The sequence below is a fragment of the Quercus lobata genome, chromosome 3 (genome assembly GCF_001633185.2).
Source record: "Quercus lobata isolate SW786 chromosome 3, ValleyOak3.0 Primary Assembly, whole genome shotgun sequence".
Taxonomy (NCBI): Eukaryota; Viridiplantae; Streptophyta; class Magnoliopsida; order Fagales; family Fagaceae; genus Quercus; species Quercus lobata.
Window position 1 is genome coordinate 72,446,983 of NC_044906.1, and position 56,806 is coordinate 72,503,788.

Below are 56,806 nucleotides of genomic sequence, written 5' to 3' on the forward strand. Positions count from 1 at the left end.
AGATCTAAAACAGAGGAGGAAGATAAGGAAGCATGGAAGTGAGAGTGCTCGACAAAGGAGCAATGTTCCCAAAATATAACATTGCAGGAGATATGAAGACAATGAGAGACAAGATCATAACACCGATACCCCTTTTGAGTTTCGCCATAGCCAAGAAAACAACAAAACCTTGACCAAGGCTCAAGTTTGTTATGCTCATGTGGTTGAAGAAGAACGAAACAAGCAAAACTAAAGGAACGAAGGTGGTGATAGTTTGGAGGTAACCCAAAAAGGCGCTCATATGGAGTTTGATTTTGAATAACAGGACTTGGAATGCGATTAATAGTATAAACAACATGAAGAGCAGCTTCGCCCCAAAAAGGAGCAGGAACTTTGGTAGAGAGAAGAAGAGCACAAACAGTGTCAAAAATATGACGAAGTTTTCGTTTGGCTCTACCATTTTGCTGAGAGGTATCTGGACAAGTTAGTTGATGAACAATGCCATAGGAATGCAAAACAACTTGGAAAGCATATTGAGTGTACTCAAGAGCATTATCAGATCGAAAAATTTTGATACGTTTGGAAAATTGAGTTTCAACCATTTTTTGCAAAATTAGAATATACTTGCAATAACTCAGAACGATGTTTCATATTAAAAATCTAGCTATAGTGAGAGTAATCATCAACAAAGACAACAAAATATCGAGACCCACCAATGCTAGATACAGAGGAAGGCCCCCAAACATCAGAATGAATAAGGTCAAAGATATCAGTGGATATTGATTCACTAGTATTGAAAGGCAAAGCTGGTTGCTTTCCTGATTGACATGAAACACAATCAAAATTTTCTATAGACACTGAACCTAACAAACCTCTAGAAGCCAATTGTTGTACCCGAGAGGAAGATGCGTGACCAAGTCGAGCATGCCAAAGTACAAGGGAAGGAGTAGAAGAAACTGCAGCAATAGAAACAAAAGCAACAAGTGAAAGACGAAGGTTGTCCATGGGAAACATACGCCCAACTCTAGAACCGGTCCCAAGCTCTTGTCCCATCCTTGGATCCTGCACAATACACCCAGAATAATCAAAGATAATGTGATAACCTAACTCAGCTAATTGTCCCACAGAAAATAAATTGTAAGAAAGATCAGAAACATCAAAGACACCGGGAACCAAGAGATTGGAGGTCGAAACGAAACCTATATTATGACCAGACATAGTGGAACCATTTGCTGTGTGAATATTAAGAGAGTGTGGTGCAGGTTTAAGTTCAGAAAATAAGGACGAGTAAGGAGTCATGTGATTGCAACAAGCAGAATCCATAAGCCAAGAGGAAGGAGACATACCAGATAAAGTTGAGAGAGAAGAGGAATAAAATGCATTACCAACCATACGAATGACATTGGCAATGATATTTTTAAGGTCATCTGTGGACATGGTGAAATGCGTCCTGAAGACTTAGACTGTGCAGAGACGCGAGCCATTGGTTGGACACTCTCAGTGTTAGCAACAATAGCAGCGGAAATTGAAACAACTGATTTTTTGTGATGATAGCAAGTCTCAATATTGTGGTCAAAACGTTTGCAAAAACTGCAAAAACGTTTGCTGGATTGTCGGCGACAATTATTGCAACAAGAAGAAGACCTGTCCCTATTTTTCATTTAGAAGCAAAATATGCAAAAATGGACTGAAAAAATGAAATCTATGCGAAATACTGGGTAAGGAGCATCTGGATTGCAAAAAGTCAACTCTAGCTAAAAGTCATCGGTCAACCTGGTCAAAGTCAACCGGATGACGTCAACAAGCTGACAGGTGATGACGTCAGCAGATGATGTGGTGCTGATGTAAGAAGGTGACGTCAACTAGGGCTGACGTAAGCAGGTGACATCATCAAAGGCTGACGTGGTAGTGATGACATTAGAGATGACGTCAGCAGATAACCCAGTGGCGCGTGGAGTGCGTGAGGCGGGTGGATCAACTTCGCCGAAGATTCTGGTGGCGTGTGAAAGCACGTGAACTGTTCGATGAAGCCGTTTCTTTTTCGATGATGCAGATCAGAGAAAGACGATTCTTATGGTGTCGACGGCAACAAGATCGGAGATACCCTGGTGGCGCGTGGAATTCTTTGCCTAAACTTTGACCGGTGCGTGGCGGTGTGTGGATGGTCAAATGTGGATGTTTCTGGTGGCGATGTATAGAGCGATTGAATATCTACACGATGATATGTCTTATGTCCTAATTGGAGGTCAGAGGTGACAAATCCGATGATGGAAGTGGTTTTGGCGACAGAGAAGGAGCTTCTAGCGGTGGAGATTCAACCCTAAGAACCTCTGACAACGGCAAAGCAGTTGGGAGAAGGCACTGAAAGGGTGTACTGACCACAGAAGTTGAGGCAGCGGAAAATACTGACAAGACAAGACTGCAAGACATAAGAAAATTAGAGCAGTGGCTCTGATACCATATTAGAAATATTGAATAAATTATATTGTATTTATCAAGTAATAGAATATACAAAAGTGCCTTTATATAGAAGGTAGAATGTGCAGTACAAGTAAGTGTGCTATACAAGTAAACAAGGTGGGCCTAAAGTCCATATACCCTAATACACGTTAACACTTGTGTCTATGTCATGCTTTGGCCTATATCTTGTTTCCTCATCCTAGCATGTCATGTTTACTTTATGCTTTGTAGTATTATGTTTTTATGATGTTTTATCTTTTGTTTGAGCTTCATTGTCTCATTCATCTTGCATCCCTCATGCATTATTACCCTTGTTCATATCTTCTTTTCTTTCCCTCATTCCTTATGATTCATTTGTCTATTTGTGACAAAAAGGGGGAGAATATACTAAAGAGTATACCAGAGTTTATTGTCATTTCTATATGACTCATGTGCACATTCTTAGGTGGAGAAATTCTATCTCGTGCACATTCGTAGGGGAAGAAAGCCATAGGGGTGATGTATATACCAAGAGGGAGAAAAAATTTCTGTAAAGTTATGATTTATAACTATTTTGTGTTGACTTTAACTCCGTGTCAAATTTGATTGTAATTATGTTTAATCTTTTGTACCCTATATTTTATGTGGGATTTTATTGTAAGAGTTGTGTGTGAGAGAGAGTCTGAAGACTCAAGGCAATTGAAGACCAAAAACGTTTTTTTGGGTAGCTCGCGAGTAGCCTTCCCTCGAAGTGAAGCATGTGCTCAACACATGACTGGAATGTGAAGAGTCATGATAGATGGTGACAGCTAGTTTTCACGAGTATCTCGCGGGTAAGGCCTTCCCTCGAGATACCCGCGAAACATTCTATTTTGCTAATTTGTTATATCTGATATACCCTATCCCTACCCACACTATATATACCCACATTACCCATATATGTTGAGGAGTTTTTTTAGAGAGAAAACTCTAGCCACAACCGTTGAGAGTTAGAGATTGTTATACCCACAATTATCTACACAATCCATTGTGGTTTTCCTCAACTCCTACGTCTCCATTTCCAAATCCTTAAGAGGTTAATAGCCCAAACACTTACCAAACCCATCCTAAGTGTAGAGTAAGGTTTTGGTGCTACTGGAAAGTATTGGAAGAAGCCATTTGTTTGGTGGATGCAATCAGATTAAATTGCGTGATCTGGAGAGCTAGAGAAGACAAGGCTTGGCAAAGTCAGTTGGTAGAAGGAGCTTGGAGGGCTCGAGTACATGGGGTAGACTAAGCTTGGAGGGTCTTTTGTTATTCGTGTACTCCAACTTATTCTCTAGTGGATCGATTTACCGCTTGGAGAGCGGCGGAGAGGTTTTTCACCAAGTTCTTTGGTTTCCTCTTTGATAAAACATCGTCGTGTCATCTTGTATTTGCATTCTTCTTCCCTACTCTTTTAACTTTCATTTTACTACTCTGATTTGATGAATATGACTTAGAGTAGTTATATTGTTTATCTGTTTGCATTTAGTCTATTCCACACTTAGTATTAGTTAGAGTAAAATTAACCGAACCGTAAGTTTTAATTTGAAGGTCTAAACAACTCTTGTGTTTTCACACATTTTCGAGCTTTCAATTTCTTTTCAAGAAAATCTTGTTTTGTTTATTTTCTTGTTTTGCTTTATGGTGCTTTGAATTACATTTAGTATCTATGTTTTGTTGCTCTCATCGCATCATGTTTATGTGTTGGACATGCATGCATCCTTATGTCATTATGCTTTATTGGTTGCATGTTCAAATGATCATTTGCTTTGTCATAAGATCATTGTAGTCATTTCCATATGACTGTTTAGTATTTGATCAAGTTGCTCATATGTTTCACATCATATTTACTTGATTGCATTTTTACTTGTTGCATTATACTTGTCCTTTTATTACTTGCTTTACGTTAAGGGTCTAATGTGTTTTGTGCAAGTGTTTTAGGTTACAAGCATATATGTTCCAAGTTCATCATAGGTTTTAGATTTAGGTGTGCGTGAGTTTTGCCATTATTCCCAAACTCACGTTTAAGTCTAGAGCCTGTTATAGGTTGTTTTTGTCACATAATAGCCAAATGGGGAGATTGTAAAGTTGTGCTTTACAACTATATTTTATGTTGGCTTTATTACATGACAAAAAGTGTTGTAATTACTCATTTTATTTCCTTGTATTTTGTGGGATTTTATTGTATTGGGTTTAGTATTAATTTGATGAAGAATCGAGCATGAAATGAAAATCAGTTCAGTTTCGCAACTAGCTCGCAAGATGTTCGCGAGAAAGGTTCCTGCGAAAAGGGCACGTGAGAAACACATACTGAAAGCTGAAGAGTCAAGTGTTAGGTTGCATTCCGAAAGTACTTCAAGAGATAGGCCATCTCGCAGGGTACCCATGAAACTCTTTGCTTAGAGGATTTTAAGTGTGACTTTCTTACTTTGTACCCATACTATATATACCCTCATTACCCACAAAAGTAAATAACGATATTCAGAGAGAAAAACCTTAGATAGGTTTTCTATAACACAACACAACCACCTTTTAGAGAGAGAGCTACTTATCCTTAGTGAGAAATTATTATAGCCTCTTCTCCTTCTCTCTCCCATTATCATACCTTGAGAGGATACTTGTACCTAAACACAACCCACACATATTCAGAGTGTAGAGAGTGTTTTGGAGCTTAGGAAGTTTTGGGAATTTGCCAAAAGAAACCAGTGAGGCTTGGTAGATGCAATCGGGTGTATTGTGAGATCTGGATAGCTAGTGAAGACAAGACTCCAAGAAGTCCGTTGGTAGTAGGTGCTTGGAAGGCTCAAGTACATTGGGTAGACTAGGCATGAAGGGTCTTTTGTTATTCATGTACTCCAATTTATTCACTAGTGGATCGATTTCGACTTGTAGGGTCGCGGAGAGGTTCTTCGCAGAGTTTTTCGGTTTCTTCTTTGATAACATGTCTTGATTTTATCTTGTATTTGCATCTATCTTCCCATATTTTTTAAACTTTCATTTTATTGTTGTTTGCATGCTTATGGCTTAGAGAGTAGATTCGGTATTGCGCTTCATTTACTTTTGTTCTACACTTAGATAAGTTAGTGTAAAAGCAATTAAGCCGTAATTTTTATTTTGGGGGTCTAAACAGGCTCGTATGTTTCACATAAATCCAAGCTTTCAAAAATTAAGGTCTTCAAATTGCATTCTTTGAAGATATTCAAGTAGGCCTCCTATATCCCTGCTTTTCATCTCATCTGTTTGTCTTGTACGCAAATAATTATTATAATCCTCAAGAATGAAGCCAAGATTGTCAAGTCCACCTACCCTTCTGGCCATTAGTCCTACACTTGCTCTTGGTGCAATTCCAGAACTATCTGCTAATTCAACCTTAATAGCTTGGGCTAGATTAATGGACCTTTGAGATCTAAGGAATATACACTTACGAGAAGAAGCTAAGACATATGTGTGCTCTGACACAAATTTTACCACTCAATATTTTTCACTACATCTATAACTAATTTTCACCACTGCCAAGGAGCCGCATCTTGTTTCTAGACGATGACATTTCACATTATCATCTCTTTTGTCATTCCCTCATATACCCTTGCAAGAACAACAAAAAACTCTATCTAACCATTTACGTGAACCATCTTTATCACCCTTGTAGCCCTTACTTTGCCTAATACTAAATCCAACTACACACACATAACTGTTATAGAAATCATACGTAACTTGCTCAGTATCAAACTCAATTCCTAATTTCGGAATCACTTCTTCTTCTACACATTAGCATGTATTTTATCATTGCTATCAATTGATATAGGTTTTGGTTGTTCAACTATCGCAAGTGAATCCTCATCTTCAAAATTCAATTTTTGAACCGATTGACTATCAGTCTTAATACGATAATTGCTATCACTCATGACCTTAATACAAAACAAACAACATAGTTATTTTTTTAATAAACAACACACACACACTTTTTAGAGTTTAGACACACACTCACACAAGTGACAAGTGTATATAAGAAAGTTGTTATAAATCCTAAAATAAATTAAAAAAATAAATTTATTTACACTAAACCAAAAAGAGAGAACTTACTATGTGACTGAACAATAATTAAAAGCGTTGAAGGTTGCTTGTTTCAGCAAGGGTCTCTCAAAAGTTGAAAACAAATCTGGACATATAAGACAAAAAGAATCTATGTGATAGTGGGCAATAAAACTTTAGGAGAAAGATAGGAATATCTGTTGAGACAACAGAGGGAAGAAACAAAATCAAAAACAAAGCTACAGCAAGAGACAAAATCAAAAGAGTTCAAATTAACATCAACCACATAAAGAAGAGAAGAAAAAAAAAAAAAAAAAAAAAAAAACCAAAAGCCGCAACCAGAGAGAAGAAACAAAAGCTGCGAAAGAGGAAAAAAATGTCTGATTTTAATATTAACGTTAGTGTTAACATCAGTGTTATTCCACTTAATGGAAGAGGCCAGTTGGGCCAACTGCCCAAGTTTTATTCGTGAAGCATGAAGGGGGGCATTGACAAAAGATTTGACCTTCAAAATTATGGGACATCAGACTTGACTAGTAACTACCAAAATCAACCACGAATTATTGAATTCAAATAACCTAATGATAGAATTACACCCATAGAGCATGATCCTAGCAATGAGCAGACCAGCAAATCATGCACTGTGATTACAACTGTAGTAAAAAAGGCTCCGCCATGATTCTAGCATTATTAAATAGAGGCACATATCAGTCTAACTATTCTAGGAAAGCAAAGATTGTGGTATTCCATATTTGTTGTTTATTTACTTGATTGTAGCCATCCTGTACAAGTCCATTAAATGGACTAGAAACATTCTGTAATTAATTATATATAAGAAATAGAAGTCTTCTCTCTATCTCAACCCTGTGAGATAGACTTTCTCAAACTTCTTTATGGTATCAGAGCTAACAGGAAGATAGAGAGAACTTGTCTTCTTTGTTTATCTTTTCTCACTTTTTTTTTTTAAATATGTCAAACACTACCACCCAAACTGATATTTACCCTTACCCTATGACACAAAATATTGCCAATTTTGTGTCACTCTGCCTCACTTCCACCAATTTCCTTCTATGGAAGACACAAATGCTTAACATCCTGGAGAGCTATGACCTTCAAGGATTTATCAATGGTGATACTACATCACCACCTCAGTTCATCACTGTTGATGAAACTGAACCCCAACAAAATCCTGCGTTTTTGAAGTGGCATAGATCTGATCGACTTGTCAAGGGATGGCTCACTGCCACTCTGTCAGAAGAAGTCCTTGGTATTGTCGTTGGTCTCAGAACTGCAGCTGAGGTTTGGAATGCATTAGTTCATGCCTTTGCCCGTGTTTCACCAGATAGAAGCCTTGCACTCAAGCAGAGGCTCACCTCTATTACTCGAGGAACTGACACCTTGAGTGTGTTCTTAAGAAAATTCAAAACTATATGTGATGAACTTGCTGCCATAGGTAAACCTGTACCTGATCACAAGAAGTCATGGTGGCTTCTTAATGGACTCGGCAAAGAATATGAGGTTTTCATAGCAACTATGCTTCAACCTCCCATTCCTCCATATGCTGAGATTGTGACTCATCTTGAAAGTTATGCAGACAGATACAAGCTTGACACTCCAACAACGTCTCCCATGGTGTTTTATGGTCAAAAGCAAAACAAGAACAAGAAAAATCAAGGGCAACAAGTATCATTTAGTTCCAAAGGACGAGGGTTCATTCAAGGCAACCAATCTGAATTCAAGCCTTACAACTCTCAAACTCGAGGACAGTCAAGCAATCAAAATGCAAACAACAAAAACAAAGATGAAGTTGTTGTTTGTCAGATATGCAATAAAAGAAATCACACTGCCATCAAGTGTTTTAATAGATTTAATCACTCATTCACTGCTGACAACCTACCTCAAAGTTTTGCAGCAATGAAATTAAGTGATATTCAAGACTCTACTTGGCATCCTGACACTGGTGCCACAGACCACATGACTGGAAATGCAGGTAATCTTCATTCTTTAACTCCTTATACTAGGAATGATGGTGTAATGGTTGGAAATGGTGATATTTTGCCAATTACACATATTGGAAAAGCCACTGTAAGATCAGGTGATTCCTCTATTCCACTTAATGATGTTTTACTTGTACCAGACATCAAGAAAGATCTCCTTTCTATTAGTAAGTTAACTTTTGATTAACCTCTCAAATTTGAGTTTGATGGCCCTGGTTTTGTGATAAAGGACAGGATCACTCAAAGGATAGTGGCGAGGGGAAGGAAACAGAAAGGACTATATATTTTTGATGGAGGACCACCTAGCAAATTCTTAAATAAAGATCCAACAGCTCTCTTCTCAAATAGATTTCGCCAAGTCAATAAACAGTGTTGGCATCAACGCTTAGGACATCCTCATCAAAAAATTATAGATTATCTCCATTCTCAGAAATTTATCACTTCTTCTCAATCTCAACTACCTGATGTTTGTACCAGTTGTCAAATGGGAAAATCTTGTAGATTACCTTTTCTACAAAGTGATAAATATAAGTATCCCTTTCTATAAAGTTCATTGTGATTTATGTGGGCCAGCTCCAATTGTTTCCAGAGACAAATTTCGGTTCTATGCCATTTTTGTTGATGAATTCACAAATTTTACATGGCTCTTTCCTCTTAAACATAAATCTGATCTATTTGACACATTTGTCCAATTTCATAATTATGTTTCTTGTCAGTTTGATGCCAAAATACGCATATTTAAAGTGATGAAGGAGGGGAATTTGCAGCCAAAGCATTCATTGATTTTTTGACAGCTAAGGGTATCCATCATCAATCTGCATGCCCTAAGACTCCAGAACAAAATGGCAAGGCTGAGAGAAAGCATCGAAGCATCACAGAACTAGGGTTAACCATGATGTTCCATGCCAAAATTCCACCAAGGTTCTGGCTGGAATGCTTCTCCACAGCAGTTTTTCTGCTCAACAGATTGCCCTCTCCTACTTTAGGGATGGACTCACCCTTCTATTGTCTCTATGGCAAACATCCAGACTATGGCACTTTTCGAATCTTGGGAAGTAGGTGCTTTCCTTATCTTGGAGACTATAGACAACACAAATTGGAGCCAAAGTCTCTGCCTTGTGTGTTTCTTGGTTATAGCAGTAAACATAAGGGATTCAAGTGCCTCTATCCTCCAACAGGTCACATTTACATCTCACGACATGTGGTGTTTGATGAGTCCATTCTACCATACTCACAACCCACATGTCTTTATGGTCATGAACCAGTTGAAGGGGAGCTTTGCACCTTCTCTGAATGGGAGAACTTTACAGCTGATAGCACTATTCCTACATCATCAAATCCTTCTCCACCATTGACAGCATTTGCTCCACCACCATCTCCAACTGATCCTCAACTATCTTTGCCTCAACCACCACCTGCAGCCCACAGTTAGACCCAGAAGTAAGAGCACTATCTGAAAATGATGGACCCATCTCAGAACAGCTAGCTACTGTCAGGCCTCAACCAATTCAGCACACTATGCTTACTAGATCCAAGGTTGGCATACGTAAGCCAAATCCAAAATATGCAAATTTTCATGTTGTCCATGAGATTCTAGCAGTCCCAAAATCAATCATTGCAACCAAAAAACACCTTGGCTGGTCTGCAGCAATGGATGAGGAGTTGGCTGCCCTTTCTGCCAATCAAACTTGGACCCTTGTTCCCCGTAGACCAGAAATGAATGTGGTGGGATGCAAATGGGTTTACAAAGCCAAGCTATAGCCTAACGGTTCCCTTGAACGCCTCAAAGCACGTTTAGTGGCAAAAGGCTTTAATCAAGTAGATGGAGTGGATTTTTCTGAGACTTTTTCACCTATCATCAAGCGAGCCAGCATCAGAGTTGTCCTCACAATTGCAGTTGTTAAATGCTGGGAACTTCGACAACTTGATGTCAAAAATGCATTTTTGCATGGCCACCTTAGTGCACCTGTCTATATGCAATAACCACCTGGATTTATGGATCCTACTTACCCAACACATGTCTGTCAGCTAAGTCGAGCTCTCTATGGTCTCAAACAAGCTCCTAGAGCTTGGTTTGATCGACTTAGTGACTTCCTCCTCCATCTCGGGTTTTATTGCAGCATCACTGACCCTAGTTTATTTATCTGCCATCCTTCAGGGGGTGTTCTTATACTACTTCTGTATGTAGATGACATGGTAGTCACCGGTGACAACCCAAATTGTATTAATTGGCTCATAAATCAGCTGGCTCAACAGTTTTCAATTAAAGATCTTGGCTTCCTTCACCATTTTCTTGGCATTGAAGTTCATAAGGTTGGACATAGTCTTTTCTTGTCCCAACATCGATATGCGTTGGATCTTTTAGCTCAAGCTAACATGAGTGCTTGCAAACCTATTTCCACACCCATGCCTTGCAAAGGTTGACATCTCTCACATAACTCTGAGCTATTTTCTGATCCTAGCAAATTTCGAAGTCTTGTAGGTGGACTCCAATACCTTACTTTTACAAGACCAGACATTGCTTATAGTGTCAACCATGTCTGCCAATTTATGCAATCTCCAATAGTGGCACACTTTCAGCTTGTCAAACGGCTCCTGCGGTATGTTCAAGGAACAGCTCACTTTGGGATGAAAATTCTAGCTGAGAGCACTCTAGACCTTTATGGGTTCTCTGATGCAGATTGGGTTGGATGTCCAACCACTCGAAGATCCACTACAGGCTTTTGCACTTTTCTTGGCAGCAATTGCATATCATGGAGTGCAAAGAAGCAGGCCATTGTGGCTCGATCTAGTGCTGAGGCTGAGTATAGGTCTATGGCCTCTACTGCAGCTGAAATTACTTGGCTCTCCTTCCTTCTACGTGACCTAGGCATTCCACAACCTCAAGTGCCTATTCTACACTGTGATAATCTAAGTGCTCTGTATATGTCTGTCAATCCAATTCTCCATGCCAGAACAAAACACATCGAATTGGATTACCACTATATTAGAGAACGTGTGGCGCTTGGAGCATTGTTGACTCGATTTGTTTCATCTTCAAATCAGCTTGCTGATATATTTACCAAGCCTTTGTCAAAAGTCCAATTTCAGTCATTGCGTGTCAAACTTGGCCTTTTGTCCTCATCCACGGCCATGTTTGAGGGGGAGTGATAGAATTACACCCATAGAGCATGATCCTAGCAATGAGCAGACCAGCAAATCATGCACTTTGATTACAACTGTAGTAAAAAAGGCTCCGCCATGATTCCAGCATTATTAAATAGAGGCACATATCAGTCTAACTATTCTAAGAAAGCAAAGATTGTGGTATTTCATATTTGTTGTTTATTTACTTGATTGTAGCCATCCTGTGCAAGTCCATAAAATGGACTAGAAACATTCTGTAATTAATTATATATAAGAAATAGAAGTCTTCTCTCTATCTCAACCCCGTGAGATACACTTTCTCAAACTTCTTTACCTAAACCATGCATGAACGTAGCAAAGTCAAAGAAGAGTATGTAGCATAGTCAAAGAAGTACTGCCGAGCATTCACATTCAAGAGTTAGAGAAGTGGTAAGATATACACATTTTGGTCCAAAAATTGTCCATATCCCAGGGGTTATAGATGCGTAAATATACTTGTATAAATGATTTTCTAATTCTTTTTTTTTTTCTCTCTCTTTCCATCTGCTATTGTCCACTAAGTTTGGGATAATATATGTATGGGCTCAAATCACCAATAATTCACTTTTAGATACGTTACACGGTTTATCGTTAAGCAGTGCTGTGTACAACAATGGCTAGCAAGGAAAGGCTCTTCAATCCAACTCTATTGCTTATAATTATCATGTCATCCTTGTGGGGTTCGTCAGCGGCCTTAGACACGCTAAAGCAAGGCGATGTTCTTAATTCTTCCCAGAACCTCGTTTCTGCCAAACAGAGGTTCACCTTAGGATTCTTCAGCCTAACTTCTTATTATGGAGACAAAAAAAACAGTTACTTGGGCATTTGGTACACAAATTATACGGAAAACAAAGTATGGATCGCCAACCGAAACAGACCTATTTCAGATGATTCAAGAGCGTTTCTTACCCTTGACCATCTGGGAAAGTTGATGATCAATTCCAGTGGATTTGGAGGTGATCCTTTTGAGATATATTCTGGTGGTGGAACTGAAAGCACAAGTGTTACTCTACTAGACGATGGCAACTTAGTAGTATCAGAAGTGAACTCCAATGGCTCTATTGGAAGGAGCTTGTGGGAAAGCTTCGATGATCCCACTGACACGCTTCTGCCTGGGATGAAATTGGGTGTCAATCACAAAACTGGGCGTAATTGGTCTCTTACTTCATGGTTGGCAGAAAATGATCCAGCATCAGGAGCCTTCACACTCGAGTGGGAACCCAAGACAAGGAGATTGGTCATCAAGCGGCGAGGGGTACCTTATTGGAGTAGCGGTCTGCAGGTGAGCAGCTCGAAGAATGTATCCTTGTTTGAATATATTCACCCCACCAAAGGTCAGGATTACATTATCAATACGGATGCAGAAGGGCAGTACTTCACTTATTCTCTTGACACTGAGTTTGACTCGTTGGATCAAGAAAGATCGGCATGGCAGTTACAATACTGGGGCTCGATAATGGATAGAGGCATTTCAATTATGAAGATGAGTTTTTGCTATGGTTACGGTATGGATGATGAAGGATGCGAGACATGGAATCAACCAGAGTGCAGGCTTATGGGTCGCCAAACGTTTGAGCAAAAATCTGGAATCTTTACACGTATAGGTCCTGACGGTCTACCGCAACTTGCAGCCGGTGTTTTTGATAACAGACCAACCATTGGTCCTGCTGATTGTAGAGATCTTTGCTGGAATAACTGTGACTGTCTGGGCTATAGTGGAAAAGAAGGAACTGGATCTGGATGCCAGTATTGGGAAGGAAATGTAACATTCAATCCTGATGATGGACGTTCTCGTTCAAGAATTTTAAAATATGTTCTAACGAAAGAAGATCCTTCAAATAAAGGTTAGAATACGAAATGATGCTCTACCTGAAACTACAATTATCTTAATTATATCTATAATGTTTATATTGTAATTTTAATTGCAATATCACAGTGAGGTCATGACTTCATATAACCATGTTCGTGAAATATGTTCTAACACCATTAGTTAAAAAAAAAAAAAAAAAATTATGTTAAAAGGCCAAAATGTATACACTTCTTGGACTTCGGGTTAGTAGTTGTTTTTAGGTTTCCATCCTCATAAGTGAGACTTTCTTCCGTTTAATTTCGGTGGCACAAGTTAGTCGCATGCATTTCTTGCGACCCCTTTATAATAAATTTATATATATTAATAAAACAGTAATTTGGAATATTAATGCATCAATTAAAAAAAAATGGTATATTTAAATTAAAAAAAATTCTATTTCACTTTCCCACACTTTCTCAACCAAACAGATTAGATCCACCATCTTTTACCAAAATTGCTAGTGCCCTCCTCTCCAACAACATTCACCCCATTGTCATCTTAAACTCCCTCCAAAACACCACTTTCAAGGTCATCGATGTCCTCATTGCCTTGGCCATCCCTATCTCCACTAGCAGCTCGATCTTTCAGTACCAAGGTTTTAGACAATACTGCACTCTCATTCCTTCCTTCACTATTGATGCTTTTCACCTCTTCTTCACCGCTGTCAACTTTGAGAATTTTTGGGAGTTGGAAGAACCAAAAGGTTTTAGGGACCAGAAAGGATCCGTGTTTGAGAGAGAGAGAGAGAGAGAGAGAGAGAGAAGAGAGAGAGGTTTTTTCCCCAAATTCAATATAATTTTTTATTAAAATAAAATTCAAATTGAATATTTTATTTAAAAATGAATTTTATATTATAAAATGGTATCTGCATTTCAATTTTATTCCATCATTGATAGCAAATGGAACTTAGTTCAAGAGTCAATTTCACGAATTTGGAAAACTCAGGAAGTAAAAGAAAGAATTGAAAACTTAGTGGGTTAGTTTGCAATTAATCCAAACTCTAGGGGGGTGTTTTTGCATTTTGGCCTTATGTTAACGTTAGCATATAATTATTACCGCCAGAAAGGAAGGGAAGTTAAAAAATAAGTTGACTCTAACATGCATATGAACATCAAATTATTACTGATTGCTTAGTGTAAATGTTGAATTGTATTCCTTTGTTAGCCTTTACCACTTCATGCATATGAGTTAAAAGGAAAACTATGCCCAACTAGACAAAAAAAAATTTACCTTCAAAATAGTTCAGAGAAAAATAACGTGGTAATTGAAAAGATCACTCATATGTATTTTTAGTCTTTTCCTTAAAAAAAAAAAAAAAAAAAAAAACATGTTTATTTTTAGTTACATGACATTTTTAATTTATGTGACTTGTTTGAATAATACACATGAAGGATCTTATAAATCATTACTTAGTGGGTTAGAGGAGATTCCTCCAAACTTAGCTTGGTGGAGAACTTAGTCCTAAATCAACTAGCTTAAGGAAAGCCATAGATTTTTCCCTTTGTTTTAGGTTTTAGACTATTGGCCAAATTCTTGTGTCAAAACAGAGTGTTATAAGGATGTTAATGTAATCATGTTTGGTTACATAAGAAAATTTAAGAGCCAAATCTCCTTTAGCCAAATAGTTCCAAATTCCTCTCCTTTGAGTGTTTCTCTTAGTGTTCAGAATTACCTTTTGTGAGTTTCTTGCCAAGTGCTTGAACGGCTGAACTGTTAATTCTGTGCAACCACAGAGTTAGTTCTTCAACAATTAGTCGTCGTTGTTGATTATTAGAATTCCAAGATATTGCAGACGAGGTTCGTTCATAGAGAAAGTTCATGTGGAAGAATTTGCAGACGAGGTTTTGTAAGAATGTAGGTTGTTTACCCAAAAAAAACGCTAAGTAGGTTATTATACCTATTGCTTCTAGTGACTTTTGTAATCAAATCTTGGAATCTTCTATAAGAAAGCTTCTAGAAACTACTTGAGAGAAAACTGTTTTGCTTCAATTGATTAGAATGAATGGAACTAATTAAATTACACTAAGGCTCTGCCTCATATACACGATACAGAGTAAAGAGGGAAAGAAACTACTCTAACTAACTTTTAACAAACTAAGCAATACTAATTTTACAGTTGTACAGTACTTAAACTTTCTCACGTGCCAACTATCTCACATGCCAGTCACTTAAGTAAAACGCCACCGTTTGATTTTAATTTTCCTTTCTCTTTTTCCTTATAAACTCTGTCGTTTTGCTCTGGCTTTACATCACTGCAACTGTGTTCTTCTTCTTTCTTCTTTCCTGTGTTATCTTCCTTCATGCCTTCTTTCTTAACTACATTCTCAACACTCCCCCTCAAGTCATGATTCACAAGATCATTGACTTGACTAGTTGAAGTTGTTAGACTTGGTGAGTAGATATCAATTAAACCCAAGCAATTGACCAATCTGCAAAAGGCTGGAAGTCCTAAAGCTTTGGTAAAGGTATCAGCTGTTTGAAATTGGCTTGAAACATAAAAGGTTTTAATCACACCCTCTGTTATTTTGTCTCTTACTAGATGACAATCAACTTCTATATGTTTTGTTCTTTCGTGAAAAATAGGATTAGTTGCAATATGCAACGCAACCTAGTTGTCACAAAAGAGCTGAGCACTACTTGGATGATTAACTCTTAAGTCTCTCAATAATTGAAGAACCCACACAATTTCACAGGTTGTAGTAGTCATTGCCTTGTACTTTGCCTCTACTGAAGACCTAGAGACTGTACTTTGCTTTTTGAACCTCCAAGAGATTAAAGAATCCCCTAAGAACACACTATAACCCGTGGTGGACCTTCTGGTATCAGGGCAACCTGCCCAATCCGCATCACAAAAGGCTTTCACTTGCATTATTGAGTTGCTAGAAAAGAACAAACCTCTGCCTTGTGTAACCTTCAAATACTGTAGTACTCTATTGACTACCAACATATGAGGCTCTCTTGGTTTAGCCAGAAACTGACTCAACCTATGCACTACATAAGTGATGTCAGGTCTGGTCAGAGTAAGATAGAGTAATCTCCCAATCAGCTTTCTATACTGACTTGCATCTGGAAGTAGCTTTCCTACATCCTTTGAAAGATGAAATTTTGTTCCATTGGAGTTCTAAGTGGTTTAGACCCCAAGAAGCCTGTATCTTGCAAAATCTTCAAGCAATACTTCCTTTGGTTTAGACTTATACCCCTGTCACTTCTAGCAACCTTAAGACCCAAAAAATACTTCAAAGAACCCAAGTCTTTCAAGCCAAACTTAGTGTCAAGCAAATGCTTCAAGTCAGTAATGCAGCCAGGGTCATTGCCAATAAGAAAAATATCATCTACATGCACTAGTAAAACAGTAAAAGAAGCACCTTTAGTGTAGGTAAAAAGGGAGTAATCTGGCTTAGATTGGACAAAACCAAAATTCAACAATGTATAAGAAAATATGGCAAACCACCGCCTTGAAGCTAGCTTCGAACCATAGAGACTCTTGTTGAGTTTGCAAACCAAAGGACCACAATTAGGAGTAGAAGTACACTTCCCCTTGCTGTGAAAGCTAGGTGGAAGACTCATATAAACTTCCTCATCCAAATCACCATGAAGGCATTATTCACATCCATTTGGTAAAGAACCCACCCTTTCACAGCAGCCAAAGATAAGACTATTCTGATAGAAATTGACTTAGCTACAGGAGAAAATGTGTTAGTATAATCAAGGCCTTCCCTCTATGTATACCCTTTAGCAACTAAACGAGTTTTATACCTCTCAATGGAGCCATCAAACTTATATTTAGTCCTATAGACCCACTTACAGCCAATAGAAACTTTACCAGGAGGGAGGGTAGTTAAAGTCCATGTGTTAGTGAGTTCTAGAGCTGCAATCGCCTTATCCATAGTAGCTCTCCAATCAGGAGATTGGACAGCCTCATGGAAGGAAATAGGGTCTGGTGAGGTGGAATCAATTGCCATGACAAATTGCTTGTAATGCTTAGTGAGATTAGAATAAGTAAGACAAGAAAATATGTCATAAGGTAGGCCAAATGAAGGTTTAGAAGAAACAGGTGTGGAAGTGACAAACTTGCAGGAATAGTCTTTTAGGTAGGAAGGAGGGTTGTGTGGTCTGGTTGATTTTCTGAGGGGCAAAGGAGAATTAGGCCTAGAGACAGATATAGGAACAAGATCATGCTCAAAATCAACAACAATAGGAGTAACATGTGGGAATGGAGAATGTGATTGGGAACTAGGAATCTGATTTGCAGAAACATTGTCTACAAAATCAAGGAATGGAACTCTACTTTCATTTAAAAAAATGGAATCGGAAATAGAAGAATCAGGAACAGAATGAGGGAAAGCAAATGAAGTTGAAGTAGAATCAAAAGAGGGAGAATTAGAAAGGATTAAGGAGGAAGAACTAGATGCAAAAGGAAAAATATGTTCATAAAAGATCAGATCTCTAGAAATAGATATGGAGTTAGTTTCCAAATCCATGCCCTTGTACCCTTTAATATCACTTGGATATCCTAGGAAAACACATTTCTTAGCTCTTGGTGCAAACTTGTGTCTGTTTTGACAAAGAGTAGAAGTGAAGCATAGACAACCAAAAGTTCTAATATGGCTATATGAAGGAGGTGTTTGAAAAAGCATTTCAAAAGGAGTTTTATTTTGCAAATGTTTTGAGGGCAGCCTATTGATGAGATAGACTACAATAAGAATGCAGTCACCCCACATTTTCAAAGGCAAGGAAGAGTGAAACCTCAAAACTCTTGCAACATTTAAAATGTGTTGATGCTTTCTCTCAACAATTGCATTTTGTTGAGGAGTTTCAACACAAGTCAATTGATGCAAGATGCCTTTGGATTTGAAAAAACCTTCATAAAGAATTCTATGCCATTGTCACTTCTAAGACACTTGATCTTTGCACCAAATTGAGTTTCAATCGTGTTAGAAAATTGTTCAATAAGAGCTTATGTTTTTGACTTAGATTTAAGTAATTAAACCCAAGTACATCTAGAGTAATCATCCACAATGGTAAGAAAGTATTTGTAACCTTCAATGGTGGGAACTGAAAAGGGTCTCCAAAGATCACAATGCACAAGATCAAAAAGACAATGAGATACATGAGTACTAATAGGAAAAGACAACCTCTTTTGTTTGGCAAAATGACAAATGTCACAACAGACTGCTTTATTAGAATTTAAACCAGATACAAACTTATTAAGCAATGGCATTTTGGCATAAGAAGGATGCCCTAAACGAAAATGCCACAAATCAACATTATTGACAGAAGGAAATGAAATTGGTATCTGTGAAGAAGCAGCAAGAACAGATGATGATGGAAGACTGTGTTGTAGTAGATAAAGGCCTTTTGATACTTTAACCAGTCCAATCATGTTCCAATTGGTCAAGTCCTGAATGAGGCAAAAAGAACCAAGAAATACAAGACAACAAAACAATGTTTTAGTGAGTTGACTAACTGATATAAGATTAAAAGTAAAAGAAGGAACACAGAGAACTCCATAAAGAGTAAGTTGATCTGAGATAAGAACTATGCCTATGTAACTTAAGTCTTTTCTCCATTGGGCAAATAGACAAAAGTGTTAATTGTGGATGTAATAGAGGATAAGCAAGATACTGAATGGACCATATGGTCTGAAGCACTAGTGTCAATAATCCAGTCATTGGATTTATAAGCATGCCTATCAACTATATGAGCAGAAAAAATGGAATGTGAAAAATTGGGAGGCAACCAAAAAGGGTTACCTGAAAAATTAGCAAAATAAGGAATGGAAGAGCTAGGTCTTGCAATAACAGCAACATTAATCAGTGGAGACAGGACTGAGGCAACTTGGTGAGAAGGCTGATAGGCATTAGCTTCCTTGAAAGACTGAGAAGCAAGGAAGGAAAGCAGTTGCTCACACTGACTATGAGTGATGGGACACTGAGATGCACTGAATTGAGACTGTGGCATGGACAATTGAGGCTGTGGGGTGTAATGCATTAGATCAGTTTGATTGGGAAAGCCTTGCATAGGCTAAGAAGTAACATTCCCAAATCCACCATTGTTGCAAAAGAAACTTCCAAGAGAGCCACTGTTAGAAACTTGATTAGCAGATGCCTTCCCTTTGTGCTTATAGCCTGGAGGATATCCATGTAGTTTGTAGCATTTATCAGCTACTTGACCAACAAGACCACAGTAAGTGCACACATGCCTCTCCTTTTTTGAATTTCCATTCTTTCCACCTTGATTGCCATGAATCACACCTTGATTCCACCCTTGAAACCCCTTAGGATTAGAATTATTAGCAAACAAAGTTGTTGGTTCAATGACCAAATCAACTTGACCAACTTGCCTACGTTTTTCTTCTTATAAGATCAAAGAATAGGCTTTGTTCAAAGCAGGTAGTGGCTCAGTGATCAAGATTTGACTAGTAACAGTGGAATAACTGTCATCGAGTCCCATAAGAAAACGAAAAACTTGATCTTTTTGCTGAGCATTCAGTTGATTTCTTTAAGAACCACAAGTACAAACACAAGTACAAGCAGAGATAGATTGATAATGCATAAGTTCATCCCATAAAATCTTAAGTTTGGTGAAATAAGAACTCATCGATAAGGAACCTTGTGAAAGGTTCAAAATTTCTTTCTAAATCTCAAAGAATCTTGGAACATTTGGCTGTGAAAACCTATCACGCATATCAATCCACACTTCCCTTGCAGTGTGAATGTACATGACACTGGTAGCTAGATCCTTGCTCAAAGAATTCACCATCCACGAAAGAATTGTGGTGTTTGCTCTGTGCCATGCATTGTACGAAGGATGAGAGAGATCAGGTGTAGGAATTGAACAATCAAGAAAGCCAAATTTGTTTCTACCACTGAGAGATAGAAACACAGCCCTTGACCAACTAAGGTAATTTTCTGGACCAATCAATAGTTGGGAAACCAAAACAACATCAGATGGTGGAATGAAATAATGGCTCAAAGGATTGGTATTCAGATCATCCATTGAAGGAGCTTGATTGGATGATCCATGATTTGCAGTACTAGAAGTGTTTGTGGGAAGGGCTTTAGAATCTAAAATAGTGTTGGAGACGGAAGCCATTGATGAGCTATTCAAGCTCTGATACCATATCAAAGAAAGCTTCTAGAAACTACTTGAGAGAAAACTGTTTTGCTTCAATTGATTAGAATGAATGGAACTAATTAAATTACACTAAGGCTCTGCCTTATATACACGATGCAGAGTAAAGAGGGAAAGAAACTACTCTAACTAACTTTTAACAAACTAAGCAATCCTAATTTTACAGCTGTACAGTACAGTACTTAAACTTTCTCACGCGCCAACCATCTTACGTGTCAGTCACTTAAGTAAAACGCCACCGATTTTAATTTTCCTTTCTTTCTTTCCTTATAAACTCTGTCATTTTGCTTTGGCCTTAAATCACTGCAACTGTGCTCTTTTTCTTTCTTCTTTCCTGTGTTATCTTCCTTCATGCCCTCTTTCTTAACTACATTCTCAACACCTTTGATCTTTTTTTTTTTTCCTTTTACATGTTCAATGACTATAACTTTTGTCCAAACAAAGTGAGATTGTGAGTAGAGAATAGGCGATACATAATACTTGATCTTTTACCATTATCATGGAAGGAAAATAAATATGAATTTATTTGTACATATAAACAGATGATAAGGAAAATAAGAAATGGATTGTACCAGTGATCGTTTCTGCTATACTTGTGCTTTTCTTTGGCACCTTCTGCTTATGGAGGATATATCGACAACGAGGTATATAATCACAAATAATATTCTTATTTCTATTTTATTTTATTTTTTGCATTGTGTTCAAATATTTATGCACAATTTTGTGAATGACTAGTATACTTTGATATTATATATATAACAAAACAGTTGACGTCGAAAGAAGGGAAGAGAAACACCTACTTGAGCTCACAACACCTGATAGATTATTAGATGCAGATGAGCTTGAAAAAGACGGAAATGCAAGACATAATATAAAAGTGTTCAGCTTTGCATGTATTGTAGCAGCTACAAATAACTTCTCGCCTGAAACTAAGCTTGGAGAAGGTGGTTTTGGACCCGTTTATAAGGTAGGTTTCCCAAAAAAAAAAAAAAAAAAAAATTGTTAAGATGTTTATTAGCTTATGATTGACACTGTTGAATAATCGATGTTGTATAAACTAAAGGGAGCATTACCTGAGGGGCGAGAAATAGCAATAAAAAGGTTGTCAAGAAATTCAGGACAAGGATTAGTGGAGTTCAAAAATGAGCTTATTCTTATAGCTAAACTCCAACACATGAATCTTGTCAGACTCCTTGGATGCTGCTTTCAAGGAGAGGAAAAGATGTTGATTTATGAGTTCATGCCCAACAGAAGTTTGGATTCCTTTCTCTTCGGTTAGCATTACTCTCACTTTATTCTTATGTAATTTTACATATTTTACATTGAATATATCATCAATTTAATTATGAGTATAATGAAATCATCATACTTCACTATTCCTTGTAAGACAGATCCAACTAAAAATTATCTATTGGACTGGAAAATACGAGTCAATATCATTGAAGGGATTGCTCAAGGACTACTTTACCTTCACAAATACTCAACGTTAAAAGTAATACATAGAGATTTGAAAGCTAGTAACATTTTGCTAGATGAAAACATGTGTGCCAAAATATCTGATTTTGGTATGGCAAGAATTTTCAAGCGTGATGGATTGGAAGCAAATACTAATAGAATTGTCGGGACATAGTAAGTTAGAACTTGTTTATTTTGGTAGTTAGATGAATTATTTGTTCTTACAACTCCACTAATCCATTGGTTTTTGTCTTAGTGGTTACATGTCCCCTGAGTATGTCATGGAGGGCATTTTCTCTGAAAAATCTGATGTATTCATCTTTGGTGTTCTAATGCTTGAAATTGTGAGCGGAAGGAAGAACAACAGCTTCTATAATGTTAACGGCCCACTGAACCTCGTAGGATATGTAAGTTTTTAAAGCTTATTACAGATTTAGCTATCTTCTTCACCAAATTTTTTTTTTTTCACTTTCCAAAATTTTGATACAAATTATGTCTATTTAAGGCATGGGAGTTGTGGCAAAGAGATGCTAGAAAGACATAATGGATCCAACTTTAAAAGATTCATGCCCTATGCACCAATTGCTAAGATTCATTCACGTGGCTCTCTTATGTTTACAAGATAGTGCGGCGGACAGACCTACAATTCTAGAAGTTATTTCTATGCTTAAAAATGAAACTGCGCCACTTCCCATTCTTAAAAAGTCAGCAATTTTCACGGAAAGCAATGTCAATAATGAAGATTTACAAAGAAAAGGGTCAGAAAACCGTTCAGTAAATGGCTTGTCCATTTCTAGAATGGATGCAAGATAGAGGTATGACTTTCCACAACTATGCATTTCTATATAGTTACACTTTTTTCCCCTTTTAAAATACGATAAAAATAAACGAAAATGAAATATTACAAAAATAATTCAAAGGAAATGCAAACTAGTACTTACATTCCCCCTTGGGGAAAATTATTTTATACCCTCGAACCTTGATTTATGATAGGGTGGTATTCTTTCCCGTCACATAAATAGTAGATCTCACAATGAATTTAATTAACGTGACCCATTATTCATCTAAGAAAAGTACCACATTGATCATCTTACTACAACTGTATTGAACAGTTATTCCATATCATTAAACCAACATGGTCTATATAAGTTCGATGAAAAAAAAAAGTATTGAAAAGTAGATCCAGCAAAATCTGAACTGAATCCATTAGTTCATTCAAATTCAGTGGATAAAAACAAGAATAAATAGGAAACCTTGTATTTGAACCGGCCACTCAAGCAAGGAGGGTAGGAATGACCGAGGGTTACACGAGTACCCATTTCTTCTTCTTCTTCTTCTTAGAGAAACCCCGCCCCTAATTTCCTTTTATTTTAAATTTTAAGTTATTATTTAAACCATTTATAGAATAGTTATATTTCAAACTTTTAAATTTTGAATTTTGAATTTTTATTGACCTGTTTTAATTTATACTAAGGCCATATTAAATTTTCTTTCTTGTAAATGAAAATATTAATAATATTACTCTCTAACTTAAGTTATATTTCTTAAATATGAATATTTTTGGTATTAGATTTAGAACTAAAATAAAGTGGTTTTTTTTTTTTTTTTTGTAAGTTTATTACAGATTTTTTGTGTGCAAGTTATTATTTTTCTTTACCTATCATGTTATATTTTATTCTTAAAACTTTTTATATTTAATTATTTTATAAGTCATTAATTTTATTCATATTTTATATATGACAGGTGCTCTCAAGGATGATCTTTGGACCACGGTATCCAATTTTTATTGTTCTTTCATGAAATTATTAGAGTAATAAGTTGTTTTTGAATACAAGATAGAAATTCTACTCTAATCTAATATAAGTGTATATGTGTGTGAAGCTCTCTCCTTAAGACTTGAACCCTAACCCTTGCCCCTAACGCCTCATAAGCACTTATACTTATAGAGTGACCATTGCACCAAGGATATGTGGTGGTAGAGTAATAAATTGTTAAAGTTATTAGTTTGTGTTCCTTTGTTGTACTGAAAGAAATATAAACAAAGTTTGTCAAAATTTCTTATTTATTGTTTGTATGTGAAAAAAATAAATAGAGAGTTTGCTCATCTAAGAGCAACCGCATCAGTCATTCCAAAATAGAAAAAGTAGACAATTTTACACATTTTACCCAAAAAATACCCACATCAATGGACCTAAACTTATTTAAATTTCCATTATTGCTGCAATAATCGTGTATATTTACACAATTATTGTAGCTTTGCATTTCACTTTTAACCTTTTTATTCTTTTTTCTCTCACCAAGTCAAACTGTTCTCAATTTCTCTCTCTTTTCCTCTAGCTCCAAGGCCTCTTCTTTCTTGATCTCACACACACACTCTCTTCTTCTAAGTAACAACCATCTATGCCTATCTTTGAAAGATCGTCTCCTTGATTCTACTTCTCTAGGCTTGGAGTTGGAGATCACACTAAAATATTTTATCATCTTCATTCTTGGGTTTCTAAAATTTTTTAGTTCATCAATGGAGTTTTGGTATGTGTGGAAGTTCAAATGCTGTAATTTAGGTGGATGAGTGATTTTTAGAGTTTATAGTTTCTCTCTTTCTCATAGTATATAACCTCAAATCGTATGGTTTTGGGTATGATTTGTTGGAAATTTTGTTATGTTTTGGGTTTGCTGGAAACACAGAAGTTGGGTCTTGATATTTGAGAATCTTAAAAAGATGGGTTTTAGGTTTTGATATTTGAGAAGCTGGGTTTTATTTAAGATTTGTTGGAAATTTTGTGTAAGATTTGATTTTTGAGATGGGTTTTGGGTTTTGCAGGAAATTTTGATTGATAGGGCTATGAGAACATACACAACAAATTATTCGAAATACATCATTTGAAGTTATCTCTATCCTCAATATGAATTTGAGATAAGAACTGACTGCATCTTTATCTATTACAAAGGTTGATTTAGGTTATGTTTGGATTGGGCGTTTTATGCCCAATTCTGCGTTTGCGTTTTTCCAAGACGTGGGACCCAACTACAGTAAAACGCTGCTCCTTCACACTGAAACGCAAAATGAATATCTATGCGCACTGTTTCATTAAAACACTGAAATGCTAAACCGTCTATGCGTGTAAACTCCAACAATGAAAAAGGCACCGTTTCAACAATGAAACTCCAAAGCATAAACAGAAAACGCATTGAACAAACCTAATATGTTATGTTCTCTCCAATTTATCCTACTTTTGCTTATGAGTTTTTGCTTCTTCTTTTTTTTCTTTTTTTTTTTGGGTGCAAAAGCACCCTAACAGCTTCTCTGGTACTGTTCACGGGTACTGTTCACACAGCCCGTGAACAGTACCAGATGAGTTTTATACCTCTCCAATTTATCCTCTTTTTGCTTATGAGTTTTTGCTTTTTTTTTTCTTTTTTTTTTTTTGGGTGCAAAAGCACCCTAACAGCTTCTCTGGTCCACGTTTTCTTCTGCACATAGAACAAGCTTCAAACACTCATTGTAGAATCCCTTTTTCCCACGAGTTGGTGCAAACTCAGCAGCATTCATGCAGCACTCAAAACAATGAGTGATCATAAACATGAACCGACTTCAACAAGAATCTGATTTAAAAGAAACCCATTAACCCATTAACAAGATCAAAACTTTGTAAAAAGAAATCAAATGAACCCATTAACAAGAACTGAAATTCCAGCAAATGAATAGAGAGGACTGAACTTGCACTCTATCAAATCAAATGAAGTAATTCCAACAAATTAAAAGAAACCCATTAACAAGAAATGAAATTCGAACAAGACTTCATAGAAAATAGTGAAAAAAAAATTGAGAACACTCATCTTAGGGAAGTGGGATTCATTTCTGCACAGTTGCTTTTGGTTTTTGAGCTCAGGCTAATTCAGCTTTGGGTTTCAAGGAGCACTGTCATGGGTGGGAGAGGACTGAAATTGGGGAAAAGGGTGAAATGGGTTTATGAAAGACTAGGTTGTCTTTGCCAATGTCGGACTGGGTGACGTTCATCGTTGATTTCTCTTCTGAGCTCTTCGCCAGCGTTGGACCTCGTCTTCTATTCTCTGGTGGGCGCGGAACTATCTTCTCTGGAGGGTGAGGAGTGAATAGTAGAAAGAGAGGAAAAACAAAAAAAGGGATTTTTTCAGCTGAGCTACGGTAAAACGCGCCCCTTATATATTTTCAACTGCGCTACAGTATTCACGTTTTGCTACAGTAATTTTCAGTTTTTAGTTTTCAGCTTTCAGTTTTCAACTGTATCCAAACGGACCCTTAAAGTTGGAGTCTTCTTTTTGTCCCCGAAGGGGCAGTATGTGTGCAAATTGGGGTTGGTTTTTGGCTGAGGAGGAGAGAGAAATTACTTGGGAGAATAATAAAAAGTAATATTTTAATGAAATCTGGTGTAAAATAGATAACTTGATGTTGAGTGTTTTGAAAAGTGGGTTTGTGGGGGCCTTAGGATTGAAAAAGGATACAACAAGCTGTGACTATCACTATAGAAGAATTCTAAGCCCGAGGAGAGGATTCACCTGAAGATAGAAGGAGAAGAGACAAAATACTTCCTGAAAGTCCAAATGGAGAGGATGTTGTTTAGAGAGAGGTTCAAAGTGGTTGAAGGAAGTTTCCAATGAAAGCTCACCTTCTGCCTCCGCATTGAATGACTGGCAATAGTTTTATCAACTGCATTGATGAGGAAGTGACCTGAACAGTGGAATTCATAGCTAAGTAGCTCCTTCTACCACCTTTAATTGAAGTTTAAGGGGACAAGTGTCCTAAGGAGAGTCTGGAGGATTGTAGTTGACGGGCTAGGATGCAATGCGCTCAAAAGTGTATAAAGAAAGAGAACAGTGTATGTCCTAAAGTTGTGCAAATTTTCATTGTTGCTATAGTAACTGTGTATATTTACATGGCTACTGTAACTTTTCATTTCACTTTGAACTTTTTTATTCTTTTTCTCTCACCAAGTTAGACTGTTCTCAACTTCTCTCTCTTTTCCTCTAGCTCCAACGCCTCTTCTTTCTCGATCTCACACACACTCTCTCTTCGTCTAAGTAACAATCATCTATGCCTATCTTTGAAAGATCGTCTCCTTGATTTTGCTTCTCTAGGCTTGGAGTTGGAGATCACACTAAAATATTTTATCATCTTCATTTTTGGGTTTCTAAAATTTTTTCGTTCATCAATGGAGTTTGGGTATGTGTGGATGAGTGATTTTTAGAATTTACAGTTTCTCTCTTTCTCATAATATATATAACCTTAAATCATTGGGTTTTTGGTATGATTTGTGGGAAATTTTGTTGTGTTTTGGGTTTTGCTAGAAACACAGAAGCTGGGTCTTGATATTTGAGAATCTTAAAAAGATGGGTTTTAGGTTTTGATATTTGAGAAGCTGGGTTTTATTTAAGATTTGTTGGAAATTTTGTGTAAGATTTGATTTTTGAGATGGGTTTTGGGTTTTGCAGGAAATTTTGATTGATAGGGTTGTGAGAATGTATGCAACAAATTATTTGAAAACAAATATTTGAAATATATCATCTGAAGTTATCTTTATCCTCAATATGAATTTGAGATAAGAACTAATAGAATCTTTATCTATTACAAATATTACAAAGGTTGATTAGAGTTAGGGTCTTCGTTTTTTCCTTGAAGGGGTGGTATGTGTGCAAATTGGGGTTGGTTTTTGGCTGAGGAGGAGAGGGAAATGATTGGGTGAATAATAAAAAATTAATATTTTAATAAAATGTGGTGTAAAATAGGTAACATAATGTGGAGTGTTTTGAAAAGTGACTGTATAAAATTTAAAAAAAAAAAAAAAGATTCTTATACTAAAATAAACAGAAAATTTTGCATGGACTAATGCGAATGCTCTATAAGCAGATTTCCATTGAGATTTTGACTTGCATTGAAATTTGCAAGCCTTGACTGTGGCCTAAGTTATTGGTCAACCATAAAGATTGGATATTAGCCCAAATAGCTAGAAGGCTATTTTACTAAGAGCATAAGCATTGATGGTGCCAAAAATATAGCAATTAAACACTATAAAAGCATATTTTATCTATTTTACCACCTCACTTTACAAAACACTCAACATCAATGATTTTATTTTAGCATTCAACGCATTAAAGTAATGTAAACAATACAATAAAATAATATATCTATTAAAATAAACGACAACTACCACCACCAATACAATAACATAATATAATATAACTTTTAATAAAATATTTTTTATTTCACCAATAGTCAAATTTTTGGCTTTCCCTCCACCATTGCAAGATGCTTTTTAGTTTTTAGTATTGATGGTGCTAAAAAAAGCAATATGGCTTTTTAGCACCACAAATGTTAATGCAGTTGGTAGTTTGGTATTCAAATTCAAATTGAGGCCTTGCCAATATTCAGAATTAGCAAATCAAGATCCTTGCAGCCATTCCTGTAGAATTGACTCTTCCTATAGAGTTATATCATTGAACAGAGAAATAAAAAGTGAGTTAGTCACAAGTTTCACCAAATGAGCCCAACCCATACCATCATAGGTTTATGAAGCTTAGCGAGTTCTTCGGCCCTGGTGCTTGAAGTCTTTGAAATTTGTTAATGTCTACGAAGTGTCCATTCAAAACTTAGGCCCAAGCAAACTATCCAAAGAAATAATGAGACATAATATCTATTTGTTTTAGAAATTTAAACAGGAAAAATACTGATTAATTTCTCCAAATCGTTAAAGATCAGTTTTATTTATTTATTTATTATTCATTACTATCTCTTATTTAAAAGGATAAACTGTGGTTCATCAAGTATATCTTTAAGGACAATTATTAGTCAGCAAAAATCACATTTTTGTACATTTTCACGCGATTCCCACTTTGGTCTCTATCTTTTATTTTCAACACTTTTACTCCCTATCCTGAAAAACGTGTCTCATTTTTGTCCCATTCGTTACATCAAAGACAGAAAATGCACACGTGGCAAACAGTAGAATTAAAAAATATTAAAGATATCTTATTTTATTTTATTTTAAAACAAAATAAAATTTTAGTTATCATTTAATTATTTAAATAATAATTGTTCTTCATGTTCTTCCCCTAAGAACATGGTTGCCCAGAAAATAAGAAATTCAAGATTTTCTTCTCTTTTCTTGCATTTTCTTAGCATCCAAACAAGCAAAAACATATACAAAACCATGAAGTAAAACCATATACAAAACCATAATCAAACTCAGATACTCTAACACAATCAACTAACAAAAACCCAAAACACTTAATCAAAAAAATAATAATAATAAAACAAACAAAACCCAAAACACGGTCAAATCAAAAACAAAATACCAAAAATATCAAAACTCAAAGCCAATCCTCATCAATAAAATACACCAAAACACAAGCATGAGCTAGTCAGATCAAACCATGGTGACCATCTGGGTTTAGAGAGAGAGAGAAGATCAAATCTCGGTCAAGGTGGGTTTTGGCCATGGATCTTCAACCATGGGGTTTCGGCCATGGGTCTTTAGCCATGGATTTAGAGAAGATGAACATAAAATTTAAAACCCATAAAATTTGAAACCCAAATTGGCTAAAACACATAACTCAAAACCATATTTCAAACCTCGACACCACCAAAGCATCAACACAAAAATCAAACCCATATTTTTGGCTCCCAAATACTAAATCCAAACCCAGATTTTCGACCCCTAAACACAAAATTCAAAACCCAAATTTTATTTTTTTTTTCAAAAAAACCAAACAGAAACCTCAAATCCAACCAAAACCAAACCACTTGCAACCTCATATTCAAAGCTATCAAATCCAAACGGAATCAACCTCAGACTAGCCAAAATAGAATCAACCTCAGGTTTGCTGCTTTCTTCTTTCTCGTGTTTGCCTGGGTGTGGATTTGAGAGGACAAGGGAGAGAGGAAAAGAGAAACAGAGAGGATGGGATTGTGTGGGTTTTAATGAAAAGGAGGGGATGAAAGACTAAAAAGGAAAATGTTGTTCTTGTATTTAAATCTGGGTTTTTTTTTTTTTTTTTCTTTTTCTTTTGAGAAACATCTGGGTTGGTATTTTTGTGGTTCTTGTTCTAGATACACTTACATCTTGATCCATGTGGTTTTTGGTTTTTAATTATTTTTTTAGTTTTTTTTTTTATTTAGTTAAAATTGATAAATTAGTTGTTTAAATTTAAATGCTAATGTAGCATTTTTTAATGCCAAATAACATTTTTTATTATTATTTTAATGGCCACGTCAACTTTTAGTGTACCAACAGTCTACTTCGTTTGCCACGTGTGCATTTTCTGTCTCTGATGTAACAGTAAGGACAAAAACGAGACGCGTTTTTCAAGATAGGGAGTAAAAGCGGTGAAAATAAAAGATATGGACCAAAATAGGAATTGCGTGAAAATGTAAGAACGAAAATGTGGTTTTGCCTTATTAGTTTACATGAATAGTGTTAGTGGAGTGTAAATTGTAAATTGTAGGCAAAATGATTTTTCAAAAGTGGCAAAGCAAATAAATATTTAGAGAAAGTGTACATTCTTTCTATTGAGGGTGGTGGTCCAGTGGTTATTGGGCTTACTCCCAAATCAAGGCACCACATTTGAATCTCATAATAGAAAGTGTTTAGGAAATATCCCACTCTCCTAGTTCAATGATGAATGCCACTAGTGTTCTCGTAGTGATGGGATAGCATTTATGACACTTGCAACCTCAAATTCAGCGACTAGGATGGTCTTATGGTAACACCAACACAAAAAAAATGTCACTCTACTACAATCACCTCCACAATTTATAAGCAAAACTAAATCCAAGAGATTTTGAGCTCTTTTAGTAAGAGATTAGTAACGTTGTTTGTATTTCTTTGAAAATACATGCGGATAAAAAAATGTGTAAAAATACGTGTAATATTGTTTAAATACTGAAAATTGTTGTTTAAACAACAATAATAAACAGACCCTATAAATGAAAAGAGGCCCAATTCTATTACCAAATCCTCATTAGGCCGGATTATGAGCTATCCAATGGACATTTCTAATCTTGGGACATCCTTGGCATTCTACTATGCTTTGTTTTTATTATATCATAGCCCAATAGACCCAAAAAACTGAAAAACTCCCCCTCCCACCCCCCCCCCAACAATTAAAAAAAAAAAAAAAAAGTCACCTCAGTGCTTTTGGGATAAACTTATATTAGGTAGCTTCTTTTACTATTTATTTTATTTTTGCTATTATTTATGAGTTTCATGTTACTTTTTAGTACTATTTATGAGTTCCATTATATTATTTTAGCTACCTTTTAGTTTTATCTTTCGGCAAAAAGTTTTCAGTTTCAGTAAATAAGTCGTTTTCCAACGGACCCTCAATTTCCTCATAATATCCGAAATACCCCTTATCACACACAAAATTACCATATCACCCCCATCCGATAATCTCTCTAAGTCTCTCATTCTGTCACTCTCACTCACTCACACAGAACATAACTAAAGAAATCTCAAAAACCCTAAAACAAAAACCAAACATCTCAAACTGGTTTGAAAATTGAAATGAAAACACTCATAAACTGAAACCTTAAACCCTGTCTCTGTCTCTGTCTCTTTCTCTCATCAATGGCTTCTCAAATAGCGATCCTAACTCGAACCCGAACCCTTTTCAAATCCCCTACCACCAAATCCATCACCACCTTCACATTTCTCTCCCAAGAACCCCAACTCGCCGAGTCAACTCACTCTGACTCGTACTCACCACCACCACCATCATCAGCAACACCTCTACCTCCAAACCCAGCTTCAGGTAGCCCACTCTACGACGAGAATTGGCGCAACCCAATCGCGAACTTGCCCAACTCGCTATCCCTAACTCAGTCCCTCATGCCCTTGGGGTTTCTTGCGCAATCCCCGAACTCTCGCATCCAAGCTCTCTCACAAACCCTGGATGTCGAGAGCATGATGAACATGTTTGCCGAATGGATGGCTTCGCAGCGCTGGGGCGAGATGAAGCAGCTGTTTGAGTTTTGGATTTGGTCCTTGGATCGGGCCGGGAAGCCGAATAAGCCTAATGTGGGGCTTTACAACCATTACTTGAGGGCTAATTTGATGACCAATGCTTCAGCGGCCGAGTTGCTTGATCTCGTGGCTCAGATGGAGGATTATGATGTTGTGCCTAACACCGCGTCGTTTAATTGGGTTCTCAAGGCTATGTATAAGGCTAAGGAGACTGTTGCTGCAACTATCTTTTCCAGCTTATTCAAACTTTCTTGCTACATAATTTAGTGTTGGCCGGTGGATTCAATATGTTATGAAAATCTAGGCAAAAATATAAGTGTAAATTACATCATTTTTGAAAGACATCCAAACTAAAACACGTGACCCATCATCTAATAATGTGTGGATTAATCTTGCAAGGCTTTGATTATTGTGCACATTTTGTCTTGAATTCTTTGCTTTTGTACAGAGTTCTTTGGTCCTACCATACAGCGAATGCCACCTGTTGTAGGTGATCTAAATTATGAATTTAAACATAATAGGACTAATTGGTTTGTTTCACATACAATACATGTAAGCTTAATTCAATCCTCTAGGCAAATACAATGCCTATACTTGATGGGAAATATTGCCTGTTTTTTAGACAAATATGAATTAATCGTTTATCAATTATTCCAACACTTCAAATGGTGAATTCAAATAATTTAACTATTGATTTAGCAAAAAATAAAATAAAAATAATCTATTGCTCTACTTCTAAAAACTCCTATTGATACTTAACATGAGAGACATGCTCTAATTTTATTGGTAAATTATCACTAAATCCAAAAATTGAAGCTATTTAAAAAATGATCAATTTAATCATGAGAGACATGCTCTAATCCTATTGATACTTGTTTAACCCACTTGAGATTAATAAAAAATGATAAGGTAAGAATCACTTTGGGATGGAATGCCTTCTCTGGCGTGTCAGTAAGTTGGTGCAAGTTTGGTGAGAAGTGTAAGACTTACATGCATGTTATATATGTGATCAGACAATAAAAAGTATTTCAAACCCATTTTTTTCATTTTTGCGATGAAAAAGGTTTGACTTACATTCAATACATTGAAGTACTGAATATGACATGGACACAACATATGTCCAAATATAATTATGTGTTGCTCTCGTGTGTTATTTAGTGTTAAACATGACACAGATATGTTATATGTCCAAAAATGATCAAGTGTCGCTCTCATGTGTTATTTAGTGCACTAAATTGGAACTTTATCCATCTAATATAGGCAGATTTGCATTGAGGTTTTGACTTTGCATTTCAAGCCTTGACAGGCCTAAGTTACTATTCAGCCATAAAGATTGGGATTAGCCCAAATGGCTAGAAAGCTGTTTCACTAGTAAGTAGGTAGTTTGGTATTCAAATTCAAAACGTGATTGAGGCCTTGCCATTTGCCAATGTTCAGAATTAGCAAATCGAGATCCTTGTAGCCTGCTCTTTAGAATTGTCTCTTCCTACAGAATTATATCATTGAACAAAGAAATAAAAAGTAAGTCACAAGTTGCACAAAATGAGCCCAGCCTGTACCATCATAGGCTTATGAAGCTTAGCGAGTTCTTCGACCCTGGTGCTTGGAGCTCTCTGAAATTTATCAATGTCTCAGAACTGTCCATTCAAAACTTAGGCCCAATCAAACTATCCATAGATAGAATAAGGAGACATAATCTCTATTTGTTTTTTGAAATTTAGAGATTAGTTAAAGATCAGTTTTATTTCTTTATTATTTATTATCTCTTATTTAAAAGTATATATCATCTAGTATATCTTTAAGGCCAAGAGTAATTCTACGGTACCCTCCCAAAAAAAGGGGGGGTACGGTACCCACTAGTAGGTAACTTGCTATACCAGGTTACTTTTTTCTCATATTTGATAGTTCCATCCTCACATTGTATAGTTCCAATATCACATATGACGGGGTACGGTACCCACTAGTAGGTAACTTGCTATACCAGGTTACTTTTTTCTCAGATTTGATAGTTCCATCCTCACATTGTATAGTTCCAATATCACATATGATAGTTCTTTTCTTACATTTGGTGGTTCCCTTACTTTTTTCTCACATTTGACAGTTTCATCCTCACATTGTGCAGTTCTAACATCACATGTGACAGTTCTTTTCTCACATTTGGTGGTTCCCTTACTTTTTTTCTCACATTTGACAGTTTCATTCTCACGTTGTGCAGTTCCAATATCACATGTGACCGTTTTTTTCTTACATTTAGTGGTTCCTTTACTTTTTTTTTCTCACATTTGACGATTTCATCCTCACATTGTGCGATTCCAACATCACATATGACAGTTCTTTTGTCATATTGGGTGGTTCCCTTACTTTTTTCTCATACTTGATGGTTCCATCCTCACATTGTGCAGTTCCAACATCACATGCGACAGTTTTTTTCTCACATTTATTGGTTCCCTTACTTTTTTCTCATATTTAACGGTTTCATCCTCACATTGTGCAGTTTCAATATCACACGTAATAGTTTTTTTCTCACATTTGGTGGTTCCTTTAATCTTTTTTTATCACATTTGACGATTTCAACCTCACATTGTGTGGTTCCAACATCACATATGACAGTTCTTTTGTCACATTGGGTGGTTCCCTTACTTTTTTCTTACACTTGACGGTTCTATCATCACATTGTGTAGTTCTAACATCATAAGTGACAGTTCTTTTCTCACATTTAGTGGTTCCCTTACTTTTTTCTCACATTTGACGGTTTCATCCTCACATTATGCAGTTCCAACATCACGTGTGATAGTTTTTTTCTCACATTTGGTGATTCTCTTACTTTTTTTCTCACATTTGACGATTTCATCTTCACATTGTGCAATTCCAATATCACATGTGACTGTACTTTTGTCACATTCAGTGGTTCCTTTATTTTTTCTTGCATTTGACGGTTTCATCCTCACATTATGCAGTTTCAACATCATATATGATAGTTCTTTTGTCACATTCAGTGGTTTCCTTATTTTTTTTTTATCACATTTGACGATTCCATCCTCACATTGTGTAGTTCTAACATTACATGTGATTGTGTTTTTGTCACATTCAGTGGTTCCTTTATTTTTTCTTACATTTGACGGTTCCAACCTCACATTCTGTAGATCCAACATCACATGTAACTGTTCTTTTGTCACATTTGGTAGTTTCATTTTTTTTTCCTCACATTTGACGGTTCCATCCTCATATTATGCAGTACCTATATCATATGTGACTGTACTTTTATCATATTCGGTGGTTTCTTATTTTTTTCTCACATTTGATAGTTTAATTGTCACATGGGATAGTATCAACATCATATGTGACCGTACTTTTATCACATTCAATGGTTCTCTTCTTTTTTACTCACATTTGACAATTCCATCACCACTTTAAGTAGAACCAACATTACATATGGGCATAGCCAACCCAACCCCACTAAATTATCAAATAATCAACGAATATATATAACAAAAATACCTGAAAGTAGGGTCACAATAGTTTCACATGTGACCATACTTTTGTCACATTCGGTGGTACTCTAATTTTCTATAATTTGTTTCTCATATTTCACAGTTTTATCGTCACATTGGGCAATGCCAACATCACATATAATTGTATTTTTGTTGATTCATAACAATCTTGGTAATAATTAAAATGTTAACAAGAAATTTTCCAAAATAGTTATAAACTTGAAAATTAACAAAAATACCCTGGAAATTAAGGATTTCAAAAAATAATCCTAAAAATATATAAAATTATTAACATACCCTAATGCTTCAAATATTACCAAAATATCTTCATTAACCTATAAAATGACTAAAATACATTTTTAAACTTTCAAAATTAATAAATAAATAAATACACTGAAAATGAACAAAGTAGCGCAAAAAATACCTAGAATGACTAAAATACTAAATATTTTGAAATTTACCATAATAGCATTTGTAGGGTCACGTTTTTTCAGGCCAGGTCCAAGATGCATGGAACCTTAGACCAGTGAGCCCAACACAATGAATTTGTAGAGAGTGGACTAAAGAGCTGGGCTTTGGTGTGTAAGTGACGACCATCAAGGTATTCCCCATGGGCCAAGTTTAACAGAGAGAATTAGTCCTTGGCAGAATCCGAGGAGTTCTTCCTAGTGCTTCTGGTGTGTTGGGGGTTCCACCCCCCTCCTTTTTTTTTCTTTGTTTCTTTTTACTCCCCTTTTTATAGTCGTTTTCCTCCTCCTGACTGGGGTCCCTAGGGTAGGTACTTGTCCCATCAGCCCTTACCTCCAGTTGTTGGGAGTGGTTGTAAGGACAGAGAAGTATGGTTGTATCAGGCACAAGACACTGAATGCAATAAAGGCAACCTTTCCTTAGACGCTTCCGTTCTATCTGTTATCTTTCTCTACTTTCGTGCTTTCCTTGCCCTGTGAAACGATCTGGAGTCTCGCCACCGGTGGTCTGTTACCTCTTTTACCCTCGGCTATATCCATCCGAGGAGGATTTTTCCATGGTCGAGGAGGGGTTTTTCCATAGGCTGGGCCCCTGGCCCAGTATAGATATTGAAATGGGCCTATTAGTCTCCACAATAGCCCCTCAAAATCCTGTTGTTCGGCTCTTCGGACGAACAAGAGGGTTTTGGTGATATCGAGTCTCTGTCACGGTTTCCCAAGCCTTGCCTTCCATTAATGCCAGAGTCTCTTCGTTTGCTTGAGGCGCGTTCCTGGCTATGAGACATTCTTTTAATCTATCCTAGCCACATCCCTATCGTTTCGGTACACGAGGCGCACTTTAATTAGGGCTCTTTCACGAGGCGACATAAATCTAACGGCTGAAGGCTACTTTGGAATTCGAACGAGATTAATCTCGTTTGTAATTCCTTCCTGGGGTTTTGGAGCGAATTGATTGCCTCCAGATTCGTCCTTTATATAAGATGCGCAGTGGGAGATAGTCCATCTTTATTTGCAGAGTCTTGAGTTTTCAGATTTCTATCTCCTCAAACGCTCCCAAAGTCCCTACTACGAGAGTGACTGAGATTTTGGGAGTGAAATGATCATGGTTAGGATGAGGGTGAAGGAACAAAACCCTCTTCAGAAGCCTTGAGAATCTCCAAGATTCAGAATGGCCTAGTTAGGACAAGGGAGACAAAGGCTCAAGGCCTTCCTTCTCCTCGACAGGGCAAGAAAGGAGCCTCTTCTTCCTTCAGCCAAAATCTGAAGCAGGTGGATGTTGCATCAGATTTTTGGTGCGACAGCACTGAGATTTCCCATCGCCGGTACCATCTGCTCCCGCTCGATTGTTGCTAATATGATACTTGCTCGATTGATGTCAAAGCTGATATAGGGATTTGGCATCCCCGTTTCTTCCTCTCTTCCATCACTGGCGCCACTCGGGTGCCTCCACTTCTTCTTCTCTTCCATCACTGGCGCCACCCAGGTGCCTCTGCTTCTTCTTCTCTTCCATCACTGGTGCCACCAGACTTGCCTAGTCGTTGTTAGAGCAGAATTGAAGGATCTATCGTCCCCGTGTATTTTTTATGTTATAATTTTTTATTTTCAGTTAGCTTATGATTTCAAGCTTGTCTAAGCCCCTTTATGTATATTGTACCATCTCTTTATCTAATAAAAAATGATTTTATCGCATTTTACGTATCCTTTCTCTTTTGCAATAATTATCTTCTGCAATAATTATCGTGTGAATGGATGTACTGGTGTTTTTTCTTTTGAACCGTATTTAGAACCGATGACCTCATCGGTAGAGTTATTTATCGAAATCGACGAGCACAACAGTGCCGATTTTAAATAAGTTAACCATACAGGACTAACCAGGATAACAGCCGCACATTCCGTATTGCGAACAGAGTAACCGCCTAAGGACGTGCAATCTGAAATAAACTGTCCGAAGGGGTCATTGGGCATTAGGGTCCTTTCCCTAGTTTCCGATGATATTCGTAGTTTTAACTTGTTTTAGGTATATGCTCTGAGGACCATGCAATACCCTGGTTCCATCCAGCACTTAGGCTTTGTTTTCAATGTGCCTAGTTTCTCCATAGGCTTGAGTCCGAGGACCATGCAAGGCCTTGGTTCTGTCTAGCACTTGGGCTTTTTTTTCAGTGTAGTTTCCCCATAGGCTTGAGTCCGAGAACTATGCAAGGCCTTGGTTCTGTCTAGCACTTAGGCTTTTTTTTTCAGTGTAGTTTCCCCATAGGCTTGAGTCCGAGGACCATGCAAGGTCTTGGTTCTGTCTAGCACTTAGGCCTTTTTTTTCAATGTAGTTTCCCCATAGGCTTGAGTCCGAGGACCATGCAAGGCCTTGGTTTTGTCTAGCACTTGGGCTTTGTTTTTAGTGTAGTTTCCCAATAGGCTTGAGTCCGAGGACCATGCAAGGCCTTGGTTCTGTCTAGCACTTAGGCTTTTTTTTCAGTGTAGTTTCCCCCTAGGTTTGAGTCCAAGGACCATGCAAGGCCTTGGTTCTGTCTAGCACTTGGGCTTTGTTTTCAGTGTAGTTTCTCCATAGGCTTGAGTCCGAGGACCATGCAAGGCCTTGGTTCTGTCTAGCACTTAGGATTTTTTTTCAGTGTAGTTTCCCCCTAGGTTTGAGTCCAAGGACCATGCAAGGCCTTGGTTCTGTCTAGCACTTGGGTTTGTTTTCAGTGTAGTTTCCCCATAGGCTTGAGTCCGAGGACCATGCAAGGCCTTGGTTCTGTCTAGCACTTAGGCTTTGTTTTCAGCGTGTCTAGTTTCCCTATAGGCTTGAGTTCGAGGACCATGCAAGGCCTTGGTTCTGTCTAGCACTTGGGCTTTGTTTATCAACTTCTCTCTCCGTAGGGGATTCAACAGATTGGACTACTAAGCCCGCGAGAGTTAGCCCCTTGTCAGGTGCCTGGGGCAAATGTCTGACGTTAGAAGCCCCTAGGACCACGTTTCACTTAACAACCCTTCCCGCGTAATCAACGCTTCGAAGTATGGGCCTGAGTGGAGGCTGAGTGACGACAACGACGATGTGTTTTGGGAGATAAGGGGGAGGCTTTCGTGTAGCTTGTACCACCGCTACAACGATCTTTCTGATGGACTCCTGGTGGCAGGAGCTTGACCCCACCGTGATTGGTCGTTGCACTTGCTAACGCTCAAGCTCTTCCCACAAACAGCGCCAATTGTAGGGTCACGTTTTTTCAGGCCAGGTCCAAGATGCATGGAACCTTAGACCAGTGAGCCCAACACAATAAATTTGTAGAGAGTGGGCCAAAGAGCTGGGTTTTGGTGTGTGAGTGACGACTATCAAGGTATTCCCCATGGGCCAAGTTTAACAGAGAGAATTAGTCCTCGGCAGAATCCGAGGAGTTCTTCCTAGTGCTTCTGGTGTGTTGGGGGTTCCACCCCCCTCCTTTTTTTTTTCTTTGTTTCTCTTTACTCCCCTTTTTATAGTCGTTTTCCTCCTCCTGACTGGGGTCCCTAGGGTAGGTACTTGTCCCATCAGCCCTTACCTCTAGTTGTTGGGAGTGGTTGTAAGGACAGAGAAGTATGGCTGTGTCAGGCACAAGACACTGAATGCAATAAAGGCAACCTTCCCTTAAACGCTTCCGTTCTATCTGTTGTCCAGTATAGATATTGAAATGGGCCTATTAGTCTTTTACCCCCCACAGCATTCAAACTACTCAATTTGGCCATATTAGAGTGATATCTTAGATTTATTTTATTTTATTTTATTTTTTTAGTAATTGTCAAGATATTTTAGTCATGTTAGAGGTTTTCAAGACCACTTGGTGATTTTTGACATCTCATGGGTATTTTAATCAAACACATCTTAGCTTTTTTGATACCTTCATGGTCTTAAATTTTTTCAATGAAAAAAAAGGTGACCCAAAGCAAACGTTATTTGTTAGGAAACATTTGATCCTCTAAATGATTCCAAAGAAGCTATATATTTAGACCATACAGTGCTGTAATTGTGAACTCTAAAGAAGAAAAAAAAATTTAAACCTAAAACAATTTAGGCCTCAGTGTGTTTTAACTTGAAATTGAAACATAAAACAAATTTAGGCATCAGAGCATGTTCTTAAAGAACTTGATATCCCAAATATTAAGGGAAAGAGAGTGTAAAATTGAGAAGCAAATAAATTATGCATTCTAATAAAAATAGCTAATGATATTTTTGTTAGGAAATAACAAAATGAAGCAACCAAGCAAAAGCAAAAATACACCAAACCAACAGCAAGCTATAACTACATTTCAAAATAATTTTAGATTTCAAAGTTTGCCAAAATGCAATGTTATCAATATTTAACAATTACATTCAATATTTCTACAACTATTTTTTCGCCAAAGTTTCCATCCTCACGTTGTAGCTCCATTTTTCCAACAACTAATACTTTATAACAACTAAAAGTAATTTGCTCTTTCACAAGTTGTATATGCTTAACAACCAAGTCCACAAATATCTTGTCGATGGATGGCGTCTACCTTGTCCTTGAAGGTTTCAACTTTGCCTGATGAATGACTGCACTGTCCATATACATGTGTAGAAATTGTATTAGAAATCAATAAATGGTCAAGATTGAAACAATAAAAATATATGGCTAAGATTTGGGCGGATACCATACCCCATACCCACTATCTTAGATTCATCCATCAAGCTATCTTAGATTACATTCCATTCGCTTTCAATACTTTGTGGTAGCTTTTTTCACGAAAAGAAACTTATAGAATTCACTATTTGTCTAACTATTTGGTATTTTATGTTATAATCATATCACACTCAAGTGGAATAACATCTAGTGAATGCTAATACATGATAACATTTAGTGGTAAGATATTAATATTAGTAGTGATGGCTCATGATGGTCTGGGTTCGAAATCAACACTTGTAGAATGTATTATGAAAGCTTTAGGCTTTTTTTTTTTTTTTTTTTTCCAATTTAATTGATAAAACATCACTTTTAAACTTTACAAAGTCTAGGCCATCAGACCTTACAAATGAAACAAACAAACCATTAGCCTGTAAATCACAAAGGCCAACCTAAAAGCAAAATAAACCCCTGCACAATAACAGGGGAGTCTCGATACAAACTCAAAGCAGAAACTGCTGACGAAAAAAACAATAGATCATTAACCTCGCAAGCTAGCTAAGAATCAACAAGCACCATAGAGGGATAAATTCCCCAATTATAGGCTTATAGCATATTCGAACATATAAAATAGAGAGAGTAGTGATGTGCAATCAACAATAATCATTTGAAATAGAAAGTCGTAAATGAAAGCAGATAAACATTGTTCCACATGATCCAGTGCATAAGATGTACTTCTAATTTTTTTTTTTTTTTTTTTTTTGGGATAATTCAGACATTATATTGAAGAACAAACAAATTACAAACAGAACAACCAGCCCAACACAGCCACTTCAGTACACACAGAGTCCTTCAAAGACCACCTAACTAAGATTGCTAACTTAAAAATTTATAAGCCAAACAATACAACTCCAAAATATTCCAAACTATAAACACAGATAGCATATTTGATAGGGCCTAATTCTATTTTGAATGTTCCAAGATTTAATAATCTTTAAGCATAACATCTATTCTTATATAACTAGTCAAGCAAAACAACATCCAAAAAACTAATAAACAATTTGGGGAAACAAAACATATTTTACAACTTGCATGAGTTAGGGTTTTGTCGTTTTGATACTTACCTTCAACTATGTTAAAGTGATTTTGATTTTTTTGAGAAACCTTCACCACTTAGTAAATCTGTAGGATGCCAAAAGAAATTCACCCATCACACCACTGAGTAAAGCTATGGGATGCCAAAAGAGATTCACCCATCACACACAACACAAGAGAGTGAGCAAGAACTCGAGAGACTGAAGAACGAGAGCGAGAGAGAAAGAACCCGAGAGATGCAGAGACGTCTATTTATTTTATTTTATTTTATATATAGAACATGCTTGACCGGTAACAGGTTTTCATTAAAATTAAATAAACGACTAGGATTAAAACAAATGAAATCAACGGTTGAAAATTTTAAGTGGGTACCGTACCCCCCCTGGTACCATAGAATGACCCTAAGGCCAATTATCAGTTTACATAAATAGTAGAATGTAAAGTAAACATTGTAGGCAAAATAATTTTTTTAAAGTGGCAAAGCAAATAAATATTTGTCATTTGCCACTTTTGGAGAAAGTGTACAATCCCTTAATTGGGGGTGGTGATCTAGTGATTATTGGGCTTATTCACAGTTGGCTTGGGGTGGAGGTATTAAGTTTGAATCTCGCAATAGAAACTGTTTAGGAAATATCGCACGCTCTCAGTTCCATGTTGAGTGCCTCTAGTGCTCTCGTGGGGTTGAGATTAGAGTTATAACGCACCAATTCTTCTACTTGCAGGCTTAGATCCAACAGGTAAGAAGCTATTATGAAAAAAAAAAAAAAACCATTCTACTCACCTCCGCAATTTATAGCCACATTAAATCCAAGAGATTATAAATGGAAAGAGGCCCAATTTTATTGTGCCCCCCCCCCCCCCCCCAAAAAAAAAAAAAGCCTCATTGGGCCAGTTTATGAGCTGTCCAATGGACATTCCTATTAAAGAGCATTAAGTCATTAACAATGCAATGCTAGCCAAGAAAGATGGTCATCTATATCGGCCAAGTGCGCCCAACTTAGCTACCTAGGGGCTAAACTGCCTTAGGGCTGAGGGGGGCCAAGGCCGCCCCCCACCCTTAAAAAAAAAAAATCATATAATATATATTTACACAAAAAATTTACTTTAAGCTCTAAAATTGATATACTTGGCCCCCCAAAAAATTGACAAGATGACCCATAAATCTCAAAAATAGATAACAAGAAAAATCTTAAAAAAAGAAAAACACATTCCTGGATAATAAGGAAAATCTTTGGACAAATTATAAATATGGTCTAAGCAAAAACAATAACAACAAATCAATTACAAATCCTAGCAAAACAAATCACAAAAACTCAATAACTTTTACCTAATTTCTCCCTCTCATTTGAGAGCTCTATGCTTCTCTCAAATGACTCCACCTCATAGACATAGAGACAACTCTTATATTGTTGATCGCTCCATCCACACACTAGTTAATCACCAAAAACTTGGATCAGTTGGTGTCTTTAACTCATTAGTGGAAAAAAATTATCTATTTTTTGAATGATAGATTTTAAATTTTATTTTATTTTATAATGTTTTATTAACTTTAGAACACACTTGGCATGCATGTGTGAGATTGGTTAACTTTGGGACACACTTGGCATGCATTTGTGACTTAACTAAATAAATGCAATGACGGGAAAAGTTTTATTATTTACTTAGTTAAAAACTCAAAGTTACCGTCCATTATCATGTGATTGTTTATTAGATCTCTTTTAATATTTTTTCTTTACTATTTTTTCAAACTTGCAATTTTTCAAAGGAAAAATTCTCAACCTTACCAAGACACCAATAATTGACTGAGCCTTTTTTACGCTGAATATTAATGCATGATATTATTAACCATTATTTTGGTTGTTTTATTAATATAATGCTTGACATAGATTTGAAATTTTAACTATAGTTTGTTGTATTTTTTTTAAGAATCTTTTAACTATACATATAGCATTATGAAGTTATTAATTATAGAAGTAAGTGAAAAGAGTACATAATTTTTTTTTTAATTTATAATGTCGATAGAATAAAGAATCGGACTAATCTTGGTCAGACCTTGAAAGCATTGTTATTGATTCCATTTCGTTCTGACTGGAACAGCAGGAATATTTCTTACCGGCATGAAAACCGGTACCATAATACCCCTCATTCAACCTCGGATCAAATTTCAGCCTATTTCGGAGTGTTCTAGCCAAACCGGTACCAGATTTTGGCTTTAAAAAAAAAAAAAAAAAAAAAAAAAAATCTTACCTCCTTCTTCTTCTTCTTGTTTTCTTTATTTTTCTTCTTGTTATTTTCTTCTTCTTCTAGTGGGTTTCAAACCCATCTTCTTCTTTCTTTTCTTCTGGTGGGTTTCGGTCCTGCCAATCTCCCTTTTGTTTTTTATTTGTGTGCTGACAAGTAAATAGTGATGTATTTGACTGTTTGTCAGCCTCCTTACTCTTCCTTAAATGCTTTGTTTTAAATTTTTTGTTTGTTTTGCCAGCCCACATGATACTCTTCTCTCTTGTCACTTGTGTTTTAAAATTTGAAATTTTTTCTTTGTTATGTTTTTGTAAGCCCCACAAGACTAACAATAAAAATAGAATGCATCAACCTTAACCTTCTTCCACTATTCCACCTTTGCGTGTAGTCTACCTTATGCCCTTCACTGCCTGGTATTAATTTACTATTGTTTAATAGTTAATACTTTAATTTCTTTTAGTTTTGTGAGCCCTTCACACGTGACTCACTTATTGGGAAATTAAGTAGAAAGTTTCAGCCTTTAGCCACTTGTGTTGACTTTTAAGCCATCCCACTCAACGTGGCTAACTTATGTCTGACCATTTTTAATTTTTTTTCCTCTTTTAATTTTAATTTTATTGTTACTCTTGTTATAATCTAAAAAATAATTATTAATTTTTTATTATTATTGAGTGATATTTGGGATTTGGGCTTAATAAGTTTGACATATTAGTTGAAATATGAACTTATAATTATAAAATTCTTAAAATTTATACGAGTTTTGATGAATAACCTATAATATATAAAACATAGCTATAACCTGAAATGGCATACCGAAATAGACTGGTATTATACCGATACCAAAATATTCCGTTCCAATTGACAAACCGAAACGGGCTTCGAAACGGTATTCATAACATTGCTTGAAAGTATTAGGACATGCCAATTGACTTACAAAACTCTTGATTATAAATTGTCATTTGTGATTTTTTTTTTCAAAATAAAAAATACAAATAATTAAAAAATTAATGCTAATAATGCATTGCTGTCAACCTCTAGTATTGATATTTCAATTTTTTAAAATTTTTGAACAAATAACTTTGACCTCCCTAAGTTTGAATCTTGGTTCTGTCCTTGATAAACTGCTTTTAATTTTTGGTAGAAAAATGGTGCTTTTATCACACATGAGCCTCCCACTTAGTCATAACTATTAACTTTATGTCATTTGATTGTGAATAGCAAATTGCGACCAAATATTTTTGTGGCTAGCTAGCCTCCCAAGTTTCTTAGCAAAAGACTTTTTATTTGTTATTGACTTACTGCCACGTTAGGTTAAGACTTACAAGCCTTATTGCTCATGGTACGGTACAATTCCGTCAACTTGCTTTTCTATGCTCACTATTTTCTTCTTTCTTGATCAAAGTAACATCTCTATCATTTTCATTAATAAAGAAATGAAATTACAATATTTGAATATTGAACTATGTGATTTTAATATTTGAACTACAGGATTTTGATTTTCATGAATGGTACGCTACAATGTTTGAATATTTCACTCGCGACTTGGCCTGAGTCGCGAATGACTTGTGAAATCTAGCCTATCAAAGACTCTTCAAATTCCAGCATGTGCTTCTCGCATGGCTTGTTTCGCGAGTTAGCTCTCACGAGCTAGTCATGAAATCCTCATTTTCACAGAATCTACACCAAACTCTCATGCACAACCCTTACATTAAATCCCACAAAAATGCAGGGAAATGATTGAACATAATTACAATCAAATTTGACATGGAATTAAAGCCAATAAAAAACATAGTTCTAAATCACAATTTACAAAACTCTTGATTATAAATTTTCATTTGTGATTTTTTTTTTCAAAATAAAAAATACAAATAATTAAATAATTAATGCTAATAATGCATTGTTGACAACCTCTAATATTGATATTTCAATTTTTTAAAATCTTTGAACAAAGAACTTCGACCCCCACCCCCCCTAAGTTTGAATCCTAGTTCTGTCCTTGCAACTACCACACATCCAATCTTGGGACATCATCGGCATTCAGTTCTACTATGCTTCGTTTTTATATCACAGGCAGACCAGTAGACCCAAAAAACTGAATCACGTCAACCTTACCAAGGTCCTCTTTGAAGGGGTTAGGGTCGACTTTGTCAGTGGGATAGGGGCATAAACAGAATGTGAATTCTGGTTAGAGGGAGAATTAATGGAGATTGGACTAAACGAACTAATATATATATATATACACACACACACACAAAGAAGGAGGAGACGAGGACGAAGGAATGTGGTGAGTTGAGGGTGATGGCATGGCATATTCCGGAAAAATGAAAAGTTTGAAAAGGTTAGATATTCGATTTTTTTTTTTTTTTAGAGAGAGAGAGATAGTTATGTCATGTAGCTAATCTCGCAGTTCAAGCCATTTTCTCTCCGACTCCAATCACTTTGTATATGGGAATGTGTCAATTTAGTTACAATATCCTTGGTATATTTGAAAAGTTTTATGCTAAAAAGACGTTAAATTGGATAAGTTGTATTGGGCTAAGGTGGCACAAAAGCTTATGTAAACATATTTTAATGATGTGTTTATTTCTTATTAGTTGGGACTACAAGGTCAGCTCCTGGATAATGGATTATGGATTACCTAAGTATTTCCCTTAAAATATAACCCAACATTTACGTTCATCATTCAATTGAGGAAATCTTAACCTAATTTGATATTTGCCACTGAAATTAAAATTGCCCTATTTATAAAATGTCAAAAATACTTCTGAAAAGAAACAAAGAAACTATTATTGAATTCAAAGAAGTGTACGTGGCTTAATTATGTGCGATGATTAAGAAATTGGATACAATTTCCTTATGGGACAAAATGGTACTGCCCATATTTATATAGGATGATTGAGAAATTGGATTCAATTTCCTTATGGGACAAAATGGTACCGGTACTGCCGAGCATTCACATTAATGAGTTAGAAAAAGTGGTAAGATATACACATTTTGGTCCAAAAATTGTCCATAGATGTGTAAATATACAATCTTGCTTGTGTAAATGATTTTTTAATTTTTAATTTTTAATTTTTTTCTCTTCTCTTCCCATCTACTATTGTCCACTGAATTTAGGATAATATATGTATGGGTTCAAATCACCAATAATTCACTTTTAGATGTGTTACAAGGTCTAGTGTTAGCGTAAGTTTGGTTTAGCTTTTTAAAACTGGGCTTTTTGAAAAAGTGGGGTTTTCAAAAAGTGCGGTATGAAAAAGTGTTTTTTGAAAAAACTGAGTATTTGGTAAAAACTGTTAAAAAGCGTTTTTTGAAAAGCCAAATATTTGGCTAGCACTTATAAATTACCAAAAAAGATAATATATATATATATATAAAATATTGTGAAAGTATTGTGAAAATACTTTCTAAAAAATTATTCTAAAAAGAACCTTCAAAGTTTCTAAAAAAATTATTTTTTTCTCACCAATATTAACTAATAATAACCTACTACTTAAAATTTATTATGAAAATATTGTAATAGCATTTCTCAATTTTAATTTCTCATTCTTTATTTTATTTTTTCCTTATTTCTTTACTTTTTGTCCATCGATATTTCCTTCTTTTTCTTTTTTTCCCTCTTTTTTTCTCCACCACACACATACCCTTCTCTCTTTTTCTTTTTTTTTTCTTTTTTTTCTTTCTTTCCCCATTTTTCCCTGCCACTTCCTCCACACTCCAAAACATTCCACACTTCACAGAGCTCTCTTTCTTCCTCTTTCTTTTTTTTTTTCTTTCTTTTTTTTCTTTCTTCCTTTCTCCCTTTTCTCTTGCCACTTCGTTTGCAAGTTTCTTCCCCTCTATCCCATCAAAACACACAAACTTAAAGGTCACACACAACCACACCGTTTGATTCTCATGAAACGAAGATAGAGAGATGGGTCTGCTGATCGGTCGTCTCCGTCTTTCGCCTCAGTTGTCTGCGTTTTTCGCCTCCGTCGTCTGCTGATTTGCTCTACCTTCACCACCGCCTGTCTTCCTCCCCACCGTTGCTTGATCTCTTCCCCACTGCCAACGACATCAGTAGAAATGGGTTAGATTGGTTTTTTTTTTTTTTTTTCCAATTTCACTATTGGGTTCCTTTGTAAAATTGTGTTATAAATAAAGGGATAAAATTAGGTTTTTAAGAAAAACTAGTGGGAAATTTGGGCAACTTCCAACGGTAATATAGAAACATGCTTTAGTGCTTTTCTGCAATGAAGCAAGGTGCTACTTTTGTGATTTGGGCTTTTCCTTCACAAATGAAAACGTAGTTTTTAGAAAACACAACTTTTTAAAAAATTACCAAACGCACATTTTGGTTTTTTGGTTCCAAAAAGCACGTTTCAGTTTGTAAAAGCTTAAACAAACAGGCACTTAAGCAGTGCTGTGTACAACAATGGCTAGCAAGGAAAGGCTCTTCAATCCAACTTTATTGCTTATAATTATCGTGTCATCCTTGTGGGGTTCGTCAGCGGCCTTAGCCTTAGACACGCTAAAGCAAGGCGATGTTCTTAATTCTTCCCAGTACCTCGTTTCTGCCAAACAGAGGTTCACCTTGGGATTCTTCAGCCCAACTTCTTATTATGGAGACAAAAAAAACAGTTACTTGGGCATTTGGTACACAAATTATACGGAAAACATAGTATGGATCGCCAACCGAAACAGACCTATTTCAGATGATTCAAGAGCGTTTCTTACCCTCGACCATCTGGGAAAGTTGATGATCAATTCCAGTGGATTCGGAGGTGATCCCTTTGTAATATATTCTGGTGGTGAAACTGAAAACACTAGTGCTACTCTACTAGATACTGGCAACTTAGTAGTATCAGAAGTGAACTCCAATGGCTCTATTGGAAGGAGGTTGTGGGAAAGCTTCGATGATCCCACTGACACGCTTCTGCCTGGGATGAAATTGGGTGTCAATCACAAAACTGGGCGTAATTGGTCTCTTATTTCATGGTTGGCACAAGATGATCCAGCATCAGGAGCCTTCACACTCGAGTGGGAACCCAAGACAAGGAGATTGGTTATAAAGCGGCGAGGGGTACCTTATTGGAGTAGCGGTCTGCAGGTGAGCAGCTTGAAGAATGTATCCTTGTTTGAATATATTCACCCCACCAAAGGTCAGGATTACATTATCAATACGGATGCAGAAGGGCAGTACTTCACTTATTCTCTTGACACTGAGTTTGACTCGTTGGATCAAGAAAGATCGGCATGGCAGTTACAATACTGGGGCTCGATAATGGATAGAAGTATTTCAATTATGAAGATGAATTTTTGCTATGGTTACGGTATGGATGATGAAGGATGCGAGACATGGAATCAACCAGAGTGCAGGCTTATGGGTCGCCAAACGTTTGAGCAAAAATCTGGAATCTTTACACGTATAGGTCCTGATGGTCTACCGCAACTTGCAGCCGGTGTTTTTGATAACAGACCAACCATTGGTCCTGCTGATTGTAGAGATCTTTGCTGGCATAACTGTGACTGTCTGGGCTATAGTGGAAAAGAAGGAACTGGATCTGGATGCCAGTATTGGGAAGGAAATGTAACATTCAATCCTGATGATGGACGTTCTCGTTCAAGAATTTTAAAATATGTTCTAACGAAAGAAGATCCTTCAAATAAAGGTTAGAATACGAAATAATGCTCTACCTGAAACTACAATTATCTTAATTATATCTATAATGTTTATATTGTAATTTTAATTGCAATATCACAGTGAGGTCATGACTTCATATAACCATGTTTGTGAAATATGTTCTAACACCATTAGTAAAAAAAAAAAATTATGTTAAAAGGCCAAAATGTATACACTTCTTGGACTTCGGGTGTTGTTTTTAGGTTTCCATCCTCATAAGTGAGACTTTCTTCCGTTTAATTTCGGTTGCACAAGTTAGTCGCATGCATTTCTTGCGACCCCTTTATATATTAATTAATAAAATAGTAATTTGGAATATTAATGCATCAATTAAAAAAAAAATGGTATATTTAAATTAAAAAAAAAAATTCTATTTCACTTTCCCACACTTTCTCAACCAAACAGATTAGATCCACCACCTTTTATCAAAATTGCTAGTGCCCTCCTCTCCAACAACATTCACCCCATTGTCATCTTAAACTCCCTCCAAAACACCTCTTTCAAGGTCGTCTATGTCCTCATTGCCTTGGCCATCCCTATCTCCACTAGTAGCTCTCAGTACCAAGGTTTTAGACAATATTCCTTCCTTCACTATTGATGTTGTCTGCTTTTCACCTCCTCTTCACCGCTGTCAACTTAGAGAGTTTTGGGGAGTTGGAAGAAACAAAAGGTTTTAGGGAACCAAAAAGGATCCATGTTTGAGAGAGAGAGAGAGACAGGGAGAGGTTTTTCCCCAAATTCAATATAATATGAATATTTTATTTAAAAATGAGTTTTATATTATAAAATTAATGGTATCTGCATTTCAATTCCATCATTGATAGCAAATGGAAGTTAGTTCAAGAGTCAATTCACGAATTTGGAAAACTCAGGAAGTAAAAGAAAGAATTGAAACCTTAGTGGATTAGTTTGCAAGTAATCCAAACTCTAGGGGGGGGGGGGGGTGTGTTTTTGCATTTTGGCCTTATGTTAATGTTAGCATATAATCATTACCGCCAGAAAGGAAGGAAAGTTAAAAAAAATAAGTTCACTCTAACATGCATATGATCATCAAATTATTACTGATTGCTTTGTGTAATGTTGAATTGTATTCCTTTGTTAGACTTTACCACTTCATGCATATGAGTTAAAAGGAAAACTATGACCTAATAGACAAAAAAAAAAAAATCCTTCAAAATGGTTCAGAGAAAAATAACGTGGTAATTGAAAAGACTACTCATATGTATTTTTAGTCTTTTCTTAAAAAAAAAAAAAATTATTTTTAGTCACATGACATTTTTAATTTATGTGACTTGTTTGAACACTAAACATAAATGATCTTATGAATCATTACGTAGTGGGTTAGAGGAGATTCCTCTAAACTTAGTTTGGTGGAGAATTTTCTTATAAATCAACTAGCTTAAGGAACTCCATAGATTTTCCCCTTTGTTAGGTTTTAGATTGAAAGTTCAATTAGTGTGTAAAACACTAATGAATGTTTAGACTCCTAATTTCAAATTAAACCAACACAAGCTTATATTCAAACAATATATATGCGGAATAATAGGTACATGCAAAAACTCAAACAAATAAACAACTCTACACCATATCTAATCATAACACAGTAGCAATTAAAAGATAAGAGTAAGGGTAGTTAGAGAAATGCAAACACAAAGATAACACCTGCACGTATTATTGAAAAGGAAATCAAAGAACTCAGCGAAAAATCTCTCCGCCGCCTTCCAAACGGTAAAATAATCCACTAGAGAATAAAATTGGAGTACATGAATAACAAAAGACCCTCTGAGCCTAGTCTACCCAATGTACTTGAGCTTTCCAAGCTCCTGCTACCAACTGATTAAGCCTAACCATGTTTTCTCTAGCTTTTCGGATCCAACAATAAGCCCATTGCATCAACCAAGTGAATTGCTCATCTTTGAACTGCTTCCCAAGTACCAAAATACCTCCTCACTGATATGGGTATGGTGAGATAAAGTTTTGGCTAATGAACCTCTCAAGGGTATGTCAATGGAGAGGGTGAAAGTAGAGAAATTTGAAGAATCAAAAGTCTAAGATTATGGATGAGTCAATCTTGGTTTTCTTTAAGGTTTCTCTTTCAAAATTCTCTCTAAAAGCTCTTTACATTTCGTGGGTATAAGGGTATTTATAGTAGGGTACGTGAGGAATGTGAAAAGTCATTTTTTTGCAAAACAGGACATTCTGGTGACTCACTCTTGCGACTGGAACAAGTCGCGAGTTAACTGCCAGGCCAGATTGTACTTTTTGTTCTGTAATGCTCTAGCTATTGCGACCCTTCAACTTCCTGCATGCTTCACACGTGTGGCATTTTGGCGAGTTGCCAGTCGCGAGTCATTCGTGAGATCCAATAGCTAGAATCCTCTTGAATGCACACACTTGAATTTCTTCACACTCTCTCACACACAACCCTTACATTATTCCCACTTAAATACAGGGTATCTAATTGCTGAAATTACAAGCAAATTTGGCACAGAATAAAGCTAACACATGGTTGAATAAATTCAACCTTACATGGATTACTAGCCAAATTCTTGTGTCAAAACAAAGTGTTATGAGGATGTTAATGTAATCATGTTTGGTTTTTATTAAATTCAAGTCAAGAAGCATATTGAAAATTTCAAGCGTCTAAAGATTTGTTTGAGAGAAAATATTCTCACTTGAGCAAACTTTGAATAGAGTTTGGTAGACCTCCCCTTAATCAAAAACTTAATCAAATGTTTGCTTGACCTTTGCTTAATTCTCGCTTGAGTTAAATTTTTGTCATGCCACTTGTTTCAATTAAATTTCCCTATATAAAACAACCCTTACTATATAGAGAGATAGACATTGCTATACATGAGCAAATTTAAGAGCCAAATTTCCTTTAGCCAAAGAAGTCCAAATTCCTCTCCTTTGAGTGTTTCTCTTAGGATTTGTTTGGATGCCGCTTATTACTAAAAACATTATAGCAAAATAATTTTTAAATATGTAAATAGTTCCGTAGGACCCAATTTTAAAGATTTTTTTTTTTTTTTGCTGAATTTCGTACTTTCAGATCCCGTGAACAATGCATGGGACCCACGAAAAAACGCTGGACGTAGCTGAAAACACTTTTCAGCTCTATCCAAACTTACACTTAGTGTTCAAAATTACATTTTGAGAGTTTCTTGCCTTGAACTTGAATGGCTAAAACTCTTATGCTATGTTTGGAAGTATTGAGAGAGAGAAGAGTAGAGGAAATGAGAGTAGTGGAGAGGAGAGTAGAGGGGAATGGTTATCCTCCACATTGTTTGGATATTTTTAAAATTAAGTAAGGGGGAGGGAAATAATTTAGTCTTTTTTATTTGTAATTTTGTTAATATGGTAAGGGTAAATTTGATAATTCATTTGGTCAAACATTTTTATGCTCTACTTTCCTTCCAAATCTCTTCAATTTGGGAGAATTAAAAATAATGGGTTAGAAGTAGTTCAAACCCCTCCAAATCTCTCCCTCTTCTTCCTTAAAAAACATCCAAACAAGGTAATTAAATTACTTTCCCTCCCTCTACTCTACTCTCCTTCCTTCTCCCAATATCCAAACATAGCATTAATTCTTTGCAACCACAGAGTTAGTTCTTCGACAATTAGTTGTTTTTGTTGATTATTAGAATTCCAAGATATTGCAGATGAGGTTCGTTCATAGAGAAAGTTCATGTGGAAGAATTTGCAGATGAGGTTTTGTATGTATGTAGGTTGTTTACCCAAAAAAAAAAAAAAACAAACAAACAAACAAACAAACAAACGCTAGCTAAGTAGGTTATTATACCTATTGCTTCTAGTGAATTTTATAATCAAATCTTGGAATCTTCTGTAACCCTTTGATCTTTTTTTTTTTTTCCCCCTTTTTCGTGTTCAACAACGACTATAACTTTTGTCCAAATAAAGGAAATAAGAAATGGATTGTACCAGTGATCGTTACAGCTATACTTGTGCTTTTCTTGGGAACCTTCAGCTTATGGAGGATATATCGACAACGAGGTATATAATCACAAATAATATTTTATTTTTTGCATTGTGCTCAAAACTTTGTGCCCAATTTTTTGAATGGCTAGTGTACTTTGATATTAAATAACAAAACAGTTGACGCTGAAAGAAGGGAAGAGGAACACCTACTTGAGCTCACAACACCTGATAGATTATTAGATGCAGATGAGCTTGAAAAAGACGGAAATGCAAGACATAATATAAAAGTGTTCAGCTTTGCATGTATTGCAACAGCTACAAATAACTTCTCAGCTGAAAGTAAGCTTGGAGAAGGTGGTTTTGGACCAGTTTATAAGGTATGTTTCCAAAAAAAAAAAAAAAAAAACTTGTTAAGATGGTTTTTAGCTTATGATTGACAGTGTTGAATAATCGATGTTGTATAAACTATAGGGAGCATTACCTGAAGGGCGAGAAATAGCAGTAAAAAGATTGTCGAGAAATTCAGGACAAGGATTAGTGGAGTTCAAAAATGAGCTTATTCTTATAGCTAAACTCCAACACATGAATCTTGTCAGACTCCTTGGATGCTGCTTTCAAGGAGAGGAAAAGATGTTGATTTATGAGTTCATGCCCAACAAAAGTTTGGATTCCTTTCTCTTTGGTTAGCATTACTCTCACTTTATTCTTATGTAATTTTACATATTTTGCATTGAATATATCATCAATTTAATTATGAGTATAATGAAATCATCATACTTCACTATTCCTTGTAAGACAGATCCAACTAAAAGTTATCTATTGGATTGGAAAATACGAGTCAATATCATTGAAGGGATTGCTCAAGGACTACTTTACCTTCACAAATACTCAAGGTTAAAAGTAATACATAGAGATTTGAAAGCTAGTAACATTTTGCTAGACGAAAACATGTGTGCCAAAATATCTGATTTTGGTATGGCAAGAATTTTCAAGCGTGATGGATTGGAAGCAAATACTAATAGAGTTGTTGGGACATAGTAAGTTAGAACTTGTTTAGTTTGGTAGTTAGATGAATTAGTTGTTCTTACAACTCCACTAATCCATTGGTTTTTGTCTTAGTGGTTACATGTCTCCTGAGTATGCCATGGAGGGCATTTTCTCTGAAAAATCTGATGTCTTCAGCTTTGGTGTTTTAATGCTTGAAATTGTGAGTGGAAGGAAGAACAACAACTTCTATAATGTTAACGGCTCACTAAACCTCGTAGGATATGTAAGTTTTTGAAGCTTATTACAGATTTAGCGATCTTCTTCACCAAAATTTTTTTTTCTTTTCACTTTCCATAGTGTTGATACAAATTATGTCTATTTAAGGCATGGGACTTGTGGCAAAGAGATTCTGGGAAAGACATAATGGATCCAACTTTAAAAGATTCATGTCCTATGCACCAATTGCTAAGATTCATTCACGTGGCTCTCTCATGTTTAGAAGATAGTGCGGCGGACAGACCTACAATTCTAGAAGTTATTTCTATGCTTAAAAATGAAACTGCGCCACTTCCTATTCTTAAAAAGCCAGCATTTTTCACAGGAAGTAATGTCAATAATGAAGATTTACAGAGAAAAGAGTCAGAAAACTATTCAGTGAATGGCTTGTCCATTTCTAGAATGGATGCAAGATAGAGGTATGACTTTCCACAACTATGCATTTCTATGTAGTTACATTTTTTCCCCTTTTAAAATATGATAAAAATAAACGAAAAATGAAATATTACAAAAATAATTCAAAGGAAATGCAAACTAGTATTTACATCCTTCCTAGGGAAAATTATTTTATACCTTTGAAATATAACGAGGTGGTGCTTTTTCTTCTTACATAAATGATGGATCTCATAATGAAATTAATTAGCATGAACCACTATTCATTTTATTTTTTTTTTTTTTTTTTTGCTGAATGAACCACTATTCATCTAAGAAGAGTACCGCATTGATCATCTTAGTACAACTGTATTGAACAATTATTCCATATCATTAAACCGACATAGTCTCTATAAGTTTCAATGAAAAAAAAAGTATTGAAAAGTAGATCCAGCAAAATCTGAACTGAATCCATTAGTTCATTCAAATTCAGTGGATAAAAACAAGAATAAATAGGAAACCTTGTATTTGACCCGACCACTCAAGCAAGTAGGGTAGGATTGACCGAGGGTTACACGAGTACCCATTTCTTCTTCTTCTTCTTCTTTTTCTGAAGAAACCCCGCCCCTAATTTCCTTTTATTTTAAATTTTAAGTTCTTATTTAAACCATTTATAGACTAGTTATATTTCAAATTTTTAAATTTTGAATTTTGAATTTTTATTGACTTGTTTTAATTTATACTAAAGCCATATTAAATTTTCTTTATTGTAAATGAAAATATTAATAATATTACTCTCCAACTTAAGTTACATTTCTTAAATATGAATATTTTTGGTATTAGATTTAGAACTAAAATAAATTAGTTTTTTTTTTTTTTGTAAGTTTATAACAGATTTTTTGTGTGCAATTTATTATTTTTCTTTACCTATCATGTTATATTTTATTGTTAAAATTTTTTATATTTAATTATTTTATAAGTCATTAATTTTATTCATATTTTATATATGACAGGTGCTCTCAAGGATGATCTTTGGACCACGGTATCCAATTTTTATTGTCCTTTTGTGAAATTATTAGAGTAATAAATTGTTAAAGTTACTAGTTTGTGTTTCCTTGTTTTTTTTTTTTTTTTTTTTTTTTTTTTTGAGAATCGTGTTTCTTTGTTGTATTGAAAGAAATATAAAAAGAGTTTGTCAAAATTTCTTATTTATTGTTTGTATGTGAAAAAAATAAATAAGAAAGTTTGTCAATCTAAGAGCAACCACATCAGTCCTTCCAAATAAGAAAAAGTAGACAATTTTACACATTTTACCCCAAAATTGACCCACATCAATGGAGCTAAACTTGTATAAATTTTCATTGTTGCTACAGTAACTGTGTATATTGACACAACTACTATAGCTTTGCATTTCACTTTTAACGTTTTTATTCTTTATTCTCTCACCAAGTCAGATTGTTCTCAATTTCTCTCTCTCTTTTCCTCTAACTCCAAGGCCTCTTCTTTCTCGATCCCACACACTCTCTCTCTTCGTCTAAGTAACAATCATCTATGCCTATCTTTGAAAGATCGTCTCCTTGATTCTGCTTCT

At 36.0% G+C, this 56,806-nt stretch overlaps 1 protein-coding gene and 1 pseudogene across 2 annotated transcripts; both read left to right on the forward strand.

The window, feature by feature from the left end:
• The first annotated feature begins 11,999 nt into the window (after positions 1-11,999).
• On the forward strand, positions 12,000-22,887 carry LOC115981420 (annotated as a pseudogene). Its single transcript, XR_004089357.1, has 7 exons — positions 12,000-13,480; positions 21,162-21,263; positions 21,387-21,586; positions 21,683-21,893; positions 22,011-22,248; positions 22,331-22,481; positions 22,580-22,887. The product of XR_004089357.1 is annotated as a G-type lectin S-receptor-like serine/threonine-protein kinase At1g67520 (transcript).
• A 25,506-nt stretch (positions 22,888-48,393) lies between these two features.
• On the forward strand, positions 48,394-56,288 carry LOC115981421 (G-type lectin S-receptor-like serine/threonine-protein kinase CES101). The gene is made up of 8 exons (XM_031103554.1): positions 48,394-49,630; positions 53,563-53,655; positions 53,758-53,957; positions 54,052-54,262; positions 54,380-54,617; positions 54,700-54,850; positions 54,952-55,262; positions 56,229-56,288. Exons 1-7 carry the CDS (start codon positions 48,394-48,396, stop codon positions 55,258-55,260), a joined length of 2,439 nt encoding a protein of 812 aa, XP_030959414.1. The 3' UTR covers positions 55,261-55,262; positions 56,229-56,288.
• Positions 56,289-56,806: the final 518 nt, after the last annotated feature.

Excerpts from the sequence above, each read along its gene's own strand:
- LOC115981421 (XM_031103554.1), top strand. The coding sequence starts at position 48,394 with ATGGCTAGCAAGGAAAGGCTCTTCAATCCAACTTTATTGCTTATAATT. Across the intron at positions 53,958-54,051 it reads GTTTTGGACCAGTTTATAAG|GGAGCATTACCTGAAGGGCG; the intron begins GTATGTTTCCAA and ends TATAAACTATAG. Across the intron at positions 54,851-54,951 it reads CACTAAACCTCGTAGGATAT|GCATGGGACTTGTGGCAAAG; the intron begins GTAAGTTTTTGA and ends TGTCTATTTAAG.